The sequence below is a fragment of the Mastigoproctus giganteus genome, chromosome 7 (assembly GCF_048544385.1).
Source record: "Mastigoproctus giganteus isolate SK-2022 chromosome 7, ASM4854438v1, whole genome shotgun sequence".
In the NCBI taxonomy this organism is placed as follows: domain Eukaryota; kingdom Metazoa; phylum Arthropoda; class Arachnida; order Uropygi; family Thelyphonidae; genus Mastigoproctus; species Mastigoproctus giganteus.
The window spans coordinates 217,554,467-217,615,414 of NC_143581.1; the positions used below are offsets into that span (position 1 = coordinate 217,554,467).

General features: G+C 35.7%; 1 protein-coding gene across 1 annotated transcript; it reads left to right on the forward strand.

Annotated features, from left to right (window-relative positions):
* Window positions 1-10,368: 10,368 nt before the first annotated feature.
* On the forward strand, window positions 10,369-53,524 carry LOC150083683 (growth hormone-inducible transmembrane protein-like). Its single transcript, XM_090378124.1, has 8 exons — window positions 10,369-10,459; window positions 29,765-29,976; window positions 33,110-33,221; window positions 34,901-35,042; window positions 41,428-41,626; window positions 44,604-44,702; window positions 48,648-48,819; window positions 53,288-53,524. The coding sequence occupies exons 2-8, from the start codon at window positions 29,778-29,780 to the stop codon at window positions 53,373-53,375; spliced, it is 1,011 nt and encodes a 336-aa protein (XP_090234250.1). The 5' UTR covers window positions 10,369-10,459; window positions 29,765-29,777; the 3' UTR covers window positions 53,376-53,524.
* The last annotated feature ends 7,424 nt before the right edge of the window (window positions 53,525-60,948 follow it).

The window sequence follows — 60,948 nt, forward strand, 5'->3', positions numbered from 1 at the left end:
ATAAAATATATACATACGGAATACTTGTCATACTGTGAAGAAAAAGAAAGTAATATGAAAATAGAATGACCTTTCTATTCTTGCTGTATTAGTGCTGTGTTATAATTATAGCTTGAAGCAATTACGCTTTTGCGGTAGCACAGTTCATAAATCATCGTGCTTTTTTACACTAGTTGGAAAAAGCCTGAGTTCAAATATCACCCATCAGTGAAACAAGAAATTAACGTGGCTGAGTTAATTGGTCTCAGGCAATGGCTGCATGGTATTTTTCTCCCGGAATCTTGGGTTTTTCATCCAGAAAACAGGCTTATTGACCAGAAAATACACGCGATTTTTAGGAACAGTATACTGACGTATCATAGACTCAATTGCCTTGGCGCTTAACGCATACATACCTACATGAAGCAATTAATGGAAATTATTCAGTCTGAATTAATTGCTTCAAATAAAGCAAACCGAAGAGCAAATTTAGTAATAGACAATATTACCGAACTAGGCAGTTCCGTATTATCTTAGCAACCGGAACAAACCAGAGTTACAATTTTTTAATCCCGTAGAAGAAATGAGCCCGGGAGGACATTCTGTTCACCAAATGTTCTGGCACGGCTCTGTGAACAACGGTCGGTAATTTACCATTCCATCTTTGTTGTCGCTATTCGCACAGTTATTATTATATTATGGAGATAATATCCTAATAATAATTATTCAGATATTATCTCCATAATACACAAAACAAAATATACAAAACAACAACAGTGGGCCCAACACCTAACCCTGTGGGACTGAGCTAATAACATTAGCATTAGCATTAGTAGAGACATTTGATGCAAGAAAGCAAGCTTATGCAGCATCAGCCAAAAAAAAAAAATAAATAATAAATAAATAAATAAAAAATAACCACTACCACTTCACCCCTCTGTTCGTTCGAAATACCTGTGCAGCTGAGCCTTAAATTTATTTAGGCTATTAACTTTCACGACAAGGGATGGAAGTCTGTTCCACCCACTAACCACCCGCTGGCTAAAGGCAAATTTCCTCACGTCTATCTTACATCTCTCTTTCCTCAATTTGAATTTATGCCCACTCGGGTGATTATTCTGAGCAAGAGGAAGAATCCCATCAGCATTGAGCATACTCAAACCATTCAAGGCTTTATACACCTCTATCAGATCACCTCGCTGGTGCCTAGTCTCCAGACACTGTAATTTGCAAAACTTAAGCCTTTCTTCGTAAGAGCACCCCTTTGTTCCATTCACTAATATTGTTGCCCTTCTCTGTACCCGTTCCAGCATCTCTACATCCTTCTTGAAATGAGGCCTCCAGACCTGTATACAGTACTCAAGGTGTGGCCTGACCATTGCCTGATACAAGGGAATAATCACCTCCTTATCCCTGTTAGAAAAATTCCTATATATCATTGACAATACACCATGAGCTAATCTTGCAGCCCGTCTGGACTGCTCAGAGAACTTCATATCTGCCTGCACAACCACCCCCAGGTCCCTTTCATTCTCTACCACTGTCAGTGTAGTACTACAGAGTTGATACTTTGCTCTGGGGTTGCTGTTTCCCATGTGTAGTACTTTACATTTGTCAATGTTAAACTTCATTTGCCACCTCTCAGCCCATCTGCTGAACCTTTCCAGATCCTGTTGCAGTAGCATAGTGTGAGTAGTGTCCTTGACAACCCTGCCAACCTTCGTATCGTCTGCAAGCTTGGACATTAAGCTTGATATACCATCATCAACATCATTTATAAATACAGAAAACAATAATGGACCCAATACCGAACCCTAAGGGACTCCACTAATAACATTAGTCCACGATGGGCAGTGTCCATTGATTACCACTCTCTGTCTTCTCCCCCTCAACCACCCCTTTATCTATAGCTGCAATTTGCCTCCAATGGCACACTGCTCTAATTTGTGCAGCAGTCTTCCATGTGCAACAGTATCAAAAGCCTTTCTAAGATCCAAGTATATAAAATCAAATCAAAGTTATTCCCTGCATCCAGTTCTTTTGTGACTGCGTCATAGTATCCAATCAAATTAGTCAGGCAAGACTTCCCCTTAACAAAACCATGCTGTGTCCAAGCTATAACTGAAGTCTTGTCTAGATGATCCTGCAGTGCTTCTTTAACCAGTGCCTCCATTAATTTTCCGGGAACAGAAGTTAACCTAACAGGTCTATAATTACTTGTGTCGCCCTTTGATCCTCCTTTGTGAATTCGGGTCACATTTGCACATCTCCAGTCCATTGGGTACTTCCCCTGAGTCCAAGGAAGCTCTCATAATTATGGCTAAGGGTTTGCTTACTTTCTTTGCTGCCTCCTTTAATATAACTGGATAGATCCCATCCACCCCAGGTGCCTTTATTGTGTTTATCTTCAACAATTTCTCCTCCACTTTACTCTCAGTTATTACAAGATTCTCTAGCTTACTGCCAGAGTTGAATACCCCTCTGGCATTCCCCTCGCTGAATAACCCCTCATGTGTGAATGTCGATGCAAAATATTAATTTAGTTTGTTAGCTACCTGAGCAGGATCATCAACAGTTGACCCATCGATATGAAGTGGACCAATCTGATTCATCCCCTTCCTTCTAGAGTTTACATAAGTAAAGAACTCTTTGCTGTTTTTCTTTGCATCCCTTGCCAAAGATTTCTCGTAATCTGCCTTCACCTGCCTAACCTCCTTTGTAAATTGGTTACAGATCAACTTGTATCTATCATAGGCTTCTGTGTCACGTGTTAATTTGTATGTATCCCATGAATTTTTCTTCTCTGCCATATGTCTTATTAGTTCATCTGACATCCACTTAGGCCTAAACCTTGAACAATATTTCTTAGTTGGTATGTAAAGCCTAGTAGCTTCCAAGATAAGTTCTTTGAATGCTTCAGATTTTGATTTGCTGTTGGTGACATCATCAGTTGATCACACTGTATAGAATTTAAACACTGTCTCAGTCCATCGAAGTTGCCTTTACGACAGCAATAATCCTTCCCTTTACCCCTAATGGTAGTTACCTCTTTGAGTAAATCCCACTTCAGCACACTGTGATCACTGCCACCTAGTGGGTCATTTACCTGCAGTTTCTTAATGTATAAAGGATCACTACTGATAATCAAATCAAGAGTATTACTCCCTCTAGTTGCCTCCCGAACATGCTGATGTAGAAAACAATCATCCAATAAATCCACAAAAGCCTTGCTAGTGTGTAAGTGACCAACCCACAAATTCCAGTCAATATCTGGGAAATTAAAATCCCCCATTATAAGACTCTCTGATTTACTGGCCCACTGTATTTCCCTACCGTATCGTATTATATTCATCAGATTCATTAGGCCTATAGCACACTCCTACTCTCAATTTTGTTCTCCCAATGCTTATGTCACACCAAACTGACTCGATACTGCACTGTCCATCGATGTCGACTGGCTTCACTTCCTTGGATTTTATGTGTTTCTTAACTAATAGCATAACCCCTCCTCCCTTCCTATCCTGTCTATCCTTTCTGTACACATTGTACTCCCCAAATTCCAGTTCTGCATTCCCTATATCTGTGTGACACTACGTATCTGATATCCCAACAATATCGCCTTTGATGCTTTGAGCAATACTTCAAATTCATCAAATTTATTTACCAAACTCCTAGCATTGATGTATATGCAAGTATACATGCACCTGTTTCTATTCTTTGCTACCCTAACACAACCCATGTATTTACTTGTACCGCAAGGACTCCCAACAATCTCTGAAATATTCTGCCTCTTGTTTTCCAGGCTGCTGCTCATTCCAATAGAAGCAGTGCAAGAATCACTTTCACCTCTGCTAGTGGCTACTGTTAATCTATTAGTGCTTGTATCCCCCCCAAGCTAGCAGTTTTTCGACCCACCTAACACTGCCTCGATAGCATCAGCAAATATTCTTCCACCCTTTATATTTAAGTGTATCCCATCCCTGTAGAAGCAGTCTCTCCTGTTAACAAGTATAGAACAGGCTGAAAAAAATTGTACCCCTTGAGCCTTGCACAATCTTTCCAGGGCCGAATTGATCGACATCATATACTCCCTCCTATCGTGTCTGGGCAGAATTGCAGACACTTTCAAATTCAACCCTAATTCACGGATTTTTTTCAACAGTGACCTGTATTTGTTAAGTAATTCTGCCGGTCTCCTACTCTTAATGTCATTAGTGCCAACGTGTACAACTATATCACCTTTTGCAGGGCCGTGCGGTAGATCTTCTCAGTATGATGCAAGTCTTCGAAATGCAGCCCTTTAATGGTTAAATTGTATTTTGATTTCGCTGCTTATGCCGCCCCCTTACGGTGTCGCCTGATGCGGCCACCTCTCTGTATCATAGCATGGCACGGCCCTGACCTTTTGTGCCCTTAAAAGACGATATCCGCTCTACAACGTCATCAACCTTTGCCCCTGGCAGATATACCCTTGTGCTGTTCCACCTATCCTTTTTACAAAGTATGTTTCCCGTTTCCCTGACAATAGAGTCGCCAACAACTACTAGTTCCCGTGGGACCAGCGCATTCTGCCTTGGGGGTTGCCGCTGTGTTGCGTGATGACCAAATGCAAGCTCTGGCGTTGATTTGGGCAGTTGAGAGCTTGATGGGCCCCTCACTTTAGATCCTTCGAGGGCATCCAACCTGTCCTTCAAGCTCTCATATAGGCCCATAACACGCTGAGTTGTTGCCTGATTTCGTTACACTCCTTGCATCGCGCACACACAAAGACATCCCCGATGGCAATATCATGTCCCGTACCCGATTGTCCACAAACATCACGCAAAGCAGTGCATTTTAAGAGGCTGTGATTCAGAGGGCAACTGCCCTCCTCAGTTCTCCTCTGAGCCACAGCACTCCCATTATTTGAGCCTTTTGCTTTGCTGCTCTGAGTCATGATTTCGATTTAATTTCAATAAAATTTCAATTTCAGTACACAATGATAACCCTAAACTTGTATCCCAACACAGTTATAACGCTATATATATTTTTCAATATCAAATATTATCTACGAGTTCGGTTTATATAACTTCCGTATCAAGTTATGTATTAATTAATTATGTCACGTTTGAATTCTAAGTCGTTATATGTATTTAGTTAAAAGTACAATTAAAAGGACAACGAAGTTTAACAAAAATTAATAGATTTTACTGATTAATTGACAATATTATATTATATACTATACTACACTAACGCTATCTAGTTCGGGATATAACGTTGTATCGTATAACAATGGCGCAAATTATGAATGGTAAATCTAGTCACTTAAGTATTAATAAACTTCCAAATCTCGCTGTCTCAATTCAGAATAAACTACGATCCTGACTGGGTCTATAAGCTACTTATAGAAAATAATTTGATGTATCAATTGGTCAATAAAGCGGCTAAATATGGCTAAAAAACTTCTCGTTCAACGGAGCTGCAACTTTTAACAAGTGGATATGAGACCCTTTTATGCAATTACAAGGCCGAGTAAAGAATAAATACACCAGATTAATCAGAAAATCACAAAATAATGCTATACTACTAAATTTAAATCAAAAGTTTTAGAAAAACAATAATTTCAAATCAATAAATAAAATCCACTTAGCGTCTTTGAACACGTCTGGCTCCCACTAGCCTCGTCAGCAGACGTCATTTACAAGTAAGTAATTCTGTTTTGTGTGCACAAGTAAGAATATCAGTACAGAATGATAACCCTAAACTTATATCCCAACACAGTTATAACGCTATATATAAACTTCGAAAACCAACAGAAACTGCATCAAGAACGCTGTTCCTGTGTCTATTCCGAAGCACCCTCCACTTCGACCAGCTACTCGGCGTAACATAAGCATAGGGAAATCAAAATTGAGAGTAGGAGTGTGCTATAGGCCTAATGACTCTGATGAGTATAATAAGGAACTGTACAGGGAAATAGAGTGGGCCAGTAAATCAGAGAGTCTTATAATGGGGGATTTTAATTTCCCAGATATTGACTGGAATTTGTGGGTTGGTCACTCGCACACTAGCAAGGCTTGTGTGGATTTATTGGATGATTGTTTTCTACATCAGCATGTTCGTGAGGCAACAAGAGGGAGCAATACTCTTGATCTGATTATCAGTAGTGATTCTTAATGCATTAAGAACCTGCAGATAAATGAACCACTAGGTGTCAGTGATCACAGTGTGTTGAAGTGGGATTTACTCAAGGAGGTAACTACCATCAGAGGTAAAGGGAAGGGTTTTTGTTTTCGTAAAGGCGACTATGATGGTCTGAGACAGTATTTAAATTCTATACAGTGGGACCAACTGATGATGTTACCAACAGCAAACTCAAAATGGGAAGCATTCAAGGAACTAATCTTGGTGGCTACCAGGCTTTACATACCAACTAAGAAATATTGTTCAAGGTTTAGGCCTAAATGGTTGTCAGATGGACTAATGAGACATGTGGCAGAGAAGAAAAATGCATGGGATACATACAAATTAATGGGTGACATGGAAGCCTATGATAGATATAAGTTGGTCTGTAACCAAGTCACAAAGGAGATTAGGCAGGCAAAGGCAGACTACGAAAAATCCTTGGCAAAGGATGCAAAGAAAAACAGAAAGGAGTTCTTTACATACTTGAACTCGAGAAGGAAAGGGATGAATCAGATTGGTCCACTGGATATTGATGGTTCAACAGTTGAGGATCCTGCTCAGGTGGCTAACAATCTAAACGAGTATTTTGCATCTACATTCACGCATGAGGAATTATTCAGGAAGGAGAATGATGTAGGTAAAGTAAACATTGGCAGTGAGCTGGATGATTTTGTAATAACTGAGAGGAAAGTGGAGGAGAGATTGTTGAGGATAAACATAAAAAAGGCACCTGGGGTGGATGGGATCTATCCAGTTATATTAAAGGAGGCAGCAAAGGAAGTATGCAAACCCCTAGCCATAATTATGAGAGCTTCTTTGGACTCAGGGGAGGTACCCATAGACTGGAGATGTGCAAATGTAACCCCAATTCACAAAGGAGGATCAAAGGCTGACACAAGTAATTATAGACCTGTTAGTTTAACTTCTGTTCCAGGTAAATTAATGGAGGCACTGGTTAAAGAAGCACTGCAGGATCATCTAGACAAGAATTCAGTTATAGCTCAGACGCAGCATGGTTTTGTTAAGGGCAGGTCTTGCCTGACCAATTTGATTGGATACTATGGTGTAGTCACAAAAGAACTGGATGCAGGGAATAACTTTGATATTATATATTTGGATCTTAGAAAGGCTTTTGATACTGTTGCACATGGAAGACTGCTGCACAAATTGGAGCAGTGTGGCATTGGAGGCAAATTGCTGCTATGGATAAGGGGATGGTTGAGTGGCAGAAGACAGAGAGTGGTAATCAATGGACACTGCTCAACGTGGACTAATGTTATTAGTGGAGTTCCTCAAGGTTCAGTGTTGGGTCCATTGTTGTTTTCGGTGTTTATGAATGATATTGATGATGGGATATCAAGTTTAATGTCTAAGTTTGCAGATGATACAAAGGTTGGCAGGGTCGTTAAGGACACTACTGACGCTATGCTGCTGCAACAGGATCTGGAAAGGTTGAACAGATGGGCTGAGAGGTGGCAAATGAAGTTTAACATTGACAAATGTAAAGTACTACATATGGGTAACAGTAACCCCAGAGCAATGTATCAACTCTGCGGTACTACACTGACAGTGGTGGAGAATGAAAAGGACCTGGGGGTAATTGTGCAGGCAGATATGAAGTTCTCTGAGCAGTGCAGACGAGCTGCAAGAGTAGCTCATGGTGTCTTGTCAATGATATACAGGAATTTTTCTAGCAGGGATAAGGAGGTGATTATTCCCTTGTATAAGGCAATGGTTAGGCCACATCTTGAGTACTGTATACAGGTCTGGAGGCCTCATTTCAAGAAGGATGTAGAGCTGCTGGAACGGGTACAGAGAAGGGCAACAAGATTAGTAAATGGAACAAAGGGTTGCTCTTACGAAGAAAGGCTTAAGTTTTGCAAATTACAGAGTCTGGAGACTAGGCACCGGCGAGGTGATCTGATAGAGGTGTATAAGGCTTTGAATGGTTTGAGCATGCTCAATGCCAATGGGATTCTTCATCTTTCTCAGAATAATCACCTCAGAGGGCATAAATTCAAATTGAGGAAGGACGGATGTCGGATAGATGTGCGGAAATTTGCCTTTGGCCAGCGGGTGGTTGGTTGGTGGAACCGACTTCCATCACTTGTTGTTGAAGTTGATAGCCTAAAGAAATTTAAAGCTCAACTGGACAGGTATTTCGAACGAACGGAGGGGTGAAATGGGAGAGGGTTTTTTTTTTTTTTTTTTTGGCTGATGCTGAATAAGCTTGCTTTCTTGCATCATATGCCTCTACTAATGCTAATGCTAAATGACCAGCCACATAGACGCTCAAAAATGATCAAATGATGAAAATAGAGCAACAGTATTACAATTAACAAATTTAGAGGACGAAAAAGTCAATCATTTCTATCTGTACAACTCATAACAAGGTTAAATTTTCAGCGTTGAGAAGTAGTTTTTTTGTTGTTATTAAATTTAATTTAAAATTTTGTTTTGTATTTTGATAGAATAAATCCTTATTCAAAATGAACTTACAGTATTTCAACTTAATTAGATTATAGAGGCAATAAAATTCTTCTTTATTCTTCAAGTTTGTGTCGTGTATCCATTGCTTACTCTGTTTTTTTTTTTTTTTTTCCTCGGCTATATGAAAACACATGCATATTCTAAATCTTTAAAATCTGAAGAAGAGGATGAACTGTGTCAATTCATTTCGCTTCAGCTTTCCCCAAAGAGAACAACACACATACAGGGTGTCTTAAAAATACAAGGCATAATTTCAGAAATGAGTTCCTCATATGTAGACAATAAAAATATTTTATATCAACATAGTTCCGGAAATGCTTGGTTTCCGAGTTTTGACGGTCTGTCTATGACACTTAACTGTTCACATCACCTTATAGTAATTGTTCAAAATTACTATAAGGTGATTTCTGCCTGAATACAGGCCTCACATCGACGTCTCATGGACTCGGGAAGACGATGCCAAATTCCTGGCATGTTTCGTATGTCTCACAACCTGCCACAATTCGATTGCGGAGAGTTTCCACATCAGCTATCGGAGTCGAATACACCAATGACTTTAAATCGCTCCACAAGAAGAAATCTAGTGGGTTTAAATCAGTGAGTGTGGAGGCTAGGCTGTTGGTCCACCCCTCTACTTCGGGAGTCGTAGATCTTGGTCGTCCTCTGTCGGCAGCACGAGGTGTAAAGGTCCCATGTTCACAAAGGCAGCGATGGATACCTTAAAACGTTTTCCTGTCTGGACATCTTCGTTCTGGTAACCTTTCTCGTCGTTCGTGGTACAAATAACGAGCCTCCAGAGCATTGCCGTCCGCCAAACCGTACATAAAGTGCATATCCGCTTGATCCTGATTTGAGTACATGATCGGAATGGAAAACCACCAGATTCTGTCAGTACCTTGTGATGAAGGAAATCATCTGCGGGAGATAAGACATTCCGGTTAATAACTCGAGAACCAAGCATTTCCGGAACTATGTTGATATAAAATATTTTTATTGTCTATATATGAGGAATTCATTCCTGAAGTTATGCCGTGTATTTTTCAGACACCCTATATAACGTCTCCTATGATCGACTTCACAGTTTACACTAAACAGTAAAATGACATGGGCCCCGTGAGGCGATAATAGTGTGTTTCCTCCCTTATTACAGACATAATCTATACAGCACAATATGATCTAAGTCGCTGATAATTTATAACAACGACAATGTATCTTACTGTACAGATATACTGTAATATAACAATGCCTCATGATCTTCAATTTAAAAAAATTCACTTTGAAACAAATAAATAAATAAAACTGATTATTTTGCATGGACTCTCGCAAGAATGTGCCAAAAAATATTGCGGAAAATATTTTCCGCAATATTCGTATTAATCGAATGCAGATGTTTTCCAAAATATCTATACACAAACTGCTGTAGCTGAAAAACAATCTTTAGAACAATGTATTCGATTGAATAAAATCCTCACTTCCCCCCTTTACACATAATGGCATTTCCCCAGCAGATATTGCATGCTGTTGCCAGTTCCCAGAAGTTGATCTGTCATCAGCTACATGGTTATTTATTGTTTTAATGGCAATATTTCGATTATACAGTATTTTTTAGACATTCTGGAAATACAGTACATATTTCGTAACTGTTTTATAGCCCTCTGACATGTAATATAATTTTCATTGTACGTGACGCACGTTGTGATATTTTCGTATTGGTTTTTTTCCTACTAGAGGGCGCTGAAGTGAGAGAATCTGATGTAATGAGTGAAAGTAGTGGTTTTTCAGTCTTGAGAAACCAAAAATAAAATTTTAGCATACGTATTTAAAGGTAACTACTGTATTTTATATAATTTTGTTTGTTGTTGAAAATTAATTAATATTTTTTATCATGTTTATAACTTACGCTTAAAACTACTGTTTGGCTTTACATAGTAACGAACCTTGATTGTACACCAAATCAGCTGCGTCAATGCCATGAATTGTCATTGCTTATCTAAATGTTAAAAAGAAATAGTGTCGTTTTTCCGCTTTACCTTATATAATTTATACTGTATTTTATTATTATTATTAGCCATATGGTGCAAGGAAGCCTGAGACTTTCGCTGCACCAACCCCCAAAAAAAATTGATTTACCCCGAGAGAGAGAAAGAAAACAAGAAGTAGAAGGGAATCGCCAAGAAAGACTATATCCAGCTCAGGACCCTGGGTGTGATAAGCCCATACTCACCAGATGTGAACCACTGGGGTTATTTTTTATTATTACATTTTATTATATGGAATAACCTGTGGTTGTATAATGACCATTGTCGGAGCGGAATGCACTGCAACCACAAATTCGAATTGGGTCATAAATTGAAGATCAGGTGATAAAGATAGTGATAAAGAATGCATGGTATTTATGGGCTGCAGCCCAGAACCCCGTTCGATCAAAGGGCCCCCTTCCAGATAAAAAATAAATAAAAACAATTTAAATTAAAAATTTAAGAAAAAATAAATTATACAAAATTTTTTCGTATCTAGATAAAGTTTAAATCGTTGGTTTGCAACACTATTGGATTTGAATAAAATATCAATGTTTTAAATGACAGTAAATACGGCTCCGTCTTCTGTCGGTAGTCGGTAAAATCAAAATATACTTTGTCATTTGTCAATTATGCAAATAATGTGGCAACGTCGGAATGGGAGTGCAAGTCTAGCTCCTCTAAAGTGTGTTAGCTTAGCGTAACTCTCACCGTTTGACATTTGAGATTATGTACGGTACAGTATAGTTGAATATTAAATAGTCATTCTTTCGGTGAAGTGTACTGTTCAAGTGCTTCGTTTCTTCACTGGTAAGTATCAGCAAAGTTTACTAAATAAATATAAGTTAAATCACTCTCCGGAAATCTTTTGTTGGCGCATAAATTCAATCGTTTTTTGCATTTCCTCGAAATGAGCCATAATAAAAATAACTGGACACCGTTTATTTGAAGTAAGCGGTAGGCACTAGTAAGCGGCGTAAGCTATAAGCTTACTTGACAATGTAAGATGTAAAATCTTACAAATTTAAAATAAAAATAATTGTTTTGCTAGAAGTAATGTTAAAGTTTGAAGAATGCTAGATTTAGTGATGGGATAGTTTAAGCGTGAGAATTGAGAATAGTAGCAGAGGGGTAAACAAGTAATTCAAATAATATGAGAGAGCAAACAGACAGCAGGACTAAGTAAAGGGGTGCCATTTGAGAACAGGCATGAAGGGATTGCTTAAGGAAGAACAATAAGACGTGAAGCGAGATTATGCGAGGCGCCTCCTTTGATTTATGACACCGTTGGAGCCAAAACAGGAAATGAATGGACATCCAGTGTTTGCGTCAAATTAAAAACGGTGTCAGGCTGACTGATTTTTGGGTGTTGGGATACTTTTAGAGAGAAAGGTGTGAAACAAAAATGAGTGTTTTTGGAGGTTGCCGGTGGACATGAAAGGGTCATACTGCCTGCGAGAAAAAAATAAGAAAGTTCGAGAAAAGGGTTGGTTTGCATGCTAGGAAGACAGCTTGGGAGAATTGTGTTGGCAAATGGAAAGGAACGTAAATTTAAACAGAGGGGAAGGATTTGTTGGGGAAGGCATGCCAAACTTGGGGGCAAGAGTGAAGTTTAGGGAGAGAAAATTTGAGGGAAAAGAGCATTCTGTGTCTGACCTGTGTGGTCAAAGGGGAGAAAGAAGGTCATGAGTGCAGGTTGAAGTGGAGGTAGGCGAGTTTGATAATGTAGGCCCTTGTAAAGAAAATGAGCCAGGTATGTACACCTGTGAATATATCGTCTACACAAGAAGGTGCATCATGTTAAGAGTGCCCCAGAAGTGAAAGTAAGCCTGTCAGCCTCGAAAGAAAACCGGAGTGCCCCCAGCAGTGAACGCATGTCTGTCAGTCTCGAAGGAAAACCGGAGTGCCCAAGGATCTGAAGTAAGCCTGTCTGCCTCAAAGGAAAACCGGAGAGCCCAAGAAACTGAAGTAAGCCTGTCAGCCGCATGAGAAACCTGAATGCGAGGACATTGGAAGTAATGGTGAAGTCAGAAAGTAAGTCTGTTTCTTTATTGAATCCTGAACTGAAGGACTCATAACCTAGCTCTGTAAGCCATTGAGTGATAGTCCTTGTAAAAGAAAGGAACATTCCTGTTGTTAATGATTATGAATAAATTTAAGGGTGGTTCAGGAGTAGTAAAATCAAAGTAATAATGTAATGGAATTAGCAAAGAAATTATATTTATAAGGGTAGTACTGTAAGGATAGGTTAACCTATGGCATTAAATTAGGCCAAGTGCCAAACAAAGTAAAATTTTTTTAATAGATAAACCTCATGAGTAAAGAGGGATGACTAAGATATTAATTAAGGCAGAATGGGTGACCTATAAGGAATGTTATTGAGACAAGAGGGTACCAGACATAATACATTTTGTGTGTGTGAGGCTTAAACAAAGATTCTAAAAGAGTAATAAGAGCTGAAGTAAATATTATTGATGTAAGAGAAAGAAAGAAAAAAATTGGTAAGGTAAGAGAATGATTGAGTAATCATTGTGGAGTCAATTTTATGTAAAATACAACTGATACAAACTGATGTTAATAATTCTCATATTGAGAATAACTGAGAAGAGAGAGAGACAGACAGACAGACAGTGTAGTGTATTGTAGCATGGGTTACATATGTATATGAAATTAGGAAGCGTGTATGTAATTATTTGTCTCTTTTATGTAAATGCTGTATTTATGTAAATGTATGCTCATTAACAGTTTGTTAAATTTTGTAAACAAAATGTGTGGCTTTAATGTTCTGTTAACAACTGCTTTACACACCCTATAAATTGGAATTTTCTGAAAATTGTAGTCAGATTTGCATAGGTGATAAAGAGGTCAATAGGGTGTTCAGCGAATTGCAAATTTTTAGATAAGTTAATAAGAATTTTTAAGTAAATAATAAAAAAATAACCCCCTCCCACAACAACTAACCTAATATGGTGGTGGATTGTTTTTTTTAGGTTTTTTTAATTTTTTTTCAGATTAAATAAATACCTAAAAAAATGTCTGGTAGAAAATATAAAAGCGGAGCTGAAAAATGAAAAATACAATTAAATAGAGAAAAAGAAAGAAGTAAATGTGCCAAAATTTCAAAATTTTTTGTATTGGAAAATAAAAATGAGAATCTAAACGATATAGGTGCAGTAATTAGCGAAAGAGAGAATAACTTAACCGAAGAGAAACAGAAAAAAACAACAAAATGTATATAACAATAACGAAGAATTACTAGAACTAGAATCACAACCGAGAACGTCTAAAAACAATGTTGACGGACATTCAGTACCAGACAAAAATAAACAAGACCTAGACGACGACCAGTTCTCTGAAGTCTCTGTTGCTGTCTTGCAAGAAGATAGTGATAGAGGCAGAAGAGGCTTTCGAAAATGCAGAGTTGCTTGCTAAATATGTTGATGTAGGTTTGTGGCCTACACAGTTAACTGATAATTTTATTAATCACTGTCTCTCACATGAAATGACTTATTTCCAAAATAAAGATGCAAAAAATATATATCCAGTTTCAATAAGGAATTACAAAGAACAAAACAGATCATTTTCAAATAAGTACTTTACGAAAAAAATTAAAAATGGTCAATTACTGGAAAGATCTTGGTTGTGCTATTCTACCAGTATGGGAAGTGTTTTTTGTCTAGTCCTGCAAACTTTTCTCTAAAGTCCCTTTCTCAATACGCAACCAGATTCTCTGACTGGAAACATATAGGACATTGTTTAGAAAGTCACGAAAATTCTAATGAACATAAGAAATCATTGTTAGTATGGTTAACACGTAAAGAAAATAAATCTGTTATTGACAAGCAGTTGCAGGAGCAACTAAGAAAAGATACGGAATATTACCACAATGTCCTAAAACATGTTATTGCAGTGGTGAAATATTTAAGTGTAAGGGGCTTAGCATTCAGAGGTCATGAGGAAATATTTGGCTCTCCGCACAATGGTAATTTTATGGGGGCTCTGGAATTACAACATTCTGAAGGACATACAACATGGCCTTGTTAAGGGTAAATTATGTATAACTAACTTAGTAGGCTATTTTGACAGTTACTCACGAGCTGGATTTAGGGAATAATTTCAACATAGTTTATTTGGATTTTAGCAAAACATTTGATTCAACCCCTCATGAGAGGTTACTGTATAAGCTGGAACATGTTGATTACTGGTAAGATTCTAAGATGGATTGTTGAGTGGCTGTAGGGTAGAAAGCAGACTGTTGTGATTAATGGATATTCTTCCGATTGGTGTAACATCAGGAGTGTGGTTCCTCAAGGATCAGTTCCTGGACCACTGTTGTCTCATTTTCATAAATGATATTAATGAAGTTATAGAAGGCATGATATCAAAATTTGCAGATGACTTAAAGATTGGCAGAGTCATTAATGATCAGTGCCAAGCAGTGCTCCTTCAGGATAAGTTGAACAGACTTCAAAGATGGTCAGAATAGTGGGCTATATTTCAATGCTGCTAAATGCAAGGTTTTACACTCTGCGAATAGCAACCTACAAATAAATTATACACTTGGTGGGGTTGAATTAAAAACAGTGGAGGAAAAAAGTAATGTGGGAGTTACAATACAGACAGATATGAAGTTTTCTGAACAGTGTAAACAAGCAGCAAGGAAAGGCCATGGTGCCCTATCGATAATTTATCAAATGAAATCCTGCAGAGATCCCACTGTATAAAGCAATTGTAAGACTACATTTGGAATACTGTGTTCAAGTATGGAGACCTCATCTGAAAAATAACATCGAGCTTCTTGAAAGGGTCCAAAAACAGGCAACTCATATAGTGAGATCGGCAGATGGACAACTGTATGACGAAAGACTCGGATTATGTGTGCTACAGAGCTTGGCAACTAGGCACCTCAGAGGTGATCTGAATGAGGTGTATAACGCTCTGAGAGGGATTAGTAAAATATATGAGGGTGGAATTCTCACTTGTTCTAAAGAATTCAAAGATGCCCTCATAATTATGGCTAGGGTTTGCTTATCTCCTTTGCTAGCTCTCTTTATATAACTGGATAAATCCCATCCACCCCAGTTGCCTGTTTTATGTTCTGCTTTAACAAATTTTCTTCCATTTTCCTCTTATTTGTAATAAAATCATTTAGCTCCCTGTTAGTTGGATAAAATTTGGCAGAATTCCTCACATGCAAATGCAGATGCAAAATACCTATTCAATTTGTCAGCAACCTGAGCAGGATCATCAGCAGTTAAACCATTGATATCTAGTGAACTAGTGTGTTTGATCTTCCTTCTAGTGTTTACATAAGTAAAGAAGTTTTTGTTTTTTTTCCGTTGCATTCTTTGACAAAGACTGCTCACGGCGAAGTTCGGGGAACCCCTGGAGCCGCATTACAATTAACACTATGTTCTAAAGAATTCCAGAACTAGGGGTCAAATTAAAATTACAGGGGTCGAGGTTTAGAGTAGATTGTAGAAAGTTTTCTTTTAGCCAGCGTGCCATTGATAGTTGGAAAAGTTGCCCTCACAGATAGTTGAGGCTGACAGTTCGATAAATACAAATACAAAGATCAACTGGATACTTACCTGTGTTAGGAGGGAAGGATATAATTTGTGTTTTCTTAATTACATAGTTTTTCTTTTGGTCAGTGCAGCAAAAGCCTGTGGCTTCCTTGTGCTATATGGCAAAAACTATTACTATCTCCAGTCCTTAGGGACCCCCCCCCCCCTTCCTCTGAATCCAAACCTGCTCTCATAATTAGGGCTAGGATTTGCTTACCTCCTTTGCCGGCTCTCTTAATATAACTGAATAAATCCCATCCTCCCCAGTTGCTTTTTTTATGTTCTGTTTCAACAATTTTTCTTCCATTTTCTTATTTGTAATGAAATCATTTAGCTCCCTGTTAGAGTTTGAAATTTTGGCATCCCTTCCCTAAAGAATTTCTCATATGCGGATCTGGATGCAAAATACCTATTCAGTTTGTCAGCAACTTGAGCAGTATCATCAACAGTTAAACCATTGATATCTAGTGGACCAGTGTTTCATCTGCTTCTTCTATTGTTTACATAAGAAGTCTTTGCATTCTCTGACAAAGACTGCTCACAATCTGTAGCCGACTGGGTAAAGTATACCTGCCCGGCAACCCAAAGGTCGCGGGTTCGATTCCCGCCTCGAGCTTTGATCAAAGTACTGCAAAAACCTTGGGAGGTGCAATATGGCCACAGAAGCCGATGCGCCAACAACTACCAAATCAAAAAAATCAAAATCAAGCTCACAATCTGTCTTAGCCTGCCTAACCTCCTGTGTGACTTGATTGCAGACTAGTTTATATCTACCATAGGTTTCTGTTTTGCCTGATAATTTATACGCATCCCATGTATTTTTCTTCTCTGCCATGAATCTCTAAGTCATCTGACATCAGTTTGTCTAATTCTTGAACACTGCTTCTTAGTTGGTTTGAAAAGTATAGTAGCTTCTGTGGTTACTTTTAATAATTACCATTTATAATTTGCTCTTGGCAAAATCATCAGTTGGTCCCACATATTTTACAGTAGTCTTGGAAGAGACAACCATGTGTGTCTTTATAGTAAAGTTTTTCTTTTTTTTTTGTCGTATATAGAGTCCCTGTGGTCTTTTATCAAAATATTCTTTGGAATAAGCTATTCAATAGCCTAAAACAGAATACTGTAATGAGATACCAGAAGAAACATTGCAAGTGAACTTTTACTGCACAAGAAACATTAATTTATGTTTAGTGAGGTTTTAAGTGGAAATATCATTTTCCACTGTCATGTCACAAAGAAGCTTGACATAGTGAAGTGGTAAATGCAGATACATAAAGTAGTACACATTTTCGTTGACCATAGTTTGAATCACATAACCACTGAATATGGTTAATATTCTTATAACTTGTAAACTCCTGTAACCTATGTGCTCATGCCATAGTATAAACAGAAAATATTTTTTTCATTTATTTATTAATTTGAACCTTGCATTTTAAGCCCAATTTTTTTTTGCCTTACTTAGTTTTGCTTCCTTACAGTTAAAATATTTTAGATTTTTATAGTAATTACAAGGCAAACTTTGCATGCAAAACACTTTAAAGTATAAATTGGTCACCAAGGCCCTTTGTGGCAAAATATCTTATCTCTATATTTTCCCCTTTATTGTCTGAACATTGTTTTATCTGTGTTCATGCCTTCTTAGGGATTGTTTTCAACATTGAAGGAAAAATAAAGGCAGTCCCTGATGGAGATTTTCAAGTTTATCAAGTCTTAAACAGTTGTTAGGTGCAGTTAAGAAAAATTTTACCTTTGGAGTGCTCCAAAGCATTATTGAGGCCCTGTCATATCTAATCCTTGTCCAGTCTGTCAATTACACAATATGTTGAGATATTCTTGAGCACTGGAGGAGTATAATGGTACTGGTGCATCATCTTGCTACAGTATGAAGGAGTTGAAATAGTAACTCAGCTGCTTTACTTGATTAATTCACTGGACCTGTGCTGCCCACTGATAGTTTCTTAGTGGTTTGGAAGTTTTTCTTGGCTGCCCATTTGGATTCAATACATTTATTCTTTGCTTGGCCAATGTTGCTAAATGAGGCTACCCGTTGTCTGATGATGGAACCGAATAGCTCTGAAACCAGTTACAATAGTGCCTTTGAGTTTTTAATGAATAATAGATTTGCTATTGATTAAATTGAGATTAGTTACATTAAGTCAACTTGTGAAACACAGTCATTTCTGGAGTCTTGCTCTCATTCACTTGCATTTGCAGGACCACATTTGAGACATGTTCAGATATGCTATGTAATTGACATCTCTGAAAAAAAAAAAAAAAAAAAAGACCAATTCAATGAATCATTGAAATTGCTATCCATATCATGACATGAGTTGGGCAATGTTTGATTTCCTCATAATAATGAGAATTTTTCTTTGCATTAAAAATAAGTATTCTAGCTTGATTACTGAGATAAATTGTGTCCTTCCCTGAGGGAAAAATGTTCCACTTTGAAGTGCCATAAGAGCCTTGCATGTGTCCATATGTATGTTAGTAAGTTATTTGGTGACACTGGGTTTTTTTATTTTATTTTTTACCCCAGAATTGAGTAGTTAATGTCTAATTCAGAAACCCCAGAAATCTGTATTGATTTCTAGGGATGTTGAACAAGATGTTTCAATAATCAAGTAAAGAAGTGGGGTATAATTTCAAGGCAGTTGTTGAAATAGTTTGAGAAATAATGCTAATACTGTTCCATATTTCTGCCTATACTGCTGGGGAACAGTGTTGCTTTTCCTGCAACGGAGCTTGGGCTTAGACTCTTTAGAAATGACTGTTTCACAAGGTGACAATGTAACTAATCTCAATTCGGAAGAAAAACTTCCAAACACCACTTATTAGTGAGCTATTAGTGAGCAGCACAGGCCCAGTGAATTAATCAAGTAAAGCAGTTGGGTTACTATTTCTGTCTATATGCCAGGGGGCAAAATTTTCCTTTGGTCATCGATTGAGGTCACCCTGTTGTTGGATGATGGAACTAAGTATTTCTGAAACTAGTCACAACAATTCTTTTGAGTTTTTAATGAATAATAGATTCACCTACTGGGTGATGTTATTCAATTGAGATTAGTTACTTTAGGTTGACTTGTGTTAATGTAGTAATTTCTGAAGGGCCTAAGCCCAAGTTTTGTCACTGTCACAGGAGGGACATTATCCATTTGCAGTATAGTTAAATACAGAATGTAGAATGAGCATTATTTCTTAAACTAAATGCTTCAACAATTTGAAGCATTTAGTTGAGAAATATCATGATCTTGCATATCTACATGATCTTGGCATAATGCTGAGTGGCCAGAATGCTTTGCATTAAGAACACTCACTGTTGAAAAAAACCTCTTCTTACAATATAGGATTATTAAACCTTTAAACTTTGTTGTGCCTCAAACTTGTCTTCTCTCTTTCCTGTGATCATGCATGCAAACATTGGCAATGTTTCTTCTGTCATTTGATCAGTCATGTCTGCTATATTAAACCCTGTTTGGGAAAAACAACAGGTCCAAGAATAAAATGAAATATTTGAGAATAAGATATTCCATGAAAAGGACTTTGTGGCCACCTCTTGAAATTGTTTTAAGCCTTACTTTTTGCCGGAAACGCTATTAATTAGCTATGAGCACAATCCAATGATTTCTATAATCAAATGAGTAGTAGTTACTAACTATTGGTCATTCACTTATATCATTCAAATGATTTCCATAATTGAATGATTTGCTATAATCAAGTGAATCGATTATGACCTCTCTATTATGCCCATCGCTACTATTAACAGGTATTTTTATGTTAATACATTTTCTTCCTTTTTTTTCACAGCTACAGGAATTATAGCAATATATGTTTTGAAGATTGTTATATGTAGATTAAAATAACATAATAAAGCATTTGCTCTATATTAAGCAAAAACAATTTAATATGATGAGATTTACAAAAATGGTTTACTGACATTACAAATATACAAAAATCCATACACACTTATGTTGGAATATTCTCAGTGAATCTTATGTATTACTGAAGAAACAAGAAGGTTGTAGACCACTGTATTACAACGGATCATCAGAATTTGGAGATTTCTCTCTCTTCCTTTTCACTCCAATTCTGGATAAAAGAAGCAGGGTTTTCTGGTGATGTGCCTAAATCCAAGCTCGTGGAAAGAAAATACAGTATTTCCAAAAATACTTTACTTTGGAGTTTTGCCTTTAATCCTCCATTACTTCTAACCCTATATGGAACATATTCACTCACATAGAATCTGAGATGCCACAATTAGTTTTAATTGTAAAATAAATTTTAACTTTTTTTTTTTACTGAATAGCAAACAACATTCTATTATGATATGCCAAACTCAATAACAAAATATTGAAGAAAAATAGATGAAACCAATAATAATAAATAAATGATAATAATAAGAATAATAAAACACTTGTTTTTATTGTATTTTTTAGAATTGTCAAGGTCACTTACCCCCACAGAATTGAACCTTAGATGCAACAGAAATGTCTATATTTTTGTGAGCTGTTCTCATTTAGCCAGTGAAACCAAAGTTCTATGGCAGGATTAAACAGCTCTTGCTGGCACCTCATAGACTCATGAGCATAGGAGTTGAAAGATAATGTTTTTACTCACCTGGCATCTGTTTAATGCCAAACAAAAATTTACTCTCTTGTAATTTGCAGTACACTGAAATGAAAACAGAAAATATTGCATAATCATTGAGATAATATTGGTGGTAAAAGGTATGTGGGAGGGTTTGATTTCATTTATTAATTTAAACAAATTATAGAAAAATATTTAAAAGTCACATCTGTCAGATATCACATTAGCAGTATAGGGTTAAAAGTGATTTTCAACAATGATTTGAAATTGGCCAATAACCTGGGATGAAGGGAATGGGAAGTGTGAACATGCCAGAACAATAATAAATAAAACATTGGTCTTTTTGCTTTGTTCAAAAGAATACAATCTCAAAATAAAGTAGGGGATGTTACTTGCATTTTTCTTCTCCTGCCCTCTCTGAGGCCTTTAACACGTTCTTCTGCATCTGTTCTGTTTGTTCAGTGACAGTGTTCATTTTCACAGCAGTGCCTTCATTTTCCAGTATTGACTATGTAGCTGTATGTTTCTTTCACTTATAGTTGTACTGGAGGAAATTCACTTGGAGCAAGATAATTATACCATGAACACTTTTCCAATAGAAACTTGCTGAATTGTTGAGCGTTTGTGCCCATTGATAGGCATTTTAGGGTGACATTTCTTTGCACTGCAAGGAAATGTCATCAAAGAAATTGTGACTGCAAGCCTACCATCAAGACATTAAAAACAAAATTCTTGATGTGGTACATGAAGATCACAAATAAGTGCCCAACAAATTGGCACTGCTCTACAGGCTCCCCCACATGTTTGGCACATTCTATGGGTATAGCAACTGTATATCTTCCATCTGCAAAAAGTGGAATCATTGATCCCAGTAGAACTATTCTTGATAACAACAGTTCTGTAAAAGGCTCATCCATCATCCCAATATCTTGGCAATGTGAGTTGGATATTGTTTATTAAGGAAGCAATAAAAGAATGGGATGGAATCATTAACTTGAAATTGCACAAGTGGACAAGTATTTCAAGTATTTATGTTTACTATGCGGGATCCAGGGTTTCCCCTATACGCCGCTATATCTTCTTACAGCATTTTGCTAAGCCGGCACAAAAAAAAAAAAAAAAAAAAAAAAAAATGTTTCTTTCGAAATAAATGTTTGTACTCTTTACTATATATTTGTGTTTGTTCTGTTGTATGTTGTAAGCCGGCTCCTGGCATTTTGCAGTCTAAAGGCAGAAGCAATTTCCTTCTGCCCCCAGACTCCCGTCCCTAACCACGAGGAGGTAGCCAGGGACTACTATCATTTTATGGATGCCAAGGCATCCTAAGTGATGGGAAGGGTAAAAGAGGGATAACTGATAGAAGAAAGGAAAGAAAGGAAGAAAGTAACATAAAATAACGGAGGGCAAAATTTGTCCTCCATACCAATAACATTTACTTATATATGGTTATACAAAACCAAAATAATACACCTCAAATAACTTTTCTGAGGGGGCCTAAAGTCAACACAACTAAACATAATTATTTAACACAACTTCACAAGTCCCGACGTCCACTAGGACTTTGAGACTCGCGAAACCATGCCATGCTATGAAATTTCCCTTAGGAAAGTATTCTCTTTAGGGAAAATAAAGAAAATAATATTCCAACAAGAATTAATGATGACAAAATAAAATGATTGTTACAACATAAAATAAGCTTGCATCCAATTAACCCACAGTTAACAATTATCTACTCAATCTGTAATTGTTGGTCTGTCAATTTTTTTTTTTTTTTTTTTAGTATAACTTACTTTTTTTTTTTTTTTTTTTTTTTTTTTTTGACAGTATAACCAACTATAAAAACACTATCTGAAGGGACAAAACAAGTCTGCCGACAATACAATCCTCACTCTCAAGGACAGTTTTCTCCGAAAAAGGGATAACAATACCAAAATAGATTTCTAATTAAGATTTTAATAGATTACAAAAAATATGTAAGTTGTTATTCATTAATTTTTTCAAAATTAAAACAAAATTACAAGTATGGTTTTATCATCCTAAATTTTTTTTTTACCAAAGGAAACCATTACTTTCTTTTAATAAATATGTTTCTAAACCACTAGTCCAGAAGAAATCATATTCTTTCTCCGCCGAAACACTTTTTCAGCGAAGGAAGAAAAAACACCAAGATTCTCCAGAGTTGAGATTAACATCGGAAAGTCATCTTTAGAGTAAACATTGGTCTGAAGTTGAAGAGGAAATCTTAAGTCTGAATATAATATACAGTTCAATATAATGTGCTCTACTGTCTCCACCTCACCACATAGGCAATTAGGGGAGTCAACCAGACCAAGATCAAAAAGCTTAGAATTTATACTACCATGGCCTGAGACAAGAAATCCAACATTTAGTCCTAGAGAAAACCAGAGACGACTGGATTGATTGATAAACTCCACTGTTTGAATAAACCCAAATGTCTGTCTACCTTTTATATCAAGATTCCATTGTTCCTGCCAAGCAATTTTAAAATGAGCTCTCAGTCGTGCAATTTCATCTTTCTTAGTTGATGTCAGATCATTTGTAAATTGTTCTACTTGAACTGCAAGACCACGATTTTTATGAAATAACAAGAAACTTTGATAAACTTCAAATTTAACTGGAAGTTTCCCATTTATAACTAATAATGCTGAAGTAGAGACTGTACGACAAAGACGCGAGATAGCAAGAAGAAAAAAGCGCTGTGCCTGCAAGAGATATTTTTCAACCATTTTTGTAGAACATTTGTGTCCCCAGGCCCCAGCAGCATAACAAACTATGGGAAGAAAGATACATTCATAATACCTTCTTAAGACTCTAGGTTTTAAACCCGAAGAACATTTTATAATTTGAATTAGTTTGCTGGTTATAATCCTAATCTTCTTTAGTATATATTTTGAATGTTGGATAAAATTTAACTTATCATCCAATATGACTCCAAGATATTTATATGAAGTTACAAATCCTATGGAGTGATCACATAATTTAATAGTGGGAGGTCTATTTACATCAAGCCGCCCCTTGAACAGCATCTGCTTGGTCTTTGAGACTGAGATCTCAAGTTTATGCAATTTGCACCAACAATTAAGATCAGAAAGGGCCTCATTGGCACGTTCCTCCAATTCCTGTCTGGAATTACCACGGATTAGAACAACCAAATCATCGGCGTAAGCAATTTTATTTCCATACTGTAAATTTTGTTTGAGCCACCCGTCAAGGACCACGGACCAACAAGTCGGGCCAAGAATGGATCCCTGGGGGCAGCCACGGGTAACCTGTCTCATAACGGAACCAAATCCTGAAGAGACAACAATGTTCCGGTTTGTAAAGTAACTAGTGATTAATTTGTACACTGGGATGGATACCCCAGCCTCCCGGAACCTCACAAGGACACTTTGCCACCATACAGTGTCAAAGGCCCCGGCGAAGTCCACGAAGAGACCGAGGACGTATTTACTGTCAGAGGCAGCTACATAATCGAGGGTGGCTTTAATAGCATCCACCGTCGAAAAACCTTTATGAAAACCATATTGATTAGAAGCATTGAGGAATCGAGACAGATAGTTTCTCTGGAAACGAACTAATATCAACTTTTCTAGGATTTTGCCAAATACTGGAAGAAGAGCTATCGGTCTATAAGAAGAAGCAATATGAGCTGGTTTGTCCAGATTTTTAAGAAGTATTTTCAAATTTGCTATTTTCCAAGGGGCTGGGAATATGCCATTTTCTAAACAAGAATTCATTAAATTTTTAATTATTACCGGGCAAAGTTTCCAGATTCTTTTTAATATAGATACTTCTATAAGGTCCAAACCTGGACATTTTCCTGTACTTAAAGAATCTATAGCCTCATCAAGCTCTACATGCTCAAATGGCTCCTCCAAGTCTTGGCCCAAGTAAGTTAAATGTTCCAATCTCAAAGCTGTTTGAGATGAACTTTCAGAAATAGTAACGTCCTCCTTAATGATCTCATCCAAAATTAAGTTTATTGTCTCACTCCAAGTAAGAGTTTCTGTATTATCTGGCTTTAAAATTGAGGATGTAATTAAACCAGGATGTATTTTTTCTGCAACCAACCTATAAGCGACCCCCCATGGGTCCTGATTTAGGCTTTTAGAAACTAAAAAGTTCCACGAATTCTGTTTATTTTTATAGATTTTGTTATAATATTCCCTTCTTGCTGTTTTATACATGTCGTTTAATCTCTGCGATTGTACAAGAGGAACATTAGCTCGTCTAGACCTCTGATAAGTCCTTCTCGCAGCCGTCATGGCTGATCGGAGAACACCAAGTTCCGGGGTCCACCACGGGACCGAAGCTGGTCTTCGCCGTCTTTTCTGCAATGCTACATCACAAACCGAAGAAATCAACTTTGTCAATTCCTCAGCGTATGCAGTAGCATCAAGAGAGGAAAGTTTAGAAATAAGCAAATTTGTGAAGGTATCCGTAATTTTCTTGTCAAAAGGGGACCAATCTATATTAACAGTTTTGTATCTAGGAAAGTTTGCAGAACATCTATATGCAACAGTAGAATGAGACAAGGAAACTCTAAAAGTAATAGTATTATGGTCACTGCCTGTCCAAGCAGAATGAACTGTCCATGAAAAAATGCCATTTCCAAACGTACTATTTGTTAAAGTCACGTCAATAGAAGACTGACCCGTCGAAGACACAAAGGTTGGAATTGAATTTGGAGAATTCCAAACTGTAAGATTTTTGGCCACAATAAGTTCTTCAAATAATTCACCCTTATGATTTGGGGTGAAAGATGACCAGAGTTGGGAAGAAGAATTTGCATCTCATTATTAAAACTGGACGACCAATAAGATGCTGAAGAGCGAAATCTAAATAGTCTAAAAAGGGGTCGATCAATTGCAAATCTTGAGAGCAGCGCATGTAGAGGGAGATGGCGAAAAATTCCCCAAAATCTCCCTCTAAACATGCACAAACTGCATAATCTGAACACAAAAAATTTATTCTTGTTACCACCAAAGTTGGGTCCGCCACCACCAGAGCCGCCCAAATTCTAGCTCTGGCATTCCCGCCAGTGCCAACATGTTGAACATTTGATTGAACTATTCTACTAGAGAAAGGAAAACCTTTTACCACTCCTTTATATGAATATACTTCTTGTAGGCCTAAAAGAGAAATATTTTTATCTATGATTATTTTTGATAATTCGTTGGAAACAGATAGGGAACGTTGACAATTTAATTGTACTACCTTTAGTTGTGTTACTGAAGAATTTTGGGTCAAATTATTGAACATAATTTATTCGTGATTTTACAACCTGTTGAGCCCGGATAAATTCCGGGCATTTTACATCCCTGTACGAATGGTTAAAATCTCGCTTTTTTAACTTGCAGTTACAACAACTAGGAGGAGATTCTTTGTTTTTACAATCATCAAATTGGTGGCCCTGCTGACCACAGTGACCACATGTGTTTATAGTATGCTTACAATATTTAACCGAGTGGCCAAAACCTAAACACCTAAAGCATCTTGACACAATTGTGAAATCTTTCACTGTGTGTGCCGTCCAGCCCAAAAAGATTCTACTATTATTTCTCATTAATTTATCTCTTATTTTAGGTGACACCTCAAAAACTAAATGATCATTATTTTTATTCTTTGATTTGAATCTAAATCTAATATTTATATTTTCTTTGGACTCTTGTTCTGTTATATTTAATTCACTAAGATTTTTTTCATATAAGTCTTCAAGGAAATCATCATTAGAAAACTCTTTTAAAATGTCAAACACAACCAATGTTGGATTATTCTTTCTAGGCTGCTCAATCTTTAAGTTATAATCATTAAATTTTTTACAATTTTGAATTTTATCTAAATCATTTTTTGTTGCAGTTTCTATTATAATACCCTTTTCTCTAAGCTTTCTAATAGATCTTATCTTCACTTTCTTTAAATCAGATTTAAAGTCCTTAGATACTAATTGTTTTACTTCTTCACTTGTTAAGGTACAATTTTCCTTTGTCTTAACAAAGATTACATGGTTTGTCTCAACCCCTAGGGGAGGAGGAACCAATGTGGGTGTAGTTTGTAATTTATTATTAGAGGCCACTGCAGTTGCAAAAGTATCGCCACTTGTAAGAGACTGCATACTTTCAGTAATTAATTCTTTTACGTTATCTATTGGAGGGGTGAACTTATAAGCCCCTGTCTCCAGAAGTTTCTCTTCTAACTTATCAAAAATTTTAAGAATTTCCAAAGAATACTTACTTGTAATTTTAGGAATCCCATTTATTAATTTATTTAACTTATCTTTTAACTCGTATGTATATTTAACTAAATTAGCCATCTTATTATCCTCCTTACAAGAATATATAGGAGAAGATTCCACTCGGCTTGAGGGAGTCCTAACCTTACTTGAAGAAACTGTTTCCCCATAAGTAATATTAGAATCAATTTGACTGTCATCATGAGAAGTAGTATTTGCTCTGGGTAATTTTTCCAGAGCTGGAACTGCCGACCTTGATGGTTTGGCAACAGAAACATAAGAAGATGATCCTGACTCTGAGGAACTCATTACTCATACAAATACTACAGAAATATATATACTCACTTACTTTAATTAATTAGATTAACTGTAAACCCCCAGCAACTCTAATTAAAAAAAAAAAAAGTCTCTATCTCCGGCCCTAATGCACCAAAGTTCATCCAAATTGGTGAAGGAAGTCCTCAGGGCACGAACTGTACATACACTAAGTTCCAGAAAAATTGGATCTTTATTCTGCCAGAGACAGGAAATTCAACTAAAAACCACTCCCTGTTTTAGGTTATGGCAATTTACTTCATTCATATTAATGGCATCAGTTAATCCCAAAAGACAATTAGCTTCAAACTAATATCGTAGTGTAACTATGTTTCCTGGTCCAAAGTACAGATGAATCCCTCCACTGGAATCAGAATGTCTGACTTAATCAAACTGTGATCTTTGAATTTAACTTATTTTTTACAAAATAGCTGCACACAATAAAGCAACCATTAAAACAAAATGGCACACACTATTCAACGTTCCCGCCAAAATTCTCACTCAACACTACAAAAAAAGCAATATGGCAACTAAAGAGAACTGTAATGGTAAGTGGCAGCCATGTTTGAATGCTAAATGTTACTGCATTTAACGCTAGAATCCTCAGGATTATAAACGTTCAGTGAGAGGCAACCCCTTCACCAAACGTAACAAGAAAGGTATCCACTAACTCACCTGACTTTAAACTTCTCTAAACACTTATTTCCACTTAGGGGGAAAGTCCTATAAAGCCAGAAGAAATGAAAATCCAAGAGCTAACTCTATTACCACTTCACTCAAGAACCACCAGTAAAAAAAAAAAAAAAGTGGACAGAAGAAATCTGTGTTATAATAGTAAAGGTCCATTGAAACCAGTTCTCTGTTATAATCCAGTGTAATCTTATTGGCCATCAGTTGAGCCACATTCTTCCACGGCAACTGTTCAGCCAAGCTTAATGGCACTTTTTTTTGGAGAATATTTTGCTTGGATTGTTTAAAGATCTCCTTCAGACAAGATATGACATGCTCCTGCCCATTTGGGCTGACAACCAAGGACTTCCCCAGATTCTTCCTATCGATTCAGATGGATACTCTGTCACTTGGCCAACATGGTCACATGATTTGAATCTCTTTGACTATTCCCTGTGGGATCATTTAAAGAGACTGGTGTGAGAAACTGAAGCTCCAAATATTGCACAAATTAATAGAATGCAGCTGTGAAACAATCCACACCACTGCAGGAATGTTCAAAGGTGTTTGGCAGTCACTAATTCTGTTAGCTGAGGTCATTCAAGTTCAAGAGAAATGACTCAACTTTCAAATAAACTATTTTTGGATACATATATATGGCTTTTTTAATTTTGGAACCTAGAATATGTTGTAGAACTTTATTCTGATACTTTGGAAACACTATATTTGTATATATAGCTAAAATGCACTGTGAATGAATATTACATGGATAGATTGGTTGTTTTCTTTCACAAATAAAATCAGTTTGTATTCATTTTACAACTACGAAAATTTTCTTGAATTAACTCAGCGACAATAGAACTTTCCATTGAGATAATATGTATTCAGGAGTTTGTGGATAATGATGCGAATCAGAGCACAAGCTCAAGCCTTCAGGTCAGAAGTTTGGTTCTGTTGCTAGAATGATCGAATCATCTTCAAAATAAAAACTGCATACAGAAATGCATATAATTTTTAAATTATTTTAGTGCCTACATTGAAGAATTGTGCATACATCCTTCTAGTCGAGTTGTCAGTGAAATGAAATAACAACTCAACTACTAGGAAGTGTGGATCACATGATTATCAGTATTGTCAGCTAGCATAGGCAATGATCACTGAAAGAAAAAGTGAATAAAAAGGTAAATGGGGTTATAATGCCACTGATGTGCAGAACAGATATCCAAATGTACTCTGTGCTTTAGATCATGTTTTGTTTTCTACATTCATTTAACCAAAGCACAAGTTTATCCCATAAAAGATTTGATGAAAATAAAAGTTTGATTACCTGTATTTAATATTTTCATACAGATCTTTGAGGTATTCTCTAAATACAGGTTCTTAGCATGGATTAATTAATTTATTACTTAAATATCATGAAGATTGATAACATTATTACAGTGCTTATAGACTTGTTAAAATGGATGGTATACATGTATATGTAATTTCAATGGAAACCAAAAATAATCATGATGGTAACGCTGAAGACAAAACTGATTTTAGTAAAATAAACTAGTTATTTGCCTTGCAGCAGTTTTTGTCTTCCCTTATTGGCATAACTAGTAACTTTCTGTGGCCTTCATAGTTCAGTAGTAGATATAAAGTATAAAATATGTGAGATAATTGTTTGCACGATATTAAACATATGATTTAGTTATTTTAGGAATCTATTGTTTCAGATTTTTGCTCATCATGGCTGCAAGTATCTATTTGATTAGAGTGTTTCCCCTTCATCGAATGGGTGGTTCTTGCCTTAGAGTATCAACTAAGGGAACAACCCCCTTACTAATTCGAACACAGTTCTTGGCCAATGATATTCGTTCAGGATTCAGAAGAGCTGCTCGCCGTAGAACATTAAAAGAGATTGCAATGGCACCAGCTGGAGAATCAGGTAAGGTTACATTATTGATGAGAGATACATCTGTTATTTGTGTTTTACTTTCAAATTAAAAAATGTGTTAGTTTAAAATAGTTAAAATTGACTTTAACAATGATCAATTGTTGAAAAATAACCATAACTTATCTACCCCAGGTTTTTACTTTTTGAAACCTGAGTGTTTCCTGATATCAATCAAAATGATACTGAGATATTACAGATGGTTCCTTGATATTTAATTTCTGCCATGTATGTTTCTGTTGGTTACTTATAATTGGTACTAACAGCTAATGAATGTACATTATTTTGACCTTTGATGTGGTTTTTTTTTTTTTCCCCCAACATTTTAGAATTCCTGATTGTTAGGCTTTTCATTCCCAAATTTCTGTAACCCAGAATAACATAATGAAACTATTGGGCACAGTTAGGTTACAGTAAATGGTCCACATTAATGATTAATTTCTTTCTAATTTTTAAAGAAGAGTATATGGAGATTATATTCCCTACCTCAAAAGTTATATATCTTGGCATATTTTTCCCAGGGTTTTCCCTAGTTACGCAGGTTGCTTCTGCAGCCTCACTCCTGTCAAAGAGTAGTAGTAGTGGTGGTGGCATGTGATGCAAGAAAGCATGTGTATGAGCTTATGCAGCATCAGCCAAAAAAAAAAAAAAAATCACACCATTCCCTCCAAATGCCTGTCCAGTTTCTCCTTAAATTGATTCAACATATCAACTTCCACAACAACAGATGGAAGTTTGTTCCAGCAATTAACCACCCGCTGGCTAAAGGCAAATTTCCGCACATCTATTCTACATCTGTCTTTTCTTAATTTGAATTTATGCCCCCTTAGGTTCGTAATCTGAACAAGTGGAAGGATCCCATCAGAATTCAGCGTGCTGAACCCATTCAAGGCCTTATACGCCTCAATCAGATCACCGTGCAGGTGCCTAGTCTCCAGCCACTGCAATTTGCAGAACTTAAGCCTCTCTTGGTAAGAGGATCCCTTCGTTCCCCTCGCCAATCTTGTTACCCTTCTCTGTACTCGCTTGAGCAAATCTACATCCTTCCTAAAATGAGGCCTCCAGACCTGTACGCAGTACTCAAGGCATGGCCTGACCATTGCCTTATACAGAGGGACAATCACCTCCTTTTCCCTGCTAGCAAAATTCCTATATATCATTGACAAAACCCCATGACCTGCCCTGGCAGCCTGTCTGCATTGCTCAGAAAACTTCATATCTGACTGCACAATTACTCCCAGTTCTTTTTCATTTTCTACCACCTTAAGTGTAGTACCACACAGTTGGTACGTTTCTCTGAGGTTACTTCTACCCATATGCAGTACTTTGCATTTATCAAGATTAAACTTCAGTTGCCGCTTCTTAGCCCATCTGCCCAAATTATCTAGATCCTGTTGCAGTAGCACACTGCCATTACTGTCATTAACAACCCTGCCAACCTTTGTATCATCTGAAAACTTCAACACTAAGCCTGATATACCTTCATCAATATCATTGATAAATGTACAAAACAACAGAGGACCCAACACTGAACCCTGTGGGACTCCACTAATAACATTAGTCCACGAAGAGCAGCACCCATTAATTACCACCCTCTGTCTTCTCCCACTCAACCATCCTTTTATCCATTGTAGAAACTTACCCTAAATACCATTCTGCTCCAATTTGTACAATAGTCTTCCATGCACAACAGTGTCAAAAGCTTTCCTGAAATCCAAATACATGATATCAAAATTATTTTTTGCATTCAGTTCCTTTATAAACACATCATAATATTCTATCAGATTTGTCAGACAAGACTTTCCCTTAACAAACCCATGCTGTGTCTGAATTATTTCTACAGTCTTGTCTAGATGATCCTGCAATGCATCTTTAACCAGTGACTCCATTATTTTACCCGGAACGGAAGTTAAACTAAATGTATACCACTTGACTTTCTCTAATGACTCAAAGTGAAAGAAGTTTTAAAAGAAGTTAGTGAAATTGAGGGAATAGAAAGGATATTCCATTTGAAGGATTCATTTTTTATTAGAAATCATCTCACCAACAGTGTGCTTGTTCACACTATATTATCAGAGAGGCAATTTCTGATGGAACACCTTCTCTACTCTCTCAATTTGCCTCCAAACAATTTCTTTGTTTCTAATTATGAAAACTATGCTAAACGAGAAAAATATATGGGTCTTTGGAGGAAGTTCAGTATGTCAAGAGCACTAAAATCAGTATAAAATTAACATTTTTACACACTTTAGATTTTTACCTATTTTAGCTTTCATTATTTAGCAAGTGGTTTTATTATAAAAATAAAATATAAAATCATGAAATAAAATGTTATTGTTACAATTATATTAATGATTTATTGCTATAATAATTTCTTTCAAGTCCAAATTGTTTGCCTGTTACATATATATAAAAAAAGTACATTAGATACTATACTCTTCATAGTTAGTTTTTGAAAACTTTCAGAGGTCTGAAGCTTTATGCTCTAAACTACTTATATATATATTTATAATTATATTAGTGATAAAAAAGAAAAGAAAGTTAAAACGACAGTAACTGTAACTAATATTTATGGATCAATGCAGTTGCAAGCAATCATGCAATACACCCATAATGTCTATAAAATATTAAAGATAATAGAAAAAGTAAATCTAGATTTACTTTTTCTATTATCCTTAATATTTTATATATATATATATATATATATATATATATATATGTATATATAACTTATACGTAACACACTAATGCAAATATATCTGTGTAACTCAGCAGCTATCAGTCTGTATTTACAAATTATTATATAATGTATTGTTTATTGGCAAATATAGCAGCTGAGGCTACACTGTTTACCTGTAAATAATATATTATTGGCAAATGTAACAATGGCACATTACGTGGTTAACTGGAATGCATTCTACTTCCAATTAATTAGGTAACCATTGATTTCACCTGTTATATAACTGGTAATTGAGATATTGCCTTAATAAATGTACAACTGACCATTGATTTATTTCTCATCATGTGACAAATGTCTATGAATTTTAATATAAATATAAGAAATGGGCTTAATTTCTTAAATATAAGAAAGTGTGGCACATGACTCAAAGATTTTCATGTATTTCAGCATTCACAATAGGAAAAGGTGCTTTAGCTGGTGCTTCAGCTTTTGGTCTTGGAGCTTTGTGCTATTATGGTTTGGGTTTATCTAGTAAAGCTGGTGCCCTTGAACAATCTATGTAAGTGTTTGTTTTTCTAATTATAAATTTTGACTTGAAGAGCTTTATAAGCAAAGTGAACATAAAGCAATATTTTGTCAATATTATTAAATTTAGATTTGATAATACTAGATGTATAAGCATCTTATTGAAGTGCATATTATATACTTTGATTGTAGTGTATTTTAACAAACAAAAAAACAAAATTTCAACTTTTCACTTCTGAATTGGAAGGTTGAAGTAATTATCTGCCAAATTTGTTTCGCTAATCAAAATTAAGCTTATTGATAGCGATTATTGAGGGGGAAAAAACTGTTTCATTGTTTATTATGATCTTTCACTTATGCTCTTTCAATTGTTATTTATTATTAACCAAAATACGTTGTAAAGCAGTTCTCTGTAAACCTAATATCAGAATTTCAATATTCATCATCATCATCATCTGCAACTGACTGTTTCAGAAATAAGCTTATTAAATGCTAAAATTTAATAAGCTTATTTCTGAAACAGTTAGTCGCAGATGATGAATATTGAAATTCTTGATTAAAGCTGATATTAAGTTCACAGAGAACTGCTTTTCTGCATATTTTGGCTAATATTAAATATCAATTGTAGTGGTTCAGTATGATTGGCTGCAAAGTAATGTTACATCCTGCAAGCAAATCCATATTAACTGAGTATTATCTCATCTGGACATAAATTTGGATTTGTGACTAGGGCACTTATTATGTACCATTGGTTTTTAGATTGCTGCCTACATAACTTGTTAGAGGTGCATTACGAGATCAGTGTTCTTGATCCCCTTTCGCCTGGTGGGTCACCCCCACTGCGAGCTATCAACTCCCACCCCCCAGGACAAGATGGGCATCCTGAACTCGGGGTCCCCTCGCTGTCCCCTTTCACAGGTGGGTATTGTCCCCCCACTACTATTGCCCCCCCACCATCCTTCTACCTGTTTGTTTTCCCTCCACTTCCTATACCCCACTGTCTCTTCCCGATTTCACTTTTTTTTCCTTTTTTTTTTTCACTGGCCTCTCCCTGCCTGTAGCCTTGGCTATCTTAGGGTTTGCCCTGCCAGTGCTTTATACTCCCTACTGCCCAGCCTGCCTCCTCGTGGCACTGGACAATAAGTAAACTAGAGGTTTTTGTGTGAAAACAGAGGTCCCTAGGCTAAGAGGCCGGATGAACAACATAACCCACACTAACACTTCACGAACAGTCACTGACTAACATAAATCTGGCTTTTGCAGAGTTTGTATTCATCACATTGCTTGACACGGAGTTGTAGGAAACCCCCAGAGCCACATTGCAAATAACACTATACATTGTTCTGATTAAAAATTATGATGCTAATGCACATTAGTTCTGTTATAGCATTTTGTATCTTGTATTCTTGTGGTTCCTATTAGGGATACAAGCACAAGATGCAAGGGAAAGGGATGAGTCCTTTGTAAATTATGTATATATTTTGGCTTCAAATAAATTATTATTATTTTTTCTTCTCCTTATAGAGAAGAAAAATAATAACAGAAAAAAAAAAAATTAAATTATTATTATTATTGCCTTAGCTGTTTGCTATTTTATGGCAGTTCATTCCTTTATGTCAATATTTTTTATTTCTGTGTGATAACAGAAGTTATTTCATCTGCTAATTTAGGAAAAAAAAATTTCAGAATATTAAATATTATTTATTCTATTAGGATGTGGCCACAGTATGTAAAGGACCGAATAAAGAACACATATATATATTTTGGTGGAAGTATTCTGCTCACTGCAGCTTCAGCAATAGCAGTAAGCCGATCCCCAACCATGTTGAACCTTATGATGAAGAACTCCTGGCTTGTAAGTTTTTCATTGCTTATTTTTTTAATAATAACAATTGAGTTGTTTGAAAAATATTATGAAATTACATTTACTTCATATAAATGCCAGACTCCTCTTATATGCCCTTCTATTAGCACACTGACTGTGAAATGCCTGGGTTTGGGTCCTGTTTAGATAAGGAATATCTTTATGGCCTTTTTTTAATCCACAGAGAGTTATTAATGAATTAGTAGTAGTCCTGTGTATGATTATTTGGTTTTGTTCTGCCCGAAGTTTGATTTTTAAAATTGTGAGAATAGACATACTGACCATAGAATACACATATTTACAAATGTGGTATACTAATACCTTGTGGCCTCAGCTGAGCATTTCTTATTGTCTAATTGTTAATTTTTAGTTGTTCATTGCACGTATAGCAAAGTAGGAATAAATAGAACAAATTTTGATTCTAATTCAGTTAATATTACAGTGCCTTATCTATAATTAGACTAATAAAATATTTCTACATAGAATAGGCATACTGACCATAGAATACATGTTTACAAATGTGGTATACTATTACCTTGTGGCCTCAGCTGAGCATTTCTTATTGTCTAATTGTTAATTTTTAGTTGTTCATTGCACATATAGCAAAGTAGGAATAAATAGAAAAAATTTTGATTCTAATTCAGTTAATATTACAGTACCTTATCTATAATTAGACTAATAAAATATTTCTTATGCCCTAGATCAATAACTTATTTACAATAGGCAAAGCCTGTTGAATGCAACAGAAGACTTCAGATATTATAACTTTGTGTATTTTATTTTAAAAAAGAAAAAATAGTCACATTGGAATTTATTTTTGGCTGATTTTAATCTTTTGGCTACAAAATAAATTTTTGTAATGTGCTATTTTTGTATATATCTGTAAAAATTAGCTATATCTTTATAGATAAGAGGTTAATTTTTTCCAGGGTTATTTAGTATGTAAGTAGATATTGGTTACATTTGATTTGCAGTCTTTGAAAATGCAATTATTTGTAATTAAACCTGAACAGTTTTGACAAAATCAACATATACTTTTGTTTGATATAAAATAAGCAAAGTTCATCAAATCTGTGAAAGGTGGTTCAGATATGAAATGAGATGTTTTATTACGTGCTTATAAGAAATGTGGATGGATATGAAGCAACTGTAGTGATCTCATTGGGTGATGAAGTAATTGTTAGTTCTAGCAGGCATGAGAAGACTGGTTTAATCAGTGTTCATCATTATGTCTGAAAGAGAAGTGCAAAGTTTTGTTGTGCAACTGATCATTAAGTTTTTATTAAATGAAAATGTGAAACTAAGTGAAATTTTTACCAGACTTAAGCTCAGTATGGTGATGAATTGTTTATCTCAATTACAAATGTATAAATGGTGCAAAACCTCTAGTGAAGGTTGTGAAAATGTGGTAGATGAACTCTACTCATATGCTGGTGTTTATAACTCAAGTTAATGGAAAGTGTTTTCGGGAACACAAAAAGATGTCATCTTCATTGATTTTCATATGGAGCAGAAATCTATTAGATTACTATTGCAAGTTATTGAATGATAGAATAAAGCTGGAAATATTATAAAAATGTAGAAGACAACAATCTTGAGGCATGGGTCTCTACCAAGACAATGGCAAGCCTTACAGTGAATACCCTTAGGTATCTGAAATGGGAGCTGCTTCTTCACATCTTTAAATGAATTTGTAGACAGTAAAAAAATTTCGAAATATTGAAGCTATCTAAGTTCTACAATTCTCGTTCTGATAATAACCACTAAACTTCTTCAAAAAAAGATATTTGAAAGTCGGCAGAAAAATAGCAGAAGTTTTTAGATAATGAACATTTACATTTGTATTATTGATATTTGGTGCCAACAAAATTTTGTAAATAAATCTCATTTATTTGAACCATGCATACATTAAGAGTTACTGATCTCCTCAATGTAATGCTAATTTTAAAAAATTCCAGTGTTTTTTTGCATGTGAACATATGATGAAACATATTACAAAGCTATTATGTATATATAATTAGTGGCAGTTAATTGTAACTATATAATTTTTGTCATTTTTACACAATTCTCTTCTTAGCTTATTAAAACTACAATGGTCACTGCCAATGTAGTTATTCAAGGGTTTCTTTCCTCCCCCCCCCCAACTCTCAGAAATATATTTTTAATACTGAATGAAAATAGTATTGTAGTATTCACTTCATGCTGTGCAACTGCTTCAGTACATATTTGAAGTAGTTGCAGTTTATGCTTTGACCACCCTTTAACTTCCTAATGCTTCATATGGTATTCATTTTGCACAGTTTTATCCTAAATAGAAACAAGCATTTGATTAAATAGGACTTGAACTAATAACTTTAATGGCATTTACATGTAAATAACCATTATGCCATGTTACCACCAGAATAGAATCAAACTTTATAAGACAACCAGACTTATAAAGTTTGATTCTATTTTGAAATGAATAACCTTAAGGGTAACAGTATTTTTACTTAAGTACATTTCTTTCCACAATATGGGGAAACTTTATTTCTTCTTCCTTCTCTCATTCCATTTCTTTGTGTCAGACAGAAATCCAGTACATTATGAACAGGATCTAAAAATAATTATAATAGAACCTCAAAAAATCCGGAACTTTTTTCAAATTTTTTTCCCCATTTCCTGGACTGCATGCCATTGTTACTATGTATTTGCAATATATAAAATCATTTGTTTTGCAAGATATTCAGTACTAGTACATGATATAGTACTTAATAGTACAGTGATATGTACAGGCGAAGTTCTATATAACGACCCCATAGGGAAATGAGAAAAATGGTTGTTATATCAAAATGACATTGATATTGATCATTCATAAAATTAGCAATAAAACAAGTAAAGGCTTGAACATTTAGTTTAATTCTACTAATACAGTACAGGCTGGCCTCAATTAACGCGATTAATCCGTCCCGTGAGCGCATCGCGCAAAACGGAAACGCGTTAATCGAATATAATAATCAATAGGAAAAATCATAATTGGTCCTTGACATTCTGGAATGTCCATAAAGAATTTTAAAAATAACTTTTTAACTGTATACAATGTTAAAGATAATGAAAATAATTATAGAATTAAATGTTTATTGAATAAAATAGCAGTTCTCAAACTGTGCGCTGCGGAATATTTTAAATTTTCGAGGGAAACACAGCGATACTCGACATCTGTCGGACACCGCACGAACTACTAGCTCGAGGTAGTTCACAGTTTCAACATTTCTTAGTTGTTTGGACCTAACTACTAAACGGAACTGTTAGGTATTTCTTTTGGTCTGGGTGTGCCGTAAAAAATTACTGAGACACTAAGGGCGCCATGAACCGAGAAAGTTTGGGAACCTCTGACATAAAATACACAATGAAGAAATGACTGTTGTGGAAATATTTGAACAGTGTTGACTCTCTTTTTATCAATCAATTTCCGATAGCCGACAACAATCTTCTCTGGGCCCTGGTGAAATAAATATCGCAAATAACCTCTCAAACCTTTTGTTTGAGGTTCTCTGCAATACGAAAGATTTCATCTAGTTCTTTTACAGTTATCTCCTTCACAGTAACATTTTCATCTGGCTCATTTAAAAATTCAAATTTTTAAATGACTTTTTAAATGCAAGTCTGCATTGATTTTATCAGCGGGAGACAAACAAGTAACACGTCTTCTTCCGATAGTTGATGGAACATACTGAGGTGGGCAGCAGGCAAATGTTTGTTTATTACCCGTCCGACGTGCGGTAAGCTTAACGCACGATTCAAATCTTTTTCAACTATCGCATAAAAAAAAAAAAACAAGATCACGTTAACTGGAAATTTGCATTGTGTAAAGTGAAAATTGGTATAATTTTTTCAAATAGCGGTGAAAAACGCGTTGATCGAACTCGCATTATGCGAGGCCTGGCTGTATAATATAAATTATTTATAATGTGTACTACATTGTTATACAAGAAAATTATGATTGTAAATTTTGCTTTGATTATAGAATGCAGTAAGGTTACAATTAAATTGTAAATTTCACTTAGACTACATACCTATCAAGACTTAACAAGAGAATTATTTCATACTTTAAAATAATCTGTCAGAACACATTATTTCAATGGTAGAACTTATTTTAAAAGAGAATTATGAAGGTGTGTGATAGCAGTTATTTCACTTTCACAGCTGCTCTTTAAAAAAATTGACATACAAGTTTTAATCCTTGGTGAGCATCTTTCACTGAAACTCCTTGTTCAAGCACAGTAAGCTTCATCACAACAAATTTCAGAATATTTCATTACATCTGCAGTGAGTTCCTCTTCATTCGTGCATATCCTGAAACATTCAATGTCTGCATCCACTTCTGTGTAATCTTTGAAGCTTAAGTTTTTCTGTAAGTTTAGGTGATGACGCATGTGCTTAAATATTTCTTTCCTATTATCGAACTGCTCTTCGCAATTAAAAGAGGAAGAGGCATGTGAAACTTCACACATTGCATCATTCAAGGTGGTAAATCCGGCATGTTTGAAGCAGTTGGCAATGATTTTTCAACATCATCCTATACGGATGACGATTTCGCATTGAATTTTTGCTTTCAAGGTAGCATAATTTTGTTTAATAGCATTCTTCGGTAGTTTTTCTTTAAACACCGGATTACACCTTGATCAAGTGGCTGAAGAACTTGCGTCATATTTGGTGGTAGGTACTTGACAGTGATTGCACAAAGGTCATTTACTTGACACTTATGAGTGCAGTTATCCACAAATTTTTCTATTCTTCTCCCTCATCCTGTAATCTAAGTCTGATCTATTCTTAGATTTGTAATGTCATCCATGCCTTTTAGTTTGCTTGATACATATTCGGTAATGTCTTCAAACATTTAAAGCATCAAGGCTTCTGGGATTTCCCAATAATTAAAAGAGAGAGCTTCCTTGTCAGCCATGTTTGCTGCTAAGAGAATGGTAATCCTCTGTTGTTTGGCCTTTTTTCTGCCACTACATTTCTTGCCTTTAAATGCATTTTATCCGGTAGCAATTTAAAAAAATAGTCCAGTTTCATCAGCACTGAAGATGTCATTGTGGTTATATGTCGGCAAAACATTTTTAAACAATTTTCCTTCCATTCGTTTGTAGTGGCAATGTTCACAGCTCCATCTACGGGAATGTTTTATTGCATGCATCATCATTAGCCATTCCAAAAGTACCTTTTCAAGATCTGGATACTTTGCCTTTCATGCTTGAATTCTACCCGGTGTAGCAGATTTCTCTAAACTTTCAATTTTTTTCCAATCTTTGATACCCCACACACTCTTAGGAATGCCAAAATGTTTGGCGATGTCAGTCTTAGAATGCACACCACTACAGCTTGCAAAATCCTAATTTTATCTGTGATTGGCAAAGCTATCCACTTTCTTGGAACCATACCAATAAACATACACTCGAACTAATAAAATGAACTTCTACTCTATGTTCATTTCATTACTGCACTGTGAGAAAAGAGTGTGGGAAACCTTAACAAATGATTTCTCGTGGTCAGGCTGCAAGCTTGTCAGTTACTTCAGTATATTTGAAGCATTGTGTCATTTTGAAATGCAAATATTGTAATAAAAAAAAGTAAAAATTCAGATTAAGAGGTAGAAATTTATGGTTGTTATAAGGAAATCGTTTTGTTTTCATTGTCTTTATAATGAATGTAAAATAGCTTTAGATTAATGAAAAATTGGCGAGTAGCAACTACATAGGATGTTAAAACATTTTGGGATGTTAAAAAGGAGGGTCGCTATAAAGAGCTTTGACTGTATTTAGTTTTTACTGCAATTCAATTGCTAAAATCATATTACACTATTTATATCTCATATTAAAAAAAAAAAAAAAAAATTGGAAAATCACAGTATCCATATGAGAGGCAGCATTTGAACCTGGCACCTTTATTTCTTAAGCAGCTATGTTATCTACTGGACCAATTCATCAGTACAAGTTACCATTTTGGTCTCATACTAATAACTATCATTCTGTATAGCGATCAGAGTTACTGTATTATCCAATAAAAATAATGAAATACTCCTAAATACATAGGTTATATGCATAAACCCTAAAAAAAAAAAACTAATTTTAAAAAAATCCAGTATATGTTGTCTCCAAGGGTGCTGGATTTGTGAGGTTTACTATATTTACGATTTTTTGTTTTCTCTTCTATAAAATTTTCCTTTGATTAATATTTCTTTGATTGGTATTTTTAATTAAGGCATACCATTTTCAGTGGAATCGTTTTCTCTGGATCTTTGAATGAAGATTGAGATTTGCATTTAATTACTTATTACAGATTATTTTATTAAACTAACTTGATGGTTATGATATCACATTTTTGGATTTTTTTTAAGGCTATTGGTGCAACATTTGCAGCAATGATTGGCAGTGGAATGGTTGTTCGCTCTATACCTTATTCTGAGGGAATAGGAGTTAAGCAGATGGCGTGGGTTGTACACAGTGGAATTATGGGAGCTGTTGTTGCACCACTGTGCTTGCTAGGAGGACCATTGTTGATTAGAGCAGCATGGTATACTGCTGGAGTTGTGGGAGGTAAGATTTTTTTTTTTTTTCTGTGTTTATATGAGGTATCTATTATATAAGGAGTTCTTTTTGTTGTCTATGTGGGGTATCTATTATATGAAGAGTTCATTATACATAAGGATAAGTATGAAAGTAATGCCTCCTATTTTTTTTAATCAGAAAATATTCCAATCACAATTATTTTTAGAGATAGAGAAGACAAACTTGAAGATATTTTTCCATGCATTGTAGTTCTTGTCAGCCATAATATGCTTTTACAAAGAGAACTCCAATGCTGAATCAGGTGCTATATTTTCTAGATCATCCTTAAGGTTTTGCCCATGTAACCAGTAGCTTTGGCTTGCTAAAGTAGCAATTACATATGCAATATTTTATGAATATTATAATGTAAAGAAGTTTCATGAATGACTCTGATGCTATGACAAGATTGCACTTGATGAAAACTGTTTGGAGAAATACCCTGATGTCAAAATTAATGAGGTTTCACTATGGTATGATGGCATCATATTCTGAGATTATAAGTTGGCATTATATGACTAAAATACGTTAAGGGCTTTAGCCTCAGGCTGTGAAAGATTTAGACAACATACAAATTAGCATATTTTTGCTAATTCAGAGTTTAGCTGCATACTAATATGATGCATTTGCACTAACTTGTACGTTGGCATTATATTTAATTTTCAGTATTAAAATGGCTAATACTAATGATAAGTCAAGTTTCTTAAAACAATAAAATTAAGAAATTCTCTACTAAACATTAGTGCAATATATTAAGCACACTTTTTCATTCTATAATGGAAATGGAACATGATTAGAATCTTTTGCTTATCTAATTAGAAGTCATGAAGGCCAGCAACTAATCATTCTCAAGTATTATTGCTTTAAAAAAAAAGTTCATAAATAAAACAATTTCATGAAATTGTAATCCATTAAAGCAGTAGTTTTTTAAGAGTGGTGTTGGTATTTTAGGATTCTACAAGCTTCTTAAAGTAATGTCATAAATACAGCATGGCTAATAAATTAGTGCATGATTTTATACATGATTTGTAACTTTATTCGTGGCACCTATTCAGCAAAACTTTATTTCAAAACAATTACTCATCATTTAAGTTTTTTCTCCTAATTTTGTAGGTTCATAAGTTCCTCACTAGAAGTTTTGTGACTGACCGAATAGTAATGGCAGATTTCAGTGGATAGACTGAGGCAGACCTGTGAGTTTGCCTCCACTCCATATTCACTTGACATCACCCCCATGTAGCTTTCATTTTTGGGGCTGTGGCAAGGACATTATTTATATTTCTCTTCTACCAAAATCAGTAAAGGAATTCATGGTGCTGTGATGAACATTAGTTGAAATATGCTGACAGGTGTAAGATTTCCTTCAAATGGGATATATTCATTACTGTGGGAGTTGCATCTAGTGCCTGTGAATTTAAACATGTGGCTTTTGTTTGTGCAGTAAGTCTTCGTTGAGTATGTGGCATAAATAAAAAGTTATAAGCTCTTCAAATTGTCTGCTAATTTATTAGTTACACTCTGTGGCTTTTTTTTTTTTTTTTATACTCCAAAGAATGCTTTTGGTGTTAGAAGTTTGAAAATTGGTTTTAAGCGTAATGGTTTAATGCAAGTGTGGTTGATATCAATGCATAGAAATAAAAATAATATCAAAGGTTTTGCAGGTGTCAAAAAATTTGTTCAAGCATAATATTTAATATTAATGTATGATGGTAATGACCAAACATCATCTTCAGCAACTAAGTTGGGAGATAATGCATGCGTTGCTACAATTGGTCAGAGATTTAGCTAATAATATTTCATAGCGCACATTCTTCTGGCCAACTGCAATGTTTACTTGCGTTTCCATTTGTATTGCATTGCATTATTCCTCCATGGCAGCTTAGTGAGCAATGCACTTCACCACCTGCAATTCTTCTGTAGAGGTCTGGGTTGGCACTTCCGTAGCCAGGTGGGCAGGAGCAGCAGTGCGTATCACGTGCTTCTTGATTAGACTGGGGTTCGAGCCCATGACCAAATATGGAGGATGCGGAAAGTTCAGGGAATGACCACCGCATATCCCCAGAGCAATATGGCCTTAGTTGCTAATGCTCCTAAAAACCAAATAACAAACAAAGAACAGATCTAGGTTCTATTTTTCCCTAATGATTGGAGCAATTATTCTCAGTTGAGTCTATCTAGTTAGTCAATATTAGACAAAAGAGTAGGGCTCCCTTGTGAGTTATTTCAGATTTTTTAGCCTGTGCAACATTCATATTGGCCTGTGACCAAACACTAAGCAGAAAATTCTGCATACAAGATACATAGCTTGGATATAAACAACAGTCTCTGATGCTGCTGTTAAAAATAATTTTGAATTTCAAATAATTTACATTGCAGTCAATCATTGTCACTTGCATTCTAAAAAGCTAATTAGTGTAATTAATAATGTAATAATAAATAGCCCATCCATACCCTCTAAGCCAAATTCTTAAGAGGGTATGGATGGGTGAAGTGTGTAATTTTTTTTTTTTTTTTTTTGATGTTTTATAAGCTTGCTTTTTTGAATCATTTGCCACTACTAATACTAAATAGTATTGCAAAGAGTTATATTAAGTACTTATTAGTACATTTTGTTTGTTTCTAAATTTGTAAATATGGAAACAAACAATTACTGTAATTAGATTTCCTGCATAAATATGCAGGAAATCTAATTACAGTAATTTCTTGCCTGATTTAGTTTTTGTCTACTTCACATTTTTATGTACCAACTTTTTTATAATAAAAAAACTTAATTCTACAGTCATTTTTATTTAAGATAGAGATATATGTATAAAAAAAATGTGATAGTTCAATCTTGAGACCTTGCTTTTTAAGGTTGTTAAAATGGGTGAGAAAGGTTGCCAGCTTTAATGTTTGTAAGATTTTCTGCAAATATTCTATATCAGATATTTTTATTTTCTGAGTCTCACTGCAAATTCAATTTTTACAGGATTATCAACAGTTGCAGCCTGTGCTCCTAGTGACAAGTTTTTGACTATGGGAGGACCTCTTGCAATTGGCTTAGGGCTTGTATTTGCCTCTTCATTAGGTATGGAATTTAAGCTTTTATTTAATTAGGAAAGTTGAATTTAGGAAAAAAGTTGCAAAAAACCTTTCAATTTTAGTTACTTAGTAATATAGTATTAGTGCAGTGAAGCCTAATACTTAAAGATGCATAAATTTCAATATGAACATTAAAAATATTGTACTCATTCATAAATTAAAATTACTTATGCAGTTCTAATAAATTGATTACTCATTGGTAAACATGTAGAAGACAAACTTACCAGTGAATTTTATGCATATCCTAGTATGATATGTTTTGTCACCAAAAATGACAAATGATCATTATAAAAAAGAAATACTAATTACTATAAAACAAGTTAATGCTAAAATTAGAGTTATTATGGCTAGGTGCTGCATTGCTACTTGAATACCAGGACACCCTATTATTAAAGTAAAAGAATAACCAATTGTCGCATTAACTTTTTTTGTGGTGATTGGTGTTTCTTTTGTATAATAGGCTTGAAGATATAATCATTTTTTCTAACTATAATAAAGTTACTTTTAATCTGGATATAACACGGTCTGCTACATACAGTCAGTCCTCGTATAACACGTGTTTACACTACACGAATTCGATCATACACAATTTATAAATAGGGGAACGATATCGTATGTAACACGAACCGAATTCGCTTATGCACGATTCGCCTTTATGTTTACAAGAAATGGCAGTCGAACGCGGAATCACCCCAACCGAAAGCAACACGATAGGAATGAAGAGAAGATTCCGAAAATGTATTTATGTTTTTTATATCAGTGAAGGGGGAACACATTTCACCATAATAACGTAAAATCCCACACAATTCCAGCTATCGGTATTATCGCAAATGCAATTATATCGAGTTTATACTACCAGTTTATAACAGATTCCACTAGCAGGAACGCAACTGGAAATTGTTTTTGTTTTATGGTAGTAACCCCCAGAAATGTGCTTTAGTAAAATGTGAGCTAATGAGGTGTTAATAGAGTTGTCTCTGCCTTTACGGTGTTGTTTAGTCAGTTGCTACACGCTCACAGCTTTGTTTGTGTGTATCAAGCGTGCATCCTCATTTTGTAATTGTGCTTTATTCCTTGAAAATGAGTAAAATACTTAAAAGGTGTGAAAAGGAAGCGTCCTGGTGAAGACACTACAGATTCAGAGAAAAAGAGAAAAGCAATATCGATAAACAGAGGTGGACTGGGTCAACAATTCTTACCCAGTCCACCTCTGTTTATCGATATTGCTTTTACTAGCGTTATAAGAATTTTACTAGCGTTTATACTCAAAATCACACCGGCCTCCGACCTACCACAGTTTCGCTGTTATGGCCAGTCTGCCTCTGTCGATAGAGAAAAAAATATGAAATTGTGAAAACTTTGAGCAAAATGAAAGACCATGTGATATTGTACGTGCTACAGGCCTAAATGACGCAATACCGAGAATTACAAAGAATGCAGAGAAAATAAAAACTTTCAGAGCAGGAACAACTCAAAGTGTAATTAAAATCCATTAGATTAAGACACAGAATTGGAAGAGATGGAACAGCTGTCATCTGTTTGGATAGAAAATCAAACAAAAAACAAGTTTGCTTACGATAGAAGCAAAAGCATTAGCAATATTTTATTACATAATAGTCGTAATAAAATACTTATTTTATTACGATTATTTATTGTGTTTGATAATGTTTTAGTTACAAATGTGTGTTCAATCTTGGGTGGTCAGCACCTAACTCTATTTGTCCCATAGGGCCTGTTGTTTTTATTGCACGATTTTGCGTTGCATGAGGGTTTCTAGAAACACAACTATCGTGCTATACGAGGACTGACTGTATTTATTTGTTCTCTTCTCCTCTTCCCTTTTCTGTGTTTTTCTGTTCCATTCTTTCTTTAGTTTGAATGCTTGTAATCACTTTGCTTTCTTAGTTAGGCTCTAATTTATTCTGTCATTTGGTTGGTATTAATTATTTGATTTATTTATGTTAATTCTTTTATTATGATTTAGTCATTTGTGTTTGGTTTTGGTTTTGACCTGTCTGTTGGATTGATGTTCAGTTTTTCATTTTGTTTGTTACTTTTGCTTATTTAATCTAAAGCAGAAAATTATTTAATTAAATGATTTCATTTTGCCCATTATTTCTTTTTATGTTTGGATCATATGGGACATCTGTTGATATTTGGCCGTATGGTTGTCAGTGACTGAAATATGACCTTTGTCAGAGTTCACAAGCACTGTTGGCACTGTGAAGAGTTAGTGCTTGCGACTTCCTGTCTTTAGTTAATTTTATTTGGAACTGGCACTCGTACTTTAGTGGTTGCGAGTATGTCTCTTTGGGTAGGAGGTTGTGCACTTGCACTATGGAGGGCAAGTGTTGCTTTTTCTTTTAATATTTGGATATCTTATTATTCAGGTAGAGCCATAGTACCTTGCCAATAATAACCTTAATTGTAGCATTAGCTGGTTTTCTAGTAGTTGGCCATTTCTTTTTCATAAATAGCCTTGAAGACATTAACCATGTTTGTCTAATTATAATAAATGATCATTGATTCTGGTTTTTATTTTTTTTACTCATTATATATGGTGATATAAATCTGTCACAAAGTGTATATGAAGGAAAATATAACATTCTGCACAACAGAACAACAATAACAGTTTATCCTTTTATCCCATTTCAGTGAAAAGGGATAAAAGAATAAATTGATAAGCCAGATAGTAAAGAAAATTGAGCTGGATCATTGGCCCTATTTTCTGAACAGAAATAGTCAATGCACAGTGATGTCTAGAAATGTTTGTGAGATTCATAGTCCAGCTAGACAAGTTTGCTGTCAGGAAGGGTGTTTCCAAGTCTGCACAACTGCATATTCATGTACTTACACACACATCTGCAGTGCCACTGGAGACAAGTGAAATCTGGGTTTCAAGATTGTGTGATTCCTAGGGCAGCATTTTGCAACTAGTGTTTGGTGGGTACTTTTCACTTGGTATTCCATGATGAATAAATTTTTACATAATTTATTTACAAATATTGTCTGTGTGAATATGAGGAAGACTGCTCTGCAGGATTTTGGCTGCCAGAATCATCAAACCATAGATTTCTTAATTTTTTCCTGTGGACATGTCTTAAAGAGTGGTCATTTGTGAACAGGCCATACTCAGTTGAAGAACTAAAGGACACATCACTGTGTTGTTAATTTCTGACATTCTCCAGGTCTCCACCTTCAAAAATTTAACGCAGAATTGCAGACAACACTTCTAGCCTCTCTTAAAGTGCATTGTGACCTTTTGTAATTAGTCTACATGTCAACCTAATTATGTTGTTCCTGCAAGTGTGGAAATATATGCAATTTTATGAGTTCAGTGACTTTAAAAATACCCTGTAGAAGTTTATTGATACTGTTGCATCATTCGTTATTGTGGTTAGGAAATGCCTGCAAATTACTTTTTTTTTTTTTTTTTTTTTTTTATATGAAAACCCCAAACACGAAAGGTATCAAAACCTATAGTACTTAGTACCGTGCATGGGTTGAAGGAGAAGTATGGGGGGAGGGGGATGCCGGAAACTTTGTTCTAGAGACTAAACATGAGTTTCACCACTAGGTTGGTTGATTAAAAATCCATTGATGTGAAAATGTTTCATCCTGGTCCCCCTTTCCCTAATAAATACCAAATTCTGTATTATTGTGCAGTCATGGTTGACCCATTCAAGTAAAGTTTAGGTTATGTTTATTATATTCTCTAGAATATTACTGCAAGTAATGTACTGTCAAACCCAAGAGCCAGAATTTTTCATGTGTGTATGTCCAAGAAGTATTTGTCTTTGCATGTTGAATGAATATAATTTGTATTAATATGTATGGAATATCAGACATTCCTACTGAATGTGCAAGGATTATATTATTTAATGTAATTCATATTATTGTCTAAAATCAAGAATTTTTTGTTTGTTTGCAGGTTCAATGTTTTTGTCTCCAGCTACAGCCCTTGGTGCAGGCCTGTATTCTATCTCAATTTATGGTGGTTTAATTATATTTGGTGGTTTCTTACTTTATGATACCCAGAGGATTGTTAAGATGGCTGAGAATTATCCATTATATGCCATTAGACCATTTGACCCTGTTAATGCGTGAGTATCTATGCAAATAACAAAATGTTTATTACTGATCGTGCATTTCTAGTTACTCCTATAAGGGAATGATTTGAATTAGGCTGTATTAGTATAATTATGTCACATGCAAGAAATACTATGCATTGTTAGACTGTTCTTTAATAAAAGGCTTTTTTCATAGGATAGATCCACTAAATATGCAAGTAAAATTCACACAATATACCATGGTATTATTAATAACTAATTTATTCTGCAAAGGATTTATGATGCAAAAAAAAAATCACATTATGAAATTCTTTTGTACTAATTACGTATGAACTTGTATGGGATTGAGGGATTGGCATAGATTCTGTAATATATGCTTATTCCTCCATTGTTAATGCCTTCACCACCCTATAACAAAGAACCACAAATTCCAGTCCACCCTGTTAGACTGGGACCTGTGGTTATTTTACAGTTCTTAAAAAAAAAAAAAAAAAATGGAACACTGTAGACTATCAAAAAATTGAGCAAGTGCACAAACTGTTTACTTTTTATTTCGAGCATGTAGGCCACTTGATATAACCTACATGTAAATCCTTGTTTGACTTGTCTATATTGGACTATCGTCTTGGTCAGCTATAAAAGATTTTATTCAAATACTTGATTATTACTAATATATATTTTTAAACTTTATATGGTTATTGAAAAAAATTATTAAAAATCACTCTTTTTTGTAACTTAGTGAATCCTGCAATCACATGATTCATTGTGTTGGGGTGTTATGCATGGTTGAAATTTGCTAAGATGCTCAATAAGCATTAGGATTAAAATAAATTAGGATTAAAATAAAATGCTAATAGGTCAAATTTATCTTTAGATAATGTTGCCATTGAACTATCTTTTAAGTAAGTAAGAAATTAAGATGCAGTTAAATGGTTTTTATCAAGGAACCAGAGATTTTGTGAAATATACTATTGAATAATCATAGAACAAGGGGGGAATTGAAATTTTTTTTTCTGAATATGAAAGGGAAGTGGTACAGTGTTAAAATTTTCTGTATTTAATGTATAACGCTTCAAACAGTAACCTACCAAGTTTCTGTAGTTTCAATTATGTCTTTTTTTAATTACAGGTCCTGAAATCAACAAATTTGTGTGATTGAGGAAAGATAGACAAAATCAGGTCATGCAATCATCCAATATTTGGGGAAAAAAGGCCTAATGCAAACACAATTCAGTCATATCATCATATGATTACAACATTCAGTCATATCATCATATGATTACAACAACTCTGTGGTTAAGAATTGGGCAGCAAAAATTAATTAAAGGAGGGAGATCCTGGAAGATGATCCATACTGTGGAAGACCTGAAGTTTCTATCACGTTTTTAAGTGTACATGATCTGGTGATGAGTAATGGACAAGTGACAGTTCTGTGCATTATCAGCATCTTTGGCATCTCATCTGAACATGTGTACATCATGATAACGAAGGTTGTTTGCTATGAAAAATGTGTCGACACAATGTGGCCCAAAGTTGTTGACAGAAAATCCAGCAAATTTCCTTGCAAGGATTGTGACCATGGACAAAATGTGATCGATCACTCCAAAGAGTAGAAACAGCTCCTCTCCCCCTCCAAAGAAAGCCAAGTCAGTTCCTTCTGCTGGCAGTGATGGCATCAGTTTTTTGGGATGCTGATGAAGTTGACCAATCTGATTAATTCCCATCCTTCTAGAGTTCACATAAGTAAAGAACTCTTTGCTGTTTTTCTTTGCATTCTTTGCCAAAGATTTCTCATAATCTGCCTTTGCCTGCCTAACCTCCATTGTGACTTGGTTACAGACCAGCTTATATCTATCATAGGCTTCCTTGTCACCTGTTAATTTATATGTATCCCATGCATTTTTCTTCTCTGCCACATGTCTCATTAGTTCATCTGACATCCACTTAGGCCTAAACCTTGAACAATATTTCTTAGTTGGTATGAAAAGCCTAGTAGCTGCCAAGATTAATTCTTGGAAGAATTAATGGTTAAAGAAGCACTACAGGATCATCTAGACAAGACTTCAGTTATAGCTTGGACACAGCATGGGTTTGTTAAGGGAAAGTCTTGTCGGACCAATTTGATTGGATACTATGATGTGGTCACAAAGGAACGGGATGCAGGGAATAATTTTAATATCATATATTTGGATCTTAGAAAAGTTTTTGATACTGTTGCACATGGAAGACTGCTGCACAAATTGGAGCAGTATGGCATTGGAGCCAAATTACTGCTATGGATAAAGGGATGGTTGAGTGGGAAGAAGACAGAGTGGTAATCAATGGACAATGCTCTTCATGGACTAATGTTATTAGTGGAATCCCCCAGGTTCAGTGTTGGGTCCATTGTTGTTTCTGTATTTATAAATGATATTGATGATGGTATATCAGGCTTAATGTCCGAGTTTGCAGATGATACAAAGGTTGGCAAGTTTGTTAATGACACTAATGCCAGTACGCTGCTGCAACAGGATCGACAAAAGTTGAGCAGATGGGCTGAGAGGTGGCAACTGAAGTTTAACATTGACAAATGTAAAGTACTGCATATGGGAAGCAGTAACCCCAGAGTAACAGTATCAATTGTGTGGAACTACACTGACAGTGGTAGAGAATGAAAAGGATGTGGGGGTAATTGTGCAGGCAGACATGAAGTTTTCTGAGCAGTGCAGATGGTTTGCAAGACTAGTTCATGATGTCTTGTCATTGATATACAGGATTTTTTTTTTTTTTTTTTTTTTCTAGCAAGGATAAGGAGGTGATTATCCCCTTGTATAAGGCAATATTAGGCCACACCTTGAGTAGTGTATACAGGTTTGGAGGCTTCATTTTAAGAAGGATGTAGAGCTGCTGGAATGAGTACAGAGAAGGGCAACAAGATTAGTGAATGGAACAAAGAGTTGCTCTTACGAAGAAAGGCTTAAGTTTTGCAAATTACAGTGTCTGGAGACTAGGCACCTGAGAGATGATCTGATTGAGGTGTATAAAGCCACGAATGGTTTGAGCATGCTCAATGCTGATGGGATTTTTCCTCTTGCTCAGAATAATTGCCTAAGAGGGCATAAATTCAAAATGAAGAAAGACAGTTGTAGTAGAAGTTCATAGCTTAAATAGATTCAAGGCAGAACTAGACAAATGTTTGGAGCAAGTGAATGGGTGAAATGAGAATGGGGGTTTTTTTGGCTGATGCTATAGAAGCTTGCTTTCTTGCATCATGTGCCTTTGCTAATGCTAAAAGTATTGGTAGTTGATTATCTTCAAAAAGTTGGTCGTATTGCACTGATCTTCTGAGGTGTTGTGTGAAAACATTAAAGACAAATGCCAAGGATAACTCATCAAAGGAGTCTTGTTCCACCAGGACAATGCACTTGCTCACAAGTCTGTCATTATCATGGCTGCATTGCATGGTGCAGGCCGACCGGGCTAGCCAGGTGGGTAAAGTGCCTGCCTAGCAACCCAAAGGTCGCGGGTTCGAATCCCGCCTCGGGCTTGGATCAAAGTACTGCAAAAACCTTGGGAGGTGCATTATGGCCACAGAAGCCGATGCGCCAAAAAACAAAAAAAAAAAAAAAAAAAAGCATGGTTCAGCTTTGAATCCTTGGACCATATTCACATATCTAATACCATCAGACTTTTACTTATTTCCTAATTTGAAAAAGTACCTGACATGCATCCATTTTGCCACTGAGAGTGATGTTGTTGCTGCAGTGAATGCATTACTGGAGTACCAAGAGAAAACCCTTCACGGCTGGTATCAATGCATTGGTGGCAGAAAAGTATTATTTAAAATGTATTGACTCCAAAGGGGACTATGTAAAGTAACATACCAGAATCCTCAAATAAATCCTTCATACTCAGGCAATGAACTTTTCAAATACCTCTCATAATCCATAATATAACTAATTTATTTTAATCATTCAGAAAAAATTAAGCTTTGTGTTTTTGGATTTCAGCTCATCATGAGTGATAGGGATTTTCAGCTCATAGCTAACACTTTTATTTCAAAACATCCCACTAAACTGCAAATGGATGTTAAGTCCTACACTTTAATTTTGTTACTTTAGCTTTCACTGGAAATGAGTGTATAATAGATTTTTCTTGTAAATTTTGGGAAATGAATTAGGAACCGTTTCTAGTATTATGTAGGTCATTATGATTGTGTTGTATTGTAGTAGCAAATGAAGAGTTGTTGCCTTGCTGAATTGTTAATAATAAATGCTTTAGCATCCTTATCAGCTAGGTCAAGCACACATGAAAATAATAAAGGCCAATTAAAACTTGTTTTCAGTATATATTGTTGATTATATACACTTAATAAACTTGTGTTTGGTGGAGATTTGTTGATTAACTGAATGTAATATATCCTGACTTAATAGATGATTGGAGAAAATGCAGCTGTATTGTGAAATTTATGGCACATTAAATATTGTGGTTAGTAATAAAAACCTTTTCTTTAATTTGACAGCTCTATCTCCATTTACTTGGACACCCTGAACATTTTCATGAGGATTGCTATGATTCTGGGTGGAGGAGGATCATCTCGCAGAAAATAGTCCGTGTCTCCAAATTGTATAGCGTGCCATTTCAAATGAAATACTGGAAAGTTCAAACTAAACTAGCTTTATTTTGTACAGATATAAAAAACTTTTTTCTTTTCTTTTTTTCTTTTCACTTTTCTTCAAAATAAAAAATATGAAATTACTTTCTTTTTTGTTTCATAATTGTTATTTAAATTTATTTCTATGATATGTAATCAGCAACATCACACAAATTTATATATGCTTACGGATTTCTCCTCTTCTCCACTATTTCTCAGAACTATTTTTTTTTATCTATCTATTTGGCATTGTTAATTACATGCATAGGGCTATTCAAGAATATTCATGTTTAAATTTGTTAAACACCTTTTTCTTATACCCACTTATTCTATCATTATTTTGGCAGTTTTGCACTTTTGTAAATACTTTTACTAATACTAATTATCTTATTACTAATATCTGCCCACGGTTCAGATTGGAGCAATGTTAGTATATAAAATAGTTCATTCCAAACTAGATTTTCATTATTTGTTCTTTATCTTAGTTATCTATCCCAAGAGTTAACGAACATAGATGTTTCTTGCAACATTCCGGTCTAATCAGTGATCATAACATCTTTATGCTTTAAATACGTTTCTTTAAAAATGTAAATGCAAGTGCTCTTCATATTTTGATTTCGCATACTTTCGAACTGTGCGCAGTCTTCTGTCTGTCTTGTTAAATTGATATGTAGCTTTGTACACATTTTAATTTGAATCACTCATGTCATTTTGTTGTCCCCACTCTGTTACAAATATTAATATTACAATCTTAAAGTTTAAAAATAAAATCATAATTATTGTTATCTATATTATATTGTGTTCATATTTATATGTACGTTCAATACCATAATCAATTTAATTGCTTTTTTTTTTAACATATTTTGATGTTAATGTATCTTGTAAATAAATATCTTTCTTCTTACAGTCCAGATGCTATTGCTCATTGGTTAGTTTTAAACTCTTGAAATTATTAAACTTTTTCCTTCCTGGAGGCAATTTGGTATTATTGCTGCTTATTATGTAACTGTTGACTTTTTTAGTTGCATACCCATTTTACACAGGCTGGCCAGCATTTATGCATCATTAGGATTATAATTTGGTAAGAGCTTCCAGCATATGAATAAAAATTGATGTTTTTTTACTGAAATAAAAAAAATTTCAATCTTTACATTAAATTGCCAATTTAATATTAACAAATTAGAAAATCGGAATAGCCTATGCTTTTGTTAATTACACGTTGCTAAAAATTGTGGAGTGTTTGAGAGAGAGAGAGAGAGAGAGAGAGATCAAGCAAAATGTTTATTTCAGATGAACAGATGAATTTATTAAGGCAAAATTCCTAACTAATTCAAAACAGATTCTGTAGTAGGAATGTTTTTTTATACAACAAAAAAACTACAAGTGTTTTGTTCATCACAAAACACTGCTCATAAGAAAATCTGCTGTCAACAGAAACCATAAAAGGATTCAAAATGTTATAAATGAATGGCATTATGTAGGAATTTTTTTATAAATTTTTATGTAGAGCAAGGGAATTATTCGTATAGGGGTCGTATATGGAATAGATTCAAATAAATTTTGAACTGTCTTAAGAAGAATAATGGACTATTCTTCGTGGAGGTGAGGTGTCCAGTTTTTTGCTCCTAACTCCATTGCAACTTCAAGCTTTTACCATCAGTAACAAGTGGCTTGGCAATAGTGATTTTTCCATAAATTTCAGCTTTATGAAGTTGTTGCCAAACTTTTGCTAGAAACAATTGCTGAGGCTGACATCATTCTGCAGTTATTTTTGAGGAAGTAGTTTTTGTTTCTTTACAATCCTTTTCGGTATCTGGCAGTCTTTCAGTCAGTTTTGATTTTCTGCCACAATTTGTCCTATCGGATTTTGTGTTTTTATAATTGGAGAATGTAGTTCAAGTTTCGTTGATGACATGAGGACTTTTTATGAGCCTTTTTCACAATGTAGCTGAGTTAGTCGGTCTCAGGTGAGAGTATCATGGTTTTTTCTCCCAGACACAAGTTTTTCATCCAGTTAACAGAAAACACAATTTAGAGACTGATTTATGTACATTTTTATTTCACTTCTAAGTAAACATCAGCTTTTATCGTCTGTCCTTCACGGTACTACTGCAAGAAACAAAACTTACATATTCATAAATGCATCACAAAACTTTTACTTTCATATCAGGTGTTTTCATTATTTTGTCTACACCCTATATATGGATATCCGTTTAAATGAACACAAGAAGTTATATCATTACGTGAAAGCATATCATACGGGGATTTAAAGTGAATTACGACCGGTTGCGAATTGGAAAATTGATGCTGAACATCAGCGATTGATTTGTCAAGAAATTTAGCATTTGAAAAGCGAACTTGAAAGCCTTGTATCAATTTCTTTATTTTTTTTTTTAAGAATAACCTGGCATTCGGTGGTTCTACAGACAAACTTCGCTGCTGATAATTCAAATTTGTTAGCTCTGGTAGAATCAATCTGCAAAATGGCTGTACTGACCACTATTGCCTAAAAAGTATACAAAATGAACTTATAAAATCCATTAGAGTACCTCAAATTATTCAAGAGGGAACAAAAATAGCTATGCTTTTCTGTTATATTGGATTGCACTCCCAATTTGAATCAAATTGCAGTAACAAATTAGGCTTATAGATGGCGCAATATCCATTGCTGCCAATTTAGGCACACCTACCTAGTAGCGTGTTGAGCCTTCAAAACAGCCTGAATTTGTCTAGATATGGATTGAAGATGATGCTGAAAATGTGCAGGAATGGAGTACCATGGTGACATGAGTGTCATGCAGTTCCTTGAGATTCAACAGAGGTGTAGGCCTGCAGCAAACAGCCCTTTCCAGCTCATCCCAAGGATGTTCAATAGGATTGAGATCCAGGGGACTGAGCAAGCCACTGCACCAAAGAAAAGTCATTGTCGTGTTCCTGGAACCATTCCATAGTGATTCGGGCTTTGTGTACCTGTGCATTATCCTGCTGGAAGTACCATCTGAATGAGGATAAACTGTCAACATGAATGGATGCGCTTGGTCAGCAACCATGTTTAGTGCAATGTGGCATTCAGACGAGAATCTATGGGTATCAATGGACCCAACGTGTGGCAAGAAAACATTCCCCACACCATAACACTGCCCCCACCACACTTGCACAGTAATAAGACATGACTGGTCCATGGATTCATGTTTTTTGCCAAATTCTGAATGTTCCATCAAAGTGATGCACCAGGAACTTTGACTCAGACCAAGCAACTGTTTTCCAATCCTCGATAGCCCAGTGCTGGTGTTGCTGTGCCCACAGGAGGCGTGCTCTCTTGTTCTTCATTGATAAAGGTACACGATATGGCCATTGGCTGTTGTAGCCCATTTGTGACAAAGTGCGACTAGTGGTCCGTTGCGATATTTTGTTCTGTGCACCAAGGTTGTATTCTGATTGTGTGACATTGTGGCCCATCTGTTTGCTTACACAATTCTAGCCATCCTCTGACCTCTCATCAAGCGATTTTCTTCCACAGGAGTACCGTTGAGAAGATGTTTTCTGTTCGTTGCACCATTCTCGATACACCCTTGAAACTGCAGTGCGTGAAAAGTTCAGAACTGCTGTTTCAGAGATGCTTTGTCCGGCACATCTAGCACCTACTACCATGCAACGTTTGAAGTCCGTTTACTCTCTTTTCCCATTCTTGCTACAGTTTGTACGCTTAACTGATACTATAAAGCATTTATATCCACAGCTGTGGTCATGTGACTTGCAATATTTCTGTACAATGCAGGGGTGTACCTAATAAAGTGGCAGCACAATATATGTGAAAGAATGCTTTCAGGTCATTTAGAAATGCCTGTGGAACTATAGGAGCAAATTTAAAAGAACTTAAACAACTGAGAGTGGTCTGATATTTGAAAATTGTGGACAAGACTGATAATGGCACGATATGATGAGTCAAAATGTACTCAGTCTAGAGTTCTTTGAATCAGCATTGAAAATGCTACATTTGGATCACCCCTCAATATAGTGGTTTCAAATTTAGTATTAGTAATGGCTGCATGGTGCAAGAAAGCCTATGGCTTATGCTGCACCAGGCAATAAAAAAACCGAATAAAATGATAAAAAAAAGAAAAAAGGAAATTCAACCTATTATCCTATGCGTTTCCTAACCAGAAGGTACTATCTAGATGACATTTGAATTTCCCCAAACTGTCAGCCTCTACCACCCATGTAGGCAACTTATTCCAGTAATTTATAACTCACTGGCTAAAATAAAACTTCCTGCAGTCCCACCTAAACATCTCACCCCATAACTTGAATTTAGAAGAACTCTTTATTGCATACAAAACAAATTTACAAATACAAACATCAAATTTATGTCCCTAGTTCTAGCATCATTTCTAATCTTGAAATTTTCGTCCTCATTCATTTTACTGATGCCTCTCAGAGCCTTAAACACCTCAATCAAATCTCCTCTAAGGTGTCTAGTTTCCGAAATCTGCAACCCACATATTCGAAGTATTTCTTCATAAGGAAGCCTTTTGCCGATCTCACCAGGCGAGTTACCTTTCTTTGCACCCTTTCAAGAAGCTTGGTGTCTTTCTTTAGGTGCGATCTCCATACTTGAACACAGTATTCCAAGTGTGGTCCAACCAAAGCCTTATATAATGGGATTATCACGTCCCTATCTCTGCTTGCAAAAGTTCGATAGATCATCGATAGGACACCATGGGCCTTCCTTGCAACCTGTTTACAATGCTCAGAGAATTTCATGTCTGACCGTATCATAACACCCAAGTCCCTTTCCTCCACTACTGGGTTTAGTTGAACTCCACCAAGTGAATAAGTTATTTTGGGATTACTGTATCCCAGGTGTAATACATTACACTTTGTTGGATTAAAGCATAGCTGCCATTTTTCTGACCATTCCTGAAGTCTCTAGGTCTCTCTGAAGAAGCTCAGCTTGACAGTGATCATTAACTACTCTACCAATTTTAACATCATCTGCAAATTTAGACATCACGCCCTCTATCCCTTCATCAATGTCGTTTATGAAAATTAAAAACAACAGTGGTCCTAATACTGATCCTTGGGGAACCTCACTTCTTACATCAACCCAATCTGAGGAACAGCCATTTATCACAACCCTCTGCCTCCTGCCCTGAAGCCATCCTGATATCCATCTAAGGATTTTCCCAGTGATTCCAACCTGTTCCAGCTTATAAAGCAACCGTTCGTATGGGACTGAGTCAAAAGCTTTGCTGAAATCTAAATAAACAATGTCGAAATTATTCCCTAAATCCAGTTCATGAGTGACCCTTTCAAAATAGCGAACCAGATTTGTTAAACATTATTTTTCCTTTGCAAAACCATGCTGAGTACCCTTCGGAATTTCAATTCGATCCAAATGATTCTGAATTCCACCCTTGATTATTGCCTCCATGATTTTCCCTACCACTGAAGTCAGACTGACAGGTCAATAATTTCCCACTTCAAGCTTAGAACCACCCTTATGTATGGGAGATACATTGGCACTTTTCCAATCCAACGGACTCTCCCCAGAGTCTAGTGATGCTCGCATAATTAGCCTCAATGGTTCAATGCACTCACTTGCTGCCTCCCTTAAGATAAAGGCAAACTGCAGCCATTATCAACCCACTGCGGGATGGAAGCCTACTCAACAATTCATGTTGAGGGAAATGGACCATAATCTGCCACGCTGGTCCAGTGCGGTTTGCAGATCGACCATATTTAGCAGTCAGGGGCTTGAACAACAGGCTACTCAAGGAGCGTGTGCTACTGCACTCCACTCCTGACCACTCGGCTACGGAGATCATAGGATATATTCCATCAAATCCAGGAGCCTTACTGGCCTGTTGGCTCGAACGTTTTTTTCATTAAATAATCTTGCAAAATTTCAATATCATTAATTACATATTTTTCAACTTCCCTCCCACGATTCCCCCCCCCCCTCTCTCTCTCTCTCTCTCTCTCTCTCTCTCTCTCTCTCTCTCTCTCAGGGTAACTCGGGAATTTCTTTTTACTGATGTAGCATAAGCCTCATGCTTCCTTGCGTCATATGGTTAATAATAATAACAATAAATTTCCCATTGCCACAAAAGGTTTTTCTTCTGTAAATATCGATGCAAAATAACTGTTGAGTTCATCTGCAACGGAGCTGGTGTATTTAATACTATCCCTTTTCCCTTACGTAAAGGTCCGATCTGGTTTGTCCTGCTCTTCTTAGCATTTATATATGTGAAGAATTCTTACCCCCCCCCCTTTGGTCTGTTGCTAGCGATTTCTCATAAACTGCCTTTGCCTGTCGAACCTTTACTGTGGCTCTGTTACAGATCATTTTGTAGCTGTTATAGACTTCAGTACTTTTTATTGCTCTATAACTTTTCCATACCACCTTTTTCTGCTCAAGTAATGTGGCAACTTCACTATTCATCCAACTTGGAACCCTCCTCGTGGAGTATTTTTTTTAATTGTAAATAAGCATTCAAGGCGTCTGTGATTAATGTTTTAAAGCATACCACAGTTCAATTGTATTCGTTCTCTCTGCGATATCTAACCAGTTAATAGAGGCCATGTAGCACCTTAAGGCATCGTAATTTCCTATTCTGAAATTAAAACCCATTCCTTTGCCTTTTACTACTGCTACCTCTCTCTTCATCATCCAGCGTAGAACTCCGTAATCACTTCCTGCTACTGGTTCCTCTACTGTCAGCGCTGATACGTCATCTGATTCATGAGTGATGATGAGGTCTAGGATATTCTTTTCTCTAGTACTTTCCCTGACGTGTTGATACAAATAACAGTCATCTAGATGATTTAAAAAATTTTTTCCCCATGTCTAGTTTCCTTCCCATTTTCTCCAATCGATTAGAAGCAAATTGAAATCGCCCATAATAAGACATTGACGCTTACTTGCCCATTCCATTTGCATGTAGAGACTTTCGTCATAATTTTCACAATCACCTGGTCTGTAGATTACTCCTACTCGCATTATACCTTTGTTTCCAACCACCTCACACCAACCTCCGTAGCCGAGTGGGCAGGAGCGGGAGTGCAGTAGCGCACGCTCTTTGAGTAGACCGGGGTTCAAGCCCCTGGCTGCTGCATACGGTCGATCTGCCAATCCGCACTGGACCAGCGTGGCACATTAGGGTCCATTTCCCTCAGCATGAATTGTTGAGGAGGCTTCTATCCTGCAGGGGGTTGATAATGGCTGCACTTTATTTATTTATTTTTTTTTACCTCACACCATACAGATTCTATACTAGCACGTGAAACGTCTGAATCCGGGAGGGCTATCGTCCCAAACAGGCTACTTCTGATAAGAAGAATAATCCCACCACCACTTCTAGCTACTACCCCCTATCCTTTCTAAATAAATTATACAAGCCGTACTGAAACTCATCATCCTCTATTTCTGGGTGGCACCATGTTTCTATAAGTCCTATTATGTCCCCGTTACTTGTTTTAACCAGCAGTTCGAATTCGCTCATTTTATTGGCGACAATTCTAACATT

What these genes read in the sequence shown, in the direction of transcription:
- LOC150083683 (XM_090378124.1), top strand. Translation starts at nt 29,778, where the DNA reads ATGGCTGCAAGTATCTATTTGATTAGAGTGTTTCCCCTTCATCGAATG. An exon ending in GGCACCAGCTGGAGAATCAG is followed by an intron (nt 29,977 to 33,109) that starts GTAAGGTTACAT and finishes CATGTATTTCAG; the next exon opens with CATTCACAATAGGAAAAGGT. An exon ending in TGTATTTGCCTCTTCATTAG is followed by an intron (nt 44,703 to 48,647) that starts GTATGGAATTTA and finishes GTTTGTTTGCAG; the next exon opens with GTTCAATGTTTTTGTCTCCA.